Source organism: Symphalangus syndactylus, chromosome 20 (assembly GCF_028878055.3).
Source record: "Symphalangus syndactylus isolate Jambi chromosome 20, NHGRI_mSymSyn1-v2.1_pri, whole genome shotgun sequence".
NCBI classification, from domain to species: Eukaryota; Metazoa; Chordata; class Mammalia; order Primates; family Hylobatidae; genus Symphalangus; species Symphalangus syndactylus.
The window spans coordinates 53,348,906-53,420,994 of record NC_072442.2 but is presented as its reverse complement, the minus strand read 5'-3'; the positions used below and the strand labels follow the sequence as shown (position 1 = coordinate 53,420,994).

The window sequence follows — 72,089 nt, the reverse complement described above, 5'->3', positions numbered from 1 at the left end:
GGTAATTATAAAGAACCGAATTTTATTTCTCAGTTCTGAAGGCTGGGCAGTCCAAGATCAAGGCACCAGTAGGTTCAGGGTCTGGTGAGAGCTTCTCTCTGCATCCAAGATAGCATCTTGTTGCTGCATCCCCCAGAAGGGAGAAATGCAATGTCCTCACATAGCAGAAGGCGAAGGGCAAGCTGGCCCAAGGCTGCTTGAAGCCTCTTTTACCAGGGCTCTAATCCTAGTCAGGGAAGAAGCTCTCCGACCTAATCACCTCCTTTTTTGGGGGGGGCAGGGCTTGGGGGGAATGGAGTCTCACTCTGTCACCAGTGGGGAGTGCAGTGGCGCAATCTCGGCTCACTGCAACCTCCACCTCCCAGGATCAAGCGATTCTCCTGCCTCAGCCTCCTTCGTAGCTGGGACTACAGGGGCACACCACCACACCCAGGTAATTTTTGTATTTTTAGTAGAGGCAGGATTTCACCATGTTGGCCAGGATGGTCTCGATCTCTTGACCTCGTTATCTGCCTGCCTCGGCCTCCCAAAGTGCTGGGACTACAGGCATAAGCCCGGCCTACTTCTTAAAGGATCCACCTCTTAATATCTTTGTATTGGATATTAACTTTCAACATATGAATTTTAGGGGCAGCACATTCAGACCATAGCAGGTAAGATATAAATCAAACTATTAACAACAGTTAACTTTGAGGAGTGGAACTGAGAGTGACGTGAGAAGAGAAGAAATTTGACTTTTCATACAATTTTTGTACCATTGTCACAATTTATTCATTCAGATGCTGTTTACTGAGCCCTTGCTGTGAGCAGGTGTGAACATCCACAAGAAAGACAAAGGCCTCTGCTCTCAGTGACCTAACTTCTAGTGGGAAATAAAAGGAGTAGACACATAAACAAATAAGCACAGTTGATAAAATACACATTGGAAATAGCATCATGAGAAAAATAAATGTTCCACAGGGACCTGCTTTGGAAAGAACTGATCAAAAACATCTCTGCTATCTCACAGGAGATGACATTTAAGCTCATTTTGTTCAATGAGGAGACATCATCATTCCAGGGAGAGGAAAAATCAACAGAGAAGGAAGAGCAGAGGCAGTGCCTAGAAGTGAAAATTGGTGGAGTGTGTGAGGAGCTGCAGGAGGCCAGTGTCGCAGAGATTAGAAGGAAAGGGGAGAGAGATTGACACAAGGTGGGGAGGTGGGCCGGTGGGTTGGGAGCAGTTCTAACACAACCTTCTGGGACATATGAACAGTTTGAATTTTATTCAGATAACACATATATCCTTTAAAAGATGCCTTTGTAGAAAAAGAGAAAGACACCCAGCCCCAGGTATGACCTTGGACCTGAAGCATTTGTATTGGCACCCCCATTCCTTGGGAGGGGTCTCAGGGTGGGGGTGGTACAGACCACAAAGCTAGAGACAGCAGGGCCTCCATTCATATTCTGGAACCCAAGGAGAGGCCTTCAGTGGGTGATGCAGATGTAGACTCCTCCAGGGCAGGGGATTGGTTTGGCCATCTGGGCGTGCCCTGTAACCACTGCTGTTCTTGATCACACTACATGCTCCATAAATGTTGCCCAAACTAAATGAGAATGACCATGGTATTTTCTAACCGTTTAGTGACATGAAGAGGCCCACGATGATGCAGGCCTCAGTTGGAAGGTGAGTTCTTTCACCTACTTTTATGAAGACTTCCTGAACATCAGGGGTTCAAACTGATGATAACCCTCCTGCATAAATGTTCTTGGAGCCATTAAGTGTCAGGATCATTTTCCTATTCATCCATTCACTGACAGACTACAGAGCTTAGCAGGGAAGCCAAATGCCAGTTCCATTTGAAGAGATTGGAGGAGTGTAGGGACTGGCCACAGGGGAAAGGCTCTGGCTTGACTTGACCCTGTTACCCACTGTACCCAAAGGCTGGAGCAAGCATAAAATTGAAAGTTTCTGCCTCATGGTGCCTCTCCCAAGTGGGAGCAGAAGTGAATTCAGACCCTACAGCAGCTCCACAAATGAACCCTGAATGGTGCAAGACAAGCAGGATGGGAAGGTTTTCCTCTTACATGAGGGAAACCTCTAACCCATTTGAGGGCAGTGGAACCAGCTAGAAGCTTCGACAATCCATGTCGATAAGTGCAACTTGAAGATAAAGCAAATGTCCCATTCTCTCACTGAAGTTGACTGTAAAATGCAAAAGGCAAAGTCAGCTCTTCTAAATAAGCCAGAAAGAGTCATAGACTTTGCTCCATCATGCTACAGGCTTGCAGGCTTGATAAGGCTGTCTGTCACTAACACCCTGTGTGAATGTATGCAGATCACTAAAATACTTGGAGTGTTGAATTCATTGGCTATAAGACAAAAGAAAAATCATCCATTGCTCCCTATCTCCTAGGATGAGTCCCAATCTTCAGGTGATAAAACGTCAGGCAGGCTCCTGGGACCCACAGACGGTGGTGGCTCAACCTAGGAGCATCTCTCAGGTGAGAATCTCCCATACTCTAGGTAACACAGAGCAGCATGGCATCCCTTGTTCCTTAGGAAATGGAGTCAGGGAAGAGGCAGCTGTAGCTAGTGCCCTCTTTTGAACACAAGGGGACAACTGCATGAGCATTCACAAATATTTGTTATGTGTGCTTGGATCCATAAGGGCTATGCTATGTTCTCAAGGCAAAGAGATAAGTCCTCTACCTTCTCAAAGGCCACCTGTGTAATGGGGACACAGGAAATGAACACAAAAGGATGAATAACATAAGGTGGCCAAGAGTCGCAGGATCAGACAAGGAACAGCCATCAGTGTTGGTTTCATGGAGGAGGGGAGCGTGTACAGGGGCCTGGAGACAGGCTGGGATGGAGACAAGAGGAAGGCTGGTTATGAAGCTGAGGCTCAGCGGGACCGGGGAGATACATCTTAGGGACGAGTGGTGTAGTAGAAATCAAAGCATCAGAGTGAAAAGGTTTGAGAGCTGGGATTGGAGATGTAGTGAAGGCCAGGCTGTAGAGGGCACTGAATGCCAGAGTGACATGCTTCCATTTTATTCTGTGCACAAACGGAAACCACCTGAAGCCTTTTTGATGGGAGAGGTTGATGTGCGTCAAGTCGAGTTTTCTGTTTGAGAGGGACAAGTCTGAAGTCACAGAGTTCTGGCACAAGACAATTTAGTCTGGAAGCGGACAAGGGTATTAATTAGAGAGGGGTGGGCTGGATTGGGAAGGGAAACATCCAAAACATATGACTGGAGGAGTGATCTTATTTGCTAGTAGTTTAAGATGTATTAAGATTCCTACATGAAAATACAGGAAAGAAGCCAGGGATCAAAGAGAACATTGAAATATCAAACCTGGATGACTAAAGTGGTGACCCCTAGGCAGGAAGTGGGGAAATGCAGAGTGGGAGAGAGACTGCTGAGGAGCATCTAAAATAAGGGACACACCAGTTACAAGACCAAAGACAGGTACAGAGGGGAACAAAGATACCCTGCAGGGTGAAGAAGACATGCTGTGAGGTCAGAGACCATCAGGGCTGAGTATTTACTGCATTTTTTTGTTTGTTTGTTTTTTGAGACGGAGTCTTGCTGTGTCTCCCAGGCTGGAGTGCAGTGGCGAGATCTCAGCTCACTGCAACCTCCGCCTCCCAGATTCAAGCAATTCTGCTGCCTCAGCCTCCCGAGTAGCTGGGATTACAGGTGCATGCCAGCACGCCGGGCTAATTTTCGTATTTTTAGTAGAGACGGGACTTTGCCATGTTGGCCAGGCTGGTTTCAAACTCCTGACCTCAGGTGATCCACCCGCCTCGGTCTCTCAAAGTGCTGGGATTACAGATGTGAGCCACTGTGCCCAGCCTTTACTATGTGTTAAATGACAGACACCACACACATGCAGACAGTCTTGACCATCACAGAGGACCCTGTCTAGTAAACAAAAACACAGACCAGGAAAGGTGAGGAATCACAGAGCATCATGAAAGCAAATGCCCCCATGGTCATGTTCTCCACTAGAAGGTAAGCTCCATGAGGGCAGGGACCTGAGTCTATCAGTATGCATCACCAACATGGAGAACGGTGTCCAGCACGACAGTGCCCCATAAACCTAAATTGGACACATGCATTCCAAGGGTAATTGAGCAAAGGGGGTGAAGAGAGAGATGGCTTTCTGAAAGGAAGGAATTGAGAGTCGACTCCTGAAGGGGACTCTGTACTTGGAAAAGATGGGGTACAGAAAATGCTACCTTAAAATATACCTTGGCATACTGAATATTTTAAGCTGAAAGAAATTGCAGAAACAGAAAGATCTCTTACCTTCTCCCACCTCCTCTTTTCTGAAACAGGCCATATAAACTGGCATTTCCCATGACCCTTCTTCCCTGAAGCAGGCCAAAAACCTAGGAAGGTCTCTCTCTCTGACCTTCTCCCTCTCTCCTTCCCTGAAGACCCTGATGTGGCAGGTATCCTGCTCCATATCCAGAAGGAGGGAAGGTCACACAGAGAGGGCAAGAAGAATCTGAATGAACAGACCTTGCCAAGTTGCCTCAGTTTATTACCTTTCGATCATACCTTTTGTCCCCAGTTACACTTCTGCAGGGCTGCCCATAAACATACATGATTTTCCCTGGATCTCTGGGTCTTCATTTCTTTTTTTTTTTTTTTTTTTTTCATTTTTCAACTTTCATGTGAACCTCTTGGGGTATCTGTGTAGTTTTGTTACATAACTATATTGCATGATGCTGGGGTTTGAAGTACAATTGAACCTGTCCCCCAGGTCATGAGCATAGTACCAAATAGGCACTTTTTCAACCCTTGTCTCCCTCTCTCCCCTGTCTTGTGTTCCCCCATGTCTGTTGTTCCCATCTTTCTGTCCACGTGTTGGGTTTTCATTTCTGAAGATTCCCGTGTCATGTACAACTTACGTTAAATAAATGTGTTATGCCTTTCTCTTATTAATCTATATTTTGTGACGGGGTCTCAGCCGTGAGACTCCTGGTGATGGGTAAGAAGGAGATATTACTTTGTATCCCCTACAGATAGGTAGCATGAAAGGAAGAATGCATGCCATGTAAGGGTAATGACTTCGGAGATGACACAAACATAGACTACAGTAAGCATCAAGAGAAGGAAGGGAAGAGGGGAGGAAGATGACCTGCCCAGAAAAAGGGACTTATAAGCCCCCCAAAGTCAAGGTTTCCTTCACAGAGTGACTCAGAGAACTTAGTGTCATTTTGAGGAGGTGCATATTTCAGTTTAAAGTCTCCCTAAACACAAAGATTCCAGTACAAAGAGGAAAACTGGGCTGGCTGAGTGTGAAACTGTTCACTATCTCATCAATTGCACAGTGATCGTCCTATGAGTGTACAGCCTGATTTCTCAACTTAAAAAACCTTGGCCAAGAGAAAAGACTTCTGGAATTCTGAGGTATGAGACCTGAGGAAAGCTTCTTGATCTCCATTTTCCTGGGAAGACCCGCATACAAAGAGAACACCAGAACAGATGGCCACCAAGCCTCCCCACAGCTCTGTCCTGTCCTAGAATCTCCTTTGTCCAATCCTGGCTGAGCTTCTTGAGCTCAAGGCAGAGAATGAAACCCAGCATCTGGGAGGTCCCGGAGAGGAAGGGCTTTCTAACTGCCGTTCCTCTTACAGTGTTATGTTTGGAAAAGAGACTCTGAAAATGATACCATTGATTTCACCTATTTATTTTTTCTGAAAGGCTTTCATATCAAATTTGCTCCCTCTTCAGATCAAACATGTCTGTGGGAAGCAAGGCTTAGAAAAAGAAGTTACAGAAGTCTGCCTCTCTAAAGAGTGGTTCTCTGATACAAAGAGAGGCCCACGGAAAGGAGGGAGAATGGTCACTTTGCCGGTGGGCTGGGCTGCCCTTAGAACACGAAGAGAGCCAAGACGCCACCCCAGCCCAAGTGAAGCTCTTCTGCAGCCTCATCTTCAGAGAATCTCAGGGAAGCATAAAATGGCTTTTGATGGCAACTGATCTACTTTATTCATTTGGTAAAGTGTCTGACCCCCTCACGATTCAGAAGGTCAGCCTTCCCATAACCACACTAATGGGTTGATAGGTGACTATATCTCTCCCCAGCATTGCAGATTGCCCATTTCTCATAATATCCTGAGGTTCAGAAGGAAGAAATATGTTAATGTTCACACCATCCAAAACGTAGTAGCAAATGAAGCATTGCTCTTTCCAAAATCTGTCCTATTAATGGTGACGCCTAAGTCACCATTCTATTTATTCTATGAAAAGTTGCTTAGTTAAGATTTGTTTTGTATTATCAAAATAAAAACTAGAGGCAATGAAATACCTTACACAGTATTTCTTCTGGCCCACCTCTGGCCAACCTCATCCACCTCTACCATGATAGCCCCCTCGTCGCATCTTGCAAAGAATGACTGAAGGGCTTTGGAGCTCCCAAGCTTGCAGGATTCAAGTCCCTATATTCAGCTCATCTTCTGTTCCACTCAAGTACTTCTGAGCTGCAGAGGTCATTGATCCACCAATTTTCGCTGACCTGTATTTTGCAAAAGTAGTTGGACCACTTTACGGATTAAAGGATTAGAAAGGCTAGGCTCAGTGACTCACACCTATAAGCCCAGCATTTTGGGAGGCCAGGGCAGGAGGATCGCTTTAGCCCAGGAGTTCGAGACCAACCTGAGCAACATAGTGAGATCCTGTTTCTACCAAAAAAAAAAAAAATTAATTAGCTAGGTGTGGTGGTGCGTACCTATAATTCCAGCTACCAGAGAGGTTGAGGTGGGAGGATGGCATGAGACCAGGAGGTCCAGGCTGCAGTGAGCCATGATCCTGCCTCTGCACCCCAACCAGAGTGAAAGAGCAAAACCCTATTTCAAAAATAATAACAAAAATAATAAAGAAGGCTGGGTGCAGTGGTTCACGCCTATAATCCCAGCATTTTGGGAGGCCAAGGCAGGCAGATCACCTGAGTTCAGGAGTTCAAGACCAGCCTAGCCAACATGGTGAAATCCCGTGTCTACTAAAAAAAAATACAAAAATTAGCCAGGCATGATGGTGGGGGCCTGTAATCCCAGTTACCTGGGAGACTGAGACAGGAGAATCACTTGAACCTGGGAGGTGGAGGTTGCAGTGAGCTGCGACAGAGCCATTGCACTCCAGCCTGGGCAACAAGAGTGAAACTCCATCTCAAAATAATAATAATAACAATAAAGAATTAGAGTATGAGACTTGGCCAAACAGCCAAGCCAGAAGTGCTTACAAAATGTGTCTCCTGCAATGGCCAGGATACAGTACCCATCTGGTTATTTATTGAAGAGGACATAGTGGAGAGGTTTGACTGGAGGCTTTTTGAGGAAAGCAGGACGCTGGGGAACTAGAACCAGAGGCGCAACACTGTTAACTCTACAGCTGTCTGACTGTTGGCTGAGAAACAGGCAAGGAACCCACCTTTACAGAAGCAGAGTCCTTTCTCATTCTTTGTATAGGTCTGTAGGTGTCGTAGGTGTGGACCAGACCTGTACCGTGGGAAGACTGAGAGGCAGAAGCACCCGACAACCGTCCCCATAAATTTCAGCATTTAAACACCCGCATACACGTGCTGTTAGAGGAATAAATCTGACAAGCATCATGTAGAAACACTGGAATGTGACCTTAATGAATCCGCTAACTTGTTTCAAATTTGAGAGATAAGTTATAGTTTCTGATTTTGCAGGACTGTTTCCAAATTAGGACCAACGATGTCCTGAGAATGGTTAATAAGGACACATTCTGGACAATGTTTAAGGCAGTTCTGTCCAACAGAAGCAAAATGTGAGCCACCAATGTATGCTACTGATGTCATTTTTTAATTTCCTAGTAGCTACATTAAAAATAGTAAAGAGAAACAGGTGAAATTGATTTTAAAAGTATATTTTATTTAACACAATATATCCAAGATATTGTCATTTCAGCATGTCAATAATATAAAAATAATTATTATGGGCCGGGCACAGTGGCTCACACTTGTAATCCCAGCACTCTGGGAGGCCAAGGTGGGCAGATCACCTAAGGTCAGGAGTTCAAGACCAGCCTGGCCAACATGGTGAAACCCTATCTCTACTAAAAATGCAAAAAAAAATCAGCCAGGCATGGTGGCAGGTGTAATCCCAGCTACTTGGGAGGCCGAGGCAGAAGAATCTCTTGAACCTGGGAGGTGGAGGTTGCAGTGAGCCAAAACCACACCACTGGACTCCAGCCTGGGCAACAGAGTGAGACTTCATCTCAAAAAAATAATTATTATATTATTATGAAATTTAGCTTTCCTTCTACTAAGTTCAAATCCAGTGTGTATTTTACATTCCCAGCATATCACAGTTCAGACCAGCCACATCTCCAGGGCTCAGTAGCGAGAGGTGGCCAAGGGCTATCACATTGCAGATTGTATTTCTAATCTGTTATCAGTATCATTGGACTTAATAGCTGAAACAAACACACACAAATAGCTGTCAATATAATAAAACGTAACACTGGTACAGAATAATTGTTTGAAGATCAGATTCTCCAGAAGGTCCAATTCATGTTCTGAGGTTTACAGACTTCATTAACAGAGCTGATGAAAAACTAAAAGGACTTTTTCTCACCCAAAAAAAAAAGCCACTTTTTGTTTTCAGTGTACAGAACAAAAGAAATCAGCTACCATTTGTTAGGATAACTCAATGCAGGTTATCCATGGACCTCTCAACTTGAAAAATCAGATGTAATTGCAGGTCTGTTATGTGTAAGAACTGTCAGTGACAAGCACTCATATCAGAAGTATGGGCCTATTTTATCGAAGCACTTAATGAATGTGTACAGCATGTCTAGAACGAGTTTCTTAGCCATTACCAGTAAAGGTCACTATTTCCTAATTCAGAACCAGAAGATGACTCCCCAAGTACCCCTTTGGGAAGAGAAGGAAGACAAAAACAATGAAGATCCTTGGAGCCCAGTAATCACAGCCAGAGTCAGGAAGGACGGAAACACATTGTTTTGTTCTCATCTTACCCATTGTGGATGTGCAGACAGGGACAGCCCAGTATTCCAATGGGAGGGACACAGATGCACCAGAGGAGATCGTACGAGGCTGTGTAAATCCAGTACCAAGTGTGACTAGACAATGCCAACACAAGGGTCAAAACACTGGTAATCCAACACTCAGGACTATCGTAACAACCCATTTGTGCCAATGTAATCAATGAATGGCTAATCTGGTGCCAAAAGAAATATCATTTAATTGCATGGAAAAACATAATTCAATTTAAAAAGTGATGGATTGAGGAGCCAAAGAAATACAGTTTAGCCGTGTATTCAATAGTTTCAGGTAAATGAAATTGAGCAATTGGCAACTGAATTTACCAGGGCACTGTCATTCCTAGACCCCTGCAGTGAATGGCTTTGTACTTTTGGTCTTACTTGCCAATGCTCCCTGGTCGCATGGAAAACTTTCCTTTCTAGTTGACCCTCACATGATTTTCCTTAATCCTAATACAGATCCCTAGCAAGTCCCGTAGTACCTTTACAGCTGCAGAGGATAAAAAATGTTATTATTATTCTTTTGTCTTTTTATCAGTGGCTCCTGATAAGTATACTGAATTTTAAAAGACAAAAAATGCAATTCAAAAGAGACAAGGAAGTAGAAAAACTTGAAGTATCATGGGAATCTCAATCAGTTTAAATTGGATATGGTTTTGAGCAAAAACATGAAGTTGATCAGGAGGTAAAGAGGTTGAAATATGCTTCATATGACACTACTATGAGGAATTTAAAGGGAGAAATTTAGAAAAAGTGGTGCTGAGAAGGTATATGAGAGAAGTTTGGGGATTAACTTCTCTTAACTGGCTGTGATGTAAATAGGGATATTCTGGAAGAGGCAGTATAGAGGGGAATATGATTGACTTATAATCATATACAATGTAAGTGGCATTTAAGGTAGAAGAAGCTGTACTGTAATAAGATCCATTTACACCTGAATAAAGTTTAAACAGATAAACCAAGACTATGAAAACTGGGTCTCAAATAAGATCAACATTGAAAGCAGATATGAACCAGGCATGGTGCTGTGCACTTATAGTCCTACTTAGGTACTTAGGAGACTTAGGCTGGAGAACCCTTTAAACCCAGGAGTTCAAGTCCAACCCGGGCAACATATGGAGATACTGTCCCAAATTAAAAAAAAAAAAAAAAAGCAGATGTGCTTTATAGCCATATGTTAAAAATGCTGAAAAGCTAATGTTTTAGTTGCTGTTTGTCTAAGTAGTGGCAGTCCGTAAATGCACTGGTAGAAGCAGATGGTATCCCTGGATGCAAAGCTCACATGGAAAACACTCCTGTCTACAGTCACCCCTCTGTTCCCGGAGAGTGGGATTTGCAGAGCAGATTACTCACTGTAGTCACTGGCTTCCTGGATCCCACACCTGTCCTTGGAAGCCCTTAGAAGAGAGGTCTTGAAATTTGCGGGTGTTCCAGCTCCTCTGACTACAATTGGCACAGAAGCTTTCTTCTTCCTGTGAACTTAACACTTGTGTTATTTATATTTCTATGCATTCCTTAAATAACTATTTATCAACTCTCTGTCCTGGGTACTCTACAAGGCACCAGGGGCTAAAACAAAGAACTCTTCCTTTCCTCCAGATCTCCTTGATAGAGAAGGAAGACATTAATTAATTAAAATATAAAATGTAACTGTGACAAAAGTTTGCAAGTAAAGAGTTGGTGCTATAAGAGAGCCTAAAAGAAGGGCCTGCCTTGGTCAGGGGTATGAGGAAAGACTTCTCCAAGTTGCAATGCAGTGGAGTGGTCTGGAAGGTGAACAAGGTTAACTAGGTGAAGAGCAGAGAAATGAAGATTTCAGGTAGAGGAAACAGGATGTGCAAGGACTCAGATAGGAAGATGCATGCTAAAAGGCAAGAACTAAAAGAATGAAGTGTGACTAGGAGGGAAGGCAGGAATTCTGGAAATCTGGGCAAAACAATAGTGACCTAGACCAATATAGTAGCAGATTTGGAGGAAACACGAGAGGGATTGGAGAAAGAATGGAGGGGATCTGATGATAGATTAGCAGGAACATATATTAGTGAGGGTTCTCCAGAGAAACTATACCAATAGGATATAGACAGAGATAAATAAGACAAAATTTATTACAGGAATTGGCATATCAGATTATAGAGAGCAAGAAGTCCAATGCTATGCCATCTGTAAAGCTATAATTCAGTCCAAGTCCAAAGGCCTGACAACCAGGAGCTCCAATGTCCAAGGACGGGAAAAGATGGATGGCCCAGCTCAAGAATGGATAGCAAAGTTGTCTTTCCTCCACCTCTCTGTTCTATTCAGGCCCTCAACAGATTGGATGATGCCACCACATTGGTGAGGGTGGATAGTTGCCCCATCTACTGATGCAAATGCTGACCTCTTCTGGAAACTGTCTCATAGACACATCCAAAATTAATGTTTTACTGGCTATCTGGGCATCCCTAATCCAAGTCAAGTTGAGATATTACATCAACCATCTCAGTACCTCAGGTGAGAGGGAAAGGAAAAATCAATAATCACTCCTATGCCATATTTTCAAGTTGAATAATTGAGAGGTAACATATCCTGATTCAGGAAGCCTTGTGGCTGTGTGTTGGGAGGTTTTGTGTTGTGTTGAGAATGGGAGGGTTTTAGAGGAGAGATAAAATCAATAATTTCACTTTTATCATGTTGCCTTCCAGTTTTTTCTGGGATGTTCTAATGGATAGGTCAAGAAGGATAAGTGTATTTAGACTCAGAGGGAAGGTCTTGGTCTTTAGGTAGGCATTTGGGAACTAACAATATCGAGATGGTATTTAAATCAGGAGAAACTGAAAAGCTCATCCAGGAGAGATTTCAGAGAGAAAAAAAGTTCATTCTAAGCCCCAGGGAACCCCAACATTTAGAAATTTGGTGAAGAGAGAAAAACAAGCATAAGGGACCAAGAAACAGGACCCAGCTCATAAAAGAGAAAAATCAATGATCTCTGAATCACAGCAGCCAAGAAGCAAAATATTTCAAGAGCTACGTGGCCGTCAATGCCAAATGCCTGTAATAGTAATACATGTTTGATAAAGACAAAGAGGCACCCACTGGATCAGGAAACATGGAAGTCCCTGGGGCCCTTGACAAGGCCGTTTCAATCACACGTGAGAGGCAGAGCTGTGATGTAAAGGGTAGAAGAACAAATATGGGGCATGCGGGCACGTGCCTGTAGTCCCAGCTACTCGGGAGGCTGCGGCAGAAGAATTGCTTGAACCTGGGAGGCGGGGGTTGCAGTAAGCTGAAATCGTGCCACTGCACTCCAGCCTGGGTGACAGAGCAAGATTCCGTCTCAAAAATAAATAAATAAATAAATAAATAAATAAATAAATAAAATTTTAAAAAAAGAACAAATATGGCAGGGAGTGACTGAGCAGAGACAGCATGTATGAAACAACCTTTTGGGTGACATTTGGCTACTAAAGGTAAAAAGGAGGAGTTAGGCTCAAGGAAAGTCTCTCTCTCTTTTTTAATGAGATATACTTACTCTTTGTCTTTCAGTGGTGTGTTGGTAAATGCTTAACAACGGGATCTCAGAGGGAAAGCTCTGTTGTGTAGCATTAGCCAGTCTCTGCAGTGTAAATACTCTCACAGGGGTTAATTTCAAGCTATACACGTGAAATCACTGGATGTGGACTTGGGAAGAGATGCTCAGAATCAGCTCCTGCAAGCCAGTACCGCCCAGCTCCAGCACAGCTCTGCTGTTGATGTTTGCATTTGGGGGGCATCATCTCGTGGAGAGCAAGGGATTTGGAATGCAGGGCATAGAGACCTTGCAAAGGATAGAGTGGAAGGGATTCGGAGGACAAGAGAGAGTAGGAACATTATAATAGGAGATAAAAGGAAACAGGTGCAAATGTAAATGTTGACAGAATTCCCATCTGTCCTTTTTCTTCATAAAGAAAGAGTCAAGATCATCAGCTAAGAGAGGCAGGGGCTCAGAAATTTAAGCTTAATAGAAAACATTTGCAATCTTTATTACAAATGGTGGGACACTGAATTGGATTTTTATTTTACAAGTATGGTACAATTTTCATAATGAAACTCTAAGCTACTTGAGGGCAGAGACTGTCTGATATTCTCATTTGTATTCTTTCCATCACCTCACACTGTATTATACACATGATTAGGATCAAGAAATTCTTATTCATTGACTGACCTTGAAATTTGCGATTAAGATCTTTTTCTGGGATGAAACTGACATATTTTATAAACTCACCACTCCCTAAGCACCCATTATTAGACTTCAATAATATAATCTCCATGGTGAAAATAAACATAAAAATCAAACTTAACAGCCGGGCACGGTGGCTCACACCTGTAATCCTAGCACTTTGAGAGGCCGAGGCGAACGGATCACGAGGTCAGGAGATCGAGACCATCCTGGCTAACACGGTGAAACCCCGTCTCTACTAAAAATACAAAAAATTAGCCAGGCGTGGTGGCAATCACCTGTAGTCCCAGCTACTCAGGAGGCTGAGGCAGGAGAATGGCATGAACCTGGGAGGCGGAGCCTGCAGTGAGCCGAGATCGTGCCACTGCACTCCAGCCTGGATGACAGAACAAGACTCCATCTCAAAAAAGAAAAAAAAATCGAACTTAACTACCAATTTGGGATTTCTTAAAAGAGCTTCCTCAGCATTCCAAATTCACTCTTGGGTGGTAACCTGTACCCTACTACTTTGCATTCTAGCTTAGTGGTAGAGAAACCTCTTAAACAATTTTTTTTTCCCTACTCCATGGCTGAATTCTTATGCCACAGCTTCCCTCATTTTGCAGAGGAAGAAGGATCTCACTGACCTAAGCCCCAACTTCACCTTTGCTACTTCTGCTTGTCATCACACAGATACCGTAGCCGCCTCGTAACACACAGAAGCGTTTCCACTTTGCTGTCTGTCCTCACTCTGCCCACTTCTTTAATATGCATAAAGGGCAGGACTTTATGTGCTGGGTAAGTCTGATGGGCTCTGCCCTAGGATTCCAGAGAACACCCATCACCCCACTGCCACCACCCTGAGAATATACCATTGCTCCCTCCATTATAGTTGCTGTCTTTTTGTATTTTATATCCAATAGACTATATTCTTTTCATATTTCTGTAGACTTTTCATCATCCTCAATCATTCATCCAATAAATACTGTCTTTTTGTGCTAGGCTTTGTGGGGAATACAAAAATAAGAGTGACTTACCTTTTCTTGTCTCCCACACAAAGACCACAGTTCAAACTCTTCATTCCTCTTTGAGGTACATGTAGCAGATGTCTGTGAAGCACCTACTGTGTGTGCCAAGGCCTGTAATCCTCATTTTATGTGTATTATCTGATTGTTCCCTAAAAGCTGGTCCATGAGCCAGTAAATTTTATGATATGGTCTTTTTTTCTGGTCTGCAACATATTAGAAATAAATGTTGCAAAAAGCCAAATATACCCATTTTTAAAAACTGTTTCATGTTCCAAAATTATGTCATTTCTACTTTTATTAATAACATAATGCCTCTTTATTATATAAGAGTGGCAGATTTGATCTGGGATGTTTGATTTTCTTTTTTATATTCTTAGCTGGTAAAATTAAGGCAATCTTATGTGGGTTTCCAATGGTAGTGAGAACCCTTTGATTGCAAGTAATACGGAACCCAACAACCTCGCACACAGAACTGAATTCAGGTAGAGGACCTTCAAGCAGAATTAAATCTTGAAATTCATGATGCTCCTGGAGCTCTGGCTCCTTTTTGAGGATATTTTCTCCACTTATTTGCCCATCTCTTTTGTGACAACTTTATCCCCAGGCTGGGTTCTCACTGTAGTATAAAAGCTGCAGCCAATCCAAGCCTCAAATAAGTCTGCTACACTGCTCAGAGAAGGTGAAGGGGCTTTTGTTGCTGTGTACCAAGCAAAAATCCCGAGGTTTACTTTGATGACACCAGCTGGGTCGCCTGTCCACACACAAACAAATCACTGTGGCCATGGGAGCTCTGCAGGATGGAATATTCTCCCATGGGAAGAACATGGGAGAGAGGCCAACATTCTTTCCAGTTGAAGCAGGAAGTTAAATGACAACACCAACAATAGCTAACAGAAAGTTGGAGGTGCCAGGAGCCTTCGAGTGCTTTACACAGATGATCTAATTTAATCCCCATAGACACTAGAAGAGGGAGATTTTATTAGGAACCCGTTTCCCAGAGGAGGACACTGAGGCTTGCGGATGAAAGGTAACTTGTGTAAAATCATAGGATTAGGAAGACTAGAATTGTCAGGGCTCAGAAACCAATACTTTAAATTATGGTGCTTTGACATGCTGAGCTGTGGAAGGTCTCTCTGACCTCCCCCATTCCTGTCTCTCAATCCTCTGTCTCTCCCAAAGCACTGAATGAAGTTTTCTGAAGTTCCCCTATCTGCCTAAAGCCCAGACCTGGCAAAGAATAAAACAATTACCTCTGGTCCCTTCCCTGAGTTTTCATTAACTGACCTCATATGCAGGAAGAAAGACTGAAGTCTGTCAACACACCTGGACGGACTTTTGTTACAAACCATTGTCTGGGCTGGAGGCCCAAAGACTCTGTTCCAGGCCACTGTATGTTCTTCAAGTTCCTTTAATTCCCCTAAAAATCACTTACTACCCCCTTAAAATCATCCGTATTTCCCCGTTACTCTTTTCCTAGGAAGTAATGTATATAATGTGAACCCAAAATACCTGAGACAGGTCCCAGTCAATTTAGAAAGTTTGTTTTGCCAAGGTTAAGGACACGCCCGTAACACAGACTCAGGAGGTCCTGATGACACATGCCTAAGGTGGCTGGGGTACAGCTTGCTTTTATACATTTTAGGGAGACATGAGACATCAATCAATATGTGTAAAATGTACATTGTTCTGCTCCGGTAAAGCAGGACAACTCAAAGTGGGGACTTCCAGGTTAGAAGTAGATAAAAGACAAAAGGTTGCATACTTTGTCTGTTTGTTTGTTTTGTTTTGTTTTGTTTTGTTTTGTTTTGAGACGGAGTCTCACTCTGTCACCAGGCTACAGTGCAGTGGCGCGATCTCAGCTCACTTCAATCTCCGTCTCCCAGGTTCAAGCGATTCCCCTGCCTCAGCCTCCCAAGTAGCTGGAAATACAGGCGCCCACCACCACACCCAGCTAATTTTTTTTTTTTTATTTTTTTTTATTTTAGTAGAGACGGGGTTTCACCATGTTGGCCAGGCTGGTCTCAATCTCCTGACCTCATGATCTGCCTGCCTCAGCCTCCCAAAGTGCTGGGATTACAGGAGTGAGCCACAGCGCCCCGCCAAAAGGTTGCATTCTTTTGAGTTCTTGAGCAGCCTTCCACTGAATACACAATTTAGCCTGGCTTGGATGAATCTGCCTTTTTACATAAACAATATAGCAGAGGAAGCAATCAGATATGCATTTGTCTCAGGCGAGACTCAGAGGGATGATTTTGAGTTCTGTCTGTCCGTTGTCCACAAGGAATTTCCCTTTAGGCAAATTGTGAGGGATGTCTGTAGCTTCTTATCTTTGTAGCTGTCTGATTTAGGAATAAAATAGGAGACAGATTTGCCTGGCATAGTTTCCAGCTTGATTTTTCCCTTGCATTAATGATTTTGGTCCCGAGATTTATTTTTCTTTCACAATAAGCATCTATGCCACTTTGGAATATGGGGTAATCACTCTATGATTTCCTTCTTATGCAAGTTAATGTGCATATGCCTTTGCTCCTATTAACCTGCCCCTTGTAGGCTGATTTTCTGTGATCTTTCAGAAGGCAAAGGAGAGTTTTCCATTGGCCCATATAGAATCCAATTGCACCTACCCCAGAGCTCTTGCTCCTACCTACCATCCTGCTTTCTATACTGCTTCTAGGCTGGTGCATCTGCAGCTGTTTTGTCACTAGGAGAAGAGAGCTTGCCCAAGAACAAAATCAATGAAGCCAAAGCCAAAAAGCAAGAGAGGAGAGAAATCAAGTCCTGACCATTTCATTTGAACTCATAGATCAAACCAGGCATAAAGCTAAAACCACCTCTGCATGAAGCTAAAACCATTCATGAAACTCAACTGTGCACACATGAAATTATGTATAAGGCTTATTATGCATGAAGCTAAAACCATCTCTGGACTAAAACATCTAAGCCAATAAATTTTTTGCTTCTGCAAGTTTAGGCTTTCTATTATTTGCAAGAGAAAAAACATACAGTTAAGAATACAAATATTTCAGAATAGCACTTCAGAAATTCTACGCCAAATATATTGCAGGAACCAATATTACACGGATCTGGATGGCTAACCTATGTAAAGTGATATTGATGGCTTTTTTTAACATTATCTAACATATGCTGCAATTAAAATATCTTTTAAAAGAACAAAAATAATATAAACAGCATAATCAACCAGCATGTACAAGTTATCATTGAAGCTTCATTCCCCGTATTCTAGGGATGCTTTTATATTTTGGTAAAGGATGCTCAGCAACCAGATATGTAAGGCAATGTGATTCCTTCATGCTAGTAAATCAGAGGAAAGATCAGCATTCCTTGTTAGAATGTGATGTTTCTAAAGAGAGATCATCTCCTTGAAAGAATCGTGCAATGCTAATGTTCATACAGAAATGCAAGAGCCTGGACATGGTTGGTATAACAAAAGGACTCTCACTTCAAGATGATGTGGGATCTCTCAGTGGGGCACCAGGGGTGTGTACACAGGAGAAAATGAAAACAAAATGATCCGTAATAAAACCAGTCAATGGGATGCAGATCTATTCATTTTAAGCTAGTGTTCAGAATTTTTCACAGTCCTGTTCTTGCTCTGAATTGTGGACTAACTATGATGTCACAGTCTCTCCCCTAAACTCCTCTTCCTTCCTAACCTGCCATCTATACCCCCAGGGTTTCCCCTTACTGCAGCTCCCCTAAGGTTGATATGGACACTACAGGAGAGACCAAGATAGGCCACTGGTAAAGAAACCTCAGTCCTGGTCACATTTGGTCCTGAGCTTATTGTCCTGTGGAGCCGGGATGCTGAATTGATATTCTGATGTATGAGGGCAGGGAAATTATGCATGCGGGAACTATAGTAATTATGTTAATTGAGGAGACCTCTTTGTTGTGGGATTTCCAGAGCAAGAAGCAGCTTGTGTCAGAGATTTACAGTAGAAGTCCTAAAAACAAGACCCCCAGGTGTGCCCCAGGGGGTGAAGGCAGACGTAGCTGAGAGGTTAATCTGGGAACAAAGAAAATGTACTGGAACCAAGCATTAACAAGCTACAGCATAAGGTCCAAGACTGTGAACCTCATGAATAAGGAGGAGGGGGTTGAGGGAGGGGAGGCAAGAAGGCAAAAACCTCTGCAAAAAAGCATCATCTCTGGAAATTCACGCGTGAACAAAAACGGTCCGGCCAGAAACCGATTTTAAACGGCTAAGAAAATAAAGGCTGAGCAGTTGCTGATCAGAAAGCAAGTCAACACAAGTCAAGGCGGGCGGCACTGGGTGGGTGTTGGTGAGGCCTGTGTGCTGTGTGTACAGGCAGGGGATAGACCGCAGATGCTGTGCCCAGAAGAAGCTGGGGCCCCTGGAGAATGAAGAGCGCGCTCTCTCCCTCTCTCAGTGGCGCACCTCGAATGGCCCACACTAGGAAGGCTCTGTTAAACCTAGGAACACAGCCAGCTGAAGCATTTCTCCAGACTCCTTCAGGCCAAGGGATGAAACTGTTCTATTTTTTCTCTGTCGTGTGTTCTTTTGCTACATAAAATGGAGGCAAAATAGGGAGGAAATGGGATGACTGGTTTACCCGAATTAACCTGTAGCTGAAAAGACATCTTCTCCTGACCCAGAAATGAGGAATCACTTTTTTTTTAATTTCCAAAATCAATCCTTCTTTCTGTATAGGAACTTCTCCTTGTGTTTCACAACCGTTAAGGTATAATCTGTTTCTGAAGGTAAAATAAACAAATGAACGAAAACACTCTGTATGAATGGAATTGCCACCTCCAACTTCATTCATCTCTGGTTTTCTGCCTCCTTTTATGGCCATATGTCTGCAGTGAGCAGGTCATACCCACTCCCACCTTTTTCTCACCATCTCTTTCTCCTTTATCCTAAGGATCATGACTCCCACCCTCACCTCTTTATTGAAACTGCTTCAAGATGCCTCTGATCCCCTTATTAAATGCAGTCAGTGTCTTTCCCTGGGTCCATATTCTTCTTCACTATCCTGTAGCAATCAAAAGTGTTATCTGTGATCCCCAGTCCTCAGAACCAAGTTTCTTTGGCGTCAGCGATCCATTGGGGTTGTAGTTCTCTAACTACTTAGCAACTCTCTAAGTCATTGCTAATGGCTCTTACCTGGCATCTACATCAGAATACCCTGGGGGCTTGTTATAAGGCAGATTGCTAGGCCCCAACCCTACGGTTTTGAGTCAATAGATCTGGGTGGATCAGCTCAGAAATTGCAAATCAAACAAATTTTCAAGTGATGCTGTTGTATCTGGTCCAGGGACCACTCTTCAAGCACCACTGCTCAAATAGTTGTCAGCATAGGGAGTGCATTAAAGTTATCTGGGGCTGAGCCATATTTTAAAATATGCCTGGCCCCAGTACAGACCAATTAAGTGAGAATCTCTGGGATGGGGCCTGGGCTGTCCCTGTGGTTCTGACATGAAGTCAGTGTTGACAGTCTGCATTTGGCTCCTTCCTTAGTTCCACTTGGTCATGCAAACTTCTATAGTGGCCAGCGTCAGACTCAGTCCCTCTCATCTTTGCCCTTCAAGCTTGGTATTCTCTCCCTCCCGGTAGGATATTATAAGGCCTGACCTAACACAGTGGCTATGGAAAAAGAGACAAGGTCAGCTTTAAAAGATATTTGGAAACCGGAAGTAACTCTACTTAGTGGCCAATCAAATAAGAGCACTGAAAGAGAAAAATAATTCACTTATTTAGTAGTAGCTACAGAAATGATATTTGCACTTTTCTCAAATACTGGAAAGACCGCAATCAACATCCACCCAATAATCTTCACAAATATCATGCCAACACCTGTGTCCACCAGCTAGAAAATAGTTTATTCATCTACTCAGGGATCAGAAGGCATAACCTCCCGGTTACCTTGTCAAAAAAAAAAAAAAAGCCTATTTGGAAACAATATTTTTTTTTTTTCTTTTGAGACAGAGTGTCTGTCGCCCAGGCTGGAGTGCAGTGGCACAATCTCAAAGATCACTGCAACCTCCACTTCCCAGGTTCCAGTGATTCTCCTGCCTCACTCTCTCTAGTAGCTGAGATTACAGGCATGTGCCACCACGCCCTACTAATTTTTGTATTTTTAGTAGGGACGGGGTTTCACCATGTTGGCCAGACTGGTCTCGAACTCCTGACCTCAGGTGATTCACCAGCCTCAACCTCCCAAAGTGCTAGGATCATAGGCGTGAGCCACCATGTCTGGCCTGGAAACAAGATTTTGTTTAGTTTTGTTTGTTTCACATTTTTGGAGGTTTCCTATCTTCTTTCTCCTGATAAGCCAAACTTCAGTAAGAATCCCACATTTGCTGTTTGCAATGTGGTATCAATTTGTTCTCTCTCCATGTATATTCATGCACAAACTGCTTTTTCTTTTCCTTTTAGTTCTTTTACTATTTTTTCCCTCTTTGCATCCAAAGTAGTCATTTGTTCCAGGCATGTTAGATGGATCAATATTAAAACATTTATCCATTAAGTTGATTATGACAACAAATTAAATAAACAGGCAGTGAAAAGGCATTTGATAGATTTCAGCAAACATAACTATTGCTGAAATAAACAGAAATGCATAGAATGCCCTAAGTATGATGAAGACTATTATCAAAGCCCCAAATTCAAACATCCTATTAAAATGTGAAATAGTAATCAATTTCATTAAAACCAGAAAGAAAGAAAACAGAGATACCTTCGAGCATCATTTATATTCAACATGGTTTTAGAGAGTCTAGCTAATGTAATAGTAAAAGGAAATGAAATGAGTGGAATTAATTTGGGAATGAAGACAGCAAATTACCTTTATTTATAGATTGTATAATAACCATATACCTAGAACAGCCAAGAGAATATAGTAATAATTTTTTAAAACTATTGGAATTAAAGAGTAAATTTGGTTTGAAAAATTTATTAATAAATGCACAAAAGTCATCTTCGTATTACCTGAAGTCATTTAGAACAAAGAGGCAATTTTAAAAATTCCATTAATGATCAATCACATTAGATATTAAATTGCCGAGGAATCAACAAAAATGTTATATGTGAAAAATACAATGAAAAATATAAAATAAAATCTAAATAAATGGATGAGGAAACAATATAGTTCTTCTCAATATAAATTAACTTTTAATAAAAATCATGAAAGGTTCTTTAATGAAAACGGTCAGTATGATTTTAAATGTTGTATTGAAAGATCAGTGTGTGAGGATCACTAAGACAATGAAGAAAAAGAGTTAAGGGAGAGATTATACATGAAATGGTGCAATCAAAATAGTATGACATTGGCATAAGAATGGTCAAATAAATCAGTGGACAAGCGTCCAGAAGTAGATCCAAGTATACGTAGAAACTTAATATATGATAAAGGTGGTATTTAAATTCAGTCATGAGAGAATGGTTTATTTTATAAGTGAGACTGGAATAATTGGTCATTCATCTGGAATAAAGCAATGTTAGTCTCTTACTTCAGTCCACATACAAAAATAAACTTCAGATGAATTAAAGATCTAATGTAAAAAATAAAGCATTCGAGATTTGGGGGAGAAAACTATAGGAGAATATTTATATAGCCATTGGGTAGAGAAGTCCTTATTAAGCAAGAAGAGATCCCCAAAGCCATAAGAAGACAAGCAACTAAATGCTATTTCAAAAATTAGAAATGTATAAATGGATAAAGGCACTATAAATAATATTCAGGGGACTGTGATAGATTGGTAAGAATATTTGCCAATATAATATTTGCCAATATTAGCAATAAGAATATTTGCCAATAAGCTCAAAGAGTTAATATCCCTGTTGTACAATTAATTGTCTCAACATCAAATAAAAATAGACAAATGGGTATGGCATAATCAACAGGAAATTTGTTCAAGGAAAAACGGAAAGGGCTAACAAACATACGAAGAGATGCTCAGTCTTGCTAGTGGACAGGCAAATGCAAATGAAAACAAATAATATGCTCTCCTCCACCCTTGGATTAGACAAAACGTCAGGTCTAGTGTGGACAATGGTGATGATGATGACGATGATGATGATGATGACAGAGATGACACCTACACTGTGCTTAAAGGTACCAGTCATAAAATTGGCATAAAATTCTAAGAATTGTATGTGTAATTGTTCATTTAGTCCTATCAATAGCCCATGAAGTAGGCACTATTATTACTCTCATTTCATAGGTGAGGAAATTTATATACACATATGAAATAAAATTTTCAGAAAACAATACTTATGCTTACCACATGCAAAGTTCTCTGATATTTACTATTCTTTTCTATGCTGCTTCATTTAAAAATTACTGGTTGGGTAAATTGATTTTATCATACACAAAGGGGTAAACCCACAAGTTGAAAACGCCTGACCTACAGAGATGTTCACAGATTACTAAAACAATGAGTTTCTGAGTAAAGTGCATACTTTGATCTCATTTATAGAAGAAGAAAAGAAAGGAGGAAGAAATTAAGAGAGATGCATCATATATGTATGTCCTTTCTAAAGACGTGTATGTGTGCTTACAAGTGCAGAAAAAGATGGAGAAAGAGCCACATCTATTGATATTGATTATCTGGAGAGATTGGGGGTAATGAGACAACTTTTGCTTGTATATCTCTGTTTTGTTTGTCATGCTGCAGAAAGAATGCTCTGCTTTTAGAGTTTTTAAGAACAATTCAACAAACTAGAACAAAAGAATTTTGTGATCTGTAAACTTCTGTGCTCTGGGATTAAAACCTAAGCTTTCCTAACTTTGTTGCATCTCATGCTTAAATGGCCCTCATTCAACATTTGGATCCCATTTACTAAAAAAATAAATCTTTCAATTCTATCTACAAAACCTACTGGGAGAGGGATAAACCTTATTACGGGGTCTTCTTATCGAAGGAGAAGGGTAAATGATTGTTCTCACCTACAGTAATAATGCAATTGAATGAAGGGACAGGAACTCCGTGGAAAATGTCTAAAAACAATCACAAAAAATGTTTACAGCAGAGAGGTATAATTCCATTGAAGGAAGTTTCTTTCATTCATTCATTCAACATGAATGAATGAATTCATTTTGATTTATTTTACCTGTTTGACAAAACTGCTCTTTACATTTTCCAAGTAATTGATAGAGGTTTCCCCTACCTACAAACCAAAGGTTTTAGTGTCCCCTTTAGGCCTTCCTCCTAAGTTGTTCAAGATTCCTGGGGGCTTATTCAGTTCAAACATCAAATAAGGCTGAATTCTTCTTACAAAGGCTAAGAGGAAAAACATAAGTTGAATTTTCAGTCAACCTCTGTGGTTGTTAGTGCTGTTTGCCAGCTCCATCTTCTGGGCACAGGCTAGGATTGCACAACCCTGCCCACAAAGGGGTTAGATGCAGGTACAGGACTCACTTTGTCCAATGAAATGAGAGCAGAATTGAGGTGTCATTTAAAATCCATTGCATAAATGTGTTACATCATTTTCTGCCTCGGCAATGGTAGAAGCAGGTGTCAAGAATATATATCAGCCTGGACCTTCCATATCTATGATGGCATTCAGAATAATCTCGGAATAACCTCATGTTGTATTAAGCCACTAAAACCTGTGTATTGCTTGTTACTACAGCATAGGCTAAACCTATCCTGACTGATAACACTCCGTGAGCACTTAGGGCTTAGTTAGAAACTGCTGGTTTACATAACTGTTCAGACTGGACCTTACAATTGAAAGAATATTTATACACTGTTGCATTGAGGTCTTTGCTGTCTGGCAACCTGACAGAATTCAAGTGGTGCACTTAATGGGATTCAGTACTATATATTTTTAGCTACACTCAAATTCTTAATCATTGTCCTCTGAAGCACATTATCTTTGCCTGGCTGGCTGAGTACAGAGTAACTTCTAGGCTCAGTCATGGGCTACACTAGAAATTCTCAGTGACCTTAATACCAGTGTTGTACCCAGGTCACCAGACCAACTATGCATCTCATGGTGAGTTTCTCTTTGGGATCCCTGGGTCCTTATCTGACCGAGAGTCTTGCTCAGGGCCACCTTGGGCCACTTCATTACGTTTAACTAATTTCAAATATTTGGACAAGGATTTCAGATGTTGATCTCTTGTCCCCAGAAAACCTCAAGTTCCACATGCAATTGGTGACTCTCTTCCGAGGGTTCCTACTAAAGAATGTCAGGGAGGAGCAGCCTTCATCAATCCACAAAAGGCTTGGTTACATCATATGTTGGGCTAGAGCCAGCTCATGGAGCATACAGGCTCCTGAGAACCGACTGTGACTGGTCGTGTGCAGCTCTTCCCAACTCTGCCTTTGGTGGCTCAGATTACATTCTTTTGTTTTGTTTTTGAGACAGCGTCTCACTCTAGCACCCAGGAGTGCAATAGTACAATCACAGCTCACTGCAGCCTTGAACATCTTGGCTCAAACAATTCTCTTACCTCAGCCTCTCGAGTAGTTGGGACTACAGGTGCACACCACCACGCCTAGCTAATTTTTTTTATTTTTTGTAAAAAATAAAAACTATGTTGCCCATGCTGGTCTCAATTCCTGGGCTCAACAAATCCTCTCTTCTCAGCCTCCCAAAGTGATTGCAGGCGTGAGCCACCTCATCCAACCTAGGCTGGTTTTGACCACAGTGGGACTATTTGCACAACAGGAATAGGCAATTGCTACAAATCAGAGTTGTTTTTTGTCCTTGGAGAATCCCTTGTTGAACATTTACCAGCACACCACTGAGTACATCCAGCCTCCTCATCTATAGGTGCCTGCTGCCTTACAACTTCTTAATTGAGAGGGCTCACTAACATGATTCTTCCTGCAATAAGGAAAATTATTCCATCTTTTCTTGCTATTGGCCTCTATAACTTAGTAGTCACTGGCTTATTGTTTTCAATTTCACCTCACTTGATACCCTATTTTAAAGAAACTGTTTAAGCACCATTATGTTCCAGGTACTAAGAAGACAATGATGAGCAAAACAGAGATTCTCCCTACCCCATTGGAGATTCATTTTAGAAGTCTGGAAGAGCAATGGCACCTACTACTAATGTAAGATACTTTTAATATCATGTCCCTTATTTGTCATTTTTGTTTAATTTCCTCAGAGTTAATAAATAAATTTGTGTGATTATTTCAAAGATAGCAGTTATAGTGGCCCTCTGTTACGTTTCTGTGGTCCATAACACTTTCTTTTAGGAACCACCAGCCCCACACCATGTAATTCTAGTAGAACTATCAGTTGGGGCCAGTTTCCACTGTCCCAGTGGTGGGCATAAAGCTGAGGATAACAGCAAATCCCACTCCCCAGGATACAGAGACTGCTCCAAGATGGGCACGTGGCCCAACCATGGCCAAGCAGAATCCTTTCGCAGAGACTTATATGGATTCTGGAAGTCTGAAAGGTTTCCAATCTGACAGCATAAAATCTACGAACCTTATAAGCCTGGAGGAGCCCTATCACATGGAGATCATTTGGAAGAGAATGAAGCCAACGCAGATGAAAGCAGAGCCAAGAAATGGGGAGGGAGGCAGAGAGGGAACATGATGATATGGTTTATTTAAGTCCCAAATCTATCCATGACTGAAACCAAACTAACTCACACAGTTTTCAATTATGTGAGCCAATCAATTCCTTTTGGCTTAGAGCAGGGGTGTCCAATCTTTTGGCTTCCCTGGGCCACATTGGAAGAAGGATGGTCTTGGGCCACACATAAAATACACTAACACTAATGATGGCTGATGAGCAAACAAACAAAAAAAAATTGCAAAAAATCTCATAAAGTTTTAAGACAGTTCACAAACTTGTGTTGGGCCGCATTCAAAGCTGTCCTGGGCTACATGTGGCCTGCAGGCTGTGGATTGGACAAGCTTGGTTTAGACTAATTTGCATTTCTGTCAGGTACAATGTTAGAGTCCTCATTAATACAGCAATGTAAAGGAGAACTTAGGAAACAGCATTCTATCCATGATGAGATTTAAAGAGAGGTAGCCAGGTAGAAGACCTGAGGGTGGGTGTGAACAAAATCTAGGAGACCCAATCACAGGGGCCTGTAAGAGCAAAGAAGACTCTAGAGGATCAATGTAGGAGCTCTTGTTCTTGTGCAATCCCTTTCTTTGCCATGTAATATCAGTGCAGAGGTATCCAAAATCTGTTTGAGAGAGAGAGAGAGAAAGAGAGAGAATATAGATATAGAGAAAACACTCATTCCAGGATGAAGAAAAACAGGAGAGAGGTGAGATTATGCTCCAAAGGCAAGGCTACTGCTAAAATCTTCACAAGTCTTTTATTGTCTTTCTACTTGCTTCTTGGTGATCCTCGGTGGAGGCAGGGAGGGCAACCCAACTTCTGCAAGTCAGCCAAACCTTTCCCTGCCACATGGCCTCTGCTTCCCTCTCTTTTCCCTCTTCTCAGCCATGACCTTGGATATCTTCTCAAGTTTGGAAGACTTACAAGTATGTACCTGAGTTGCTTGCCAATGGTTTTTTCGCTTAAGAATTGTTTATTTTCTTCATTAATTTCTAGCATTTCAGTGGGCAACTCTTACTTATTTATTCAACCTGGGGAAGAACATAGGTATTAGTAAATGGATTTGGTGAACGAACATTGATGGAGTTAAGCAATGGTGGGGATGGACTGTAACTGCAGGTTTGAGGAGTGACAAGGGGTTGAGAATAATGGGGATATCTGTGATGTTTGGGTAGAAAGGGGAGACAAGAAATCAATAGAAGGGGGACAAATACTTTAAAATTACATTCTATTCATTTGGATAAAGGCCCAGCTTCCTCTAATTTGAACAATAAGGAGGGCTGAGGGCTGAGAGACCAAATCCCTGGACTCTATGACATCACTATCCTCTATTCTGGAGTAGCCAGTCTGAGATGATATGCTCAGTAGGTCCAAAGGCATCCAAAAATCCATGAGGCAGGTGGTAGGGTTGATTAGCTGTAGAGAATGTGTATTACCCCATGATATATCTGCTGAAATATGGACAAAATTTGGATGTTATCCTTCTAATTTAGGGTGGCAAAAAAAAATAAAACCACAAATTACATCCTATGAAAAATACACGATGGAGATATCCCAGATCCTTTGAGATTCATGAAAACAATCTCACTTCCAAGAGAAATTTACCATCTGTACTAGAAGTGGATGTATTTCCATGATGTCTGTAAGAAGGGATGTGGGGCAGGGTGCAGTGATAGAAATTGTCCTTTGGAAGGAAGGGCTCTGGAATAGGTCCAACTATCTGGATCATGTGTGCACAGAAATATCAAAGTATCAAAGCCTGTATGCCATTCTAGGAAATTATATAAGGAAAAGTCAATATAAATCAGATAGATAATTTGCTTATCCACTCATTCAAGTACTCAATAGATTCTTCAGGGACAGTGCAGAGCACTGGAGATATACATATTCAAATACATACATACATATATATATGCACACATATGTATGTGTGCATATATATACATATGTATATATGTATAGTGTGTGTGTGTGTGTATGTATATATATATTGAGAGAGAGAGAGAGATTTCTGCCTTTCAGGCTCTAATGAGAGAGATAATATCATAATAGCATAGAGTAAATATGTCTTATTAACAAAGTTACACCCAAATGCTAAGGAAGTGTGGTGAGGGAAGGAAAAGTTGAACATCTGGATTCACAGATCTGGTGAGAAACAGGGGTAAATGCCAGTTACCTGAATTTAGTGTGATGGAACAAGGACTGATCTTGGACCCAGGAGAACTTACAGTGTTATAGTCCCATCTGTTACTGACTAATTGCATGATGTTGCAGAAACTGGCCTCAGTTTCCTCACTGGAAAATTGAGGTATGTCTTGTAGATTTCTATGGCTTTCGTATTTGTGTGTGTGTGTGAATTTTAACTAGCAATGCGTCTGCTAAGCAGAAAATCTTTGCACCCAGAATAGCACTGAAAGACTGCTGAGAGAAGGAAACATATCCAGGCTCTCTTTATCTTATTGTCCATGTTTCCAAATACATCGCAATTTCCCTGTCTTGTCTTATTAAGCTGATTTTAAACAGATTGTGATTTAGAAAAAGAAAAGAAAGCCAAGTATTTCTAGCAGTGTCAAACCATTTATTTTGATTAAAAGGCAGTCTTTATATCCAAACAAGCCTGTCTTATTTGAACCTGAATGAAGAAAAAGATCTTCATCCTAAGTAATGGGTGGTCAGTATTTTTAATAATCCTTTATAAAATCTGAGTGGAAAGGATGTCTTAGAAACACACAAACAGACTTAGAAATGGGCCTATTTTCTGTGTTAGAACAAAACCAAAACTAACCACGTAGGAAACAACACTCACGACCCTACACGCCTTCTGGCTATTATCTTCTTTCTTTCCCTGGAGACTCAAGCACTGTGATGTCTCCATTTTTCTCACCTCCTTATTGTAGTTCAGCCCACCTGCAGCCAGACTGCACCTCAACCACTCATCCAAACCCGTGTCTTCCCAGGTCAACAGTCACCTTGTGGCCAAAACCAGTAGAGGCTCCTTGTCCTCATTCTATAGAAGTTCCCTGCCTTGACACTGTTCTCTCTCCCTTGGGCTTCCAGGACATTAATCCCTCCAGGTCTTACTCCTTTAAAAACATGACATAACTGTTTATCGCGTCAAGAACTCCACTAAGAATTTTACATATGTCCTTATTTCAACATAACAATATCTGTACAAAGGGTATGCTATGTGCACTTTTACAGAAGACAAAACAGGCTTGGAGAACCTTGTCCAAGGTCACAAGGCAGGAATGTGGCTGTGCTGGTTCCCAAGGAGACCCTCTCAGCACTATAATCATGACGATAAAAAGAATCAGCCCCGACTTACCTTATTGGCTGATTATTTTCTCTATTCTGAATCTTTCCATTTTACATGAAACATTTTCATTTAAGCAGGGCATAGAAATCCTGCAAACGCTTCCCTCATGTCAGGTACCATACCAGCTTTTCATAGACTTTTCCTCAGCAAAACAAGCCTCTGAGACAGTTGCTATTACCCCTATTTTACATTTAAGGAAACAGTGGTTGAAAGAGGTTGTCCCAAATCACAGAGCTCGCTCCTTGTCTGCCTTCATAGCCCCCTCCATCCCATCAGCCCCCCTTCCCTCTCCTTCCTGCACTCTAGCTAGGAAGACCTCAACCATACACATGGTTTTAACCCTACACTGTCGACCTCAACCCTGCATTTCAGCCTCTTCTAGGTGCAAAACAAGTTATCCATCATATTCCAAGGTCATCTCAACCAAAAGAAAAACACATAAAAAGGGCCAGGCACGGTGGCTCACACCTGTAATTGCAGCACTTTGGGAGGCCGAGGCGGGCAGGTCACAAGGTCAGGAGTTCGAGACCAGCCTGGCCAATATGGCAAAACCTCGTCTCTACTAAAAATACAAAAATTAGCCAGGCGTGGTGGTACGCACCTGTAGTCCCAGCTACTCGGGAGGCTGAGGCAGGAAAAATCTCTTGAACCTGGAAGGCAGAGGCTGCAGGGAGTCGAGATTGTGCCACTGCACTCCAGCCTGGGTGACAGAGTGAGACTCCGTCTCAAAAAAAAAAAAAAAATTAAAAAAATAAAATACATAAAAAGAAAAGATCACAGACATAGTCATCTTTCCTCCAAAATTTAAAAGTCTTCTCCCTCCACTTCTCCTAATGAACCCCACCACAACTTTCACCAGGACATCAGAAATGGGCAAGGCATTCTTATCCCATCCCACCTCCCTCATTCTCCACATCAAGGTAGTCCCCAATGTTTATTGGCTCCATCACACCATGAAGTGAGTCCTCCTGACTCACATTGCCCCCCCACTTTCATGCACACTCATCTTTTCTTGCGAGGATCCCTTAAATTAACCCCTGACTGGCCTCTCTGTCTCCAATATCGCACACCTTCAACAGTTAAATCCACAATGCGCAAAGCAATCCTTCTAAATCTGAAGTGCCACCCTGCTGCTTAAACTCTGAAGTGACATGCCTCGTTGCTTTCCCAATCTCCATCTCATCCATTCCCCTCTGGAGCAGCTATGGGTTTATGCGGGGTTGACCCCTCCTCTTGATCATGATGGACAAAGATTCCAGACCTGAGCCTATCAACATATGGAATTCCCTATCCATGATTTAGAGTTAGCATGGAACCCAGTTGGTCTAATCAGGATGGCAGGGTGATGTCAGGATGTTTGTTGGATCATTAAGAGAAAAACTTAAACCTTCTCTTATCTCTGGACATAAATGAAAAGTAAGTGTTGGTGCCATCTTGTAACAATCAGGCCAGTCAATCTTTTAAACCTGACATTTCAGAAGATTCTAAAGTTCTGAGCTATTAAAATGAAAGTCGTTCAGGAAAACTGGTGTATACGTCAGGCCTTTTGAGATGTGTCTTTCCATCTTGAGTACTTCCTCTGTGTATACAAATACCATTGTTGAAGACTCTGTGAAGATAATAATTGCATTTTTCTCATATTACATTAGATTGTTTCATATGAAACTGAAGTTTTTGTGGATCAAAATGGTGGAATCTTGGCATTTCATATGGTTCAACCTGATAAATGTCCATCTCTCCAGTTATCTTCTAAGTTCCTTAAAATCAAGAAACACCTTGGTGGTACTGGAGCCTAGCAGTGCGTTTTTCTATTAGTAGTTTGATAAATGTTTGTCTAATTGAACTGAACAGAGACATTCAATATAATACTCTGCTTCTAAGATAAGGCTCTACACTCTCCACCTAAATTTTGAGGCTTCCTGCTCTGCCTCCTTCCTTGGCTATTCCTTGTCCACAACCTGTAAGTATAAGAATTATCAGGGTTCTTTTATCTTTTCATTTAAGGCACTTTTCTGATGGTCTCATGGATTCCCATGGATTTGTTCATCCCCCTACCCCCAACAAACAAACACACACACACATTCGCCACACATATGTCTTCAGTTCCAACTCCTCTCCCAAACTCAAAGCTAAATTTTCCAGTTACTTATAGGACATCCATATGTAGATGTGTAGATATTGTCTCTCTGCACACATCACAAAATAAAACTCATGATGTACCTATTTCCTATACACAGATGTTTCCTACCTATCTGATCTCCTTTCACACCCCATCTTAGTTAACAGCACTCCATCTTCCCAGTGGCAAAAGCTCAAAATCTTGTCATTATCCCACGCCTAATCACTGTTCACTGTCAAATTCTGCCTCCACATCCCTTGTGTTTCTAAATCCCTCTTCCGTCTCCCCTTCGTTACACACATTGCCAATGTCCCAGTTCACTGACAACACTCACATCCCCCATCAGCATATCCTCTATCCCATAGCAAGAAGAAACCTTCTAATATATCTATATTTTACCATACACCGTCTCTTCTCAAATATACTTAATGTTTTCTCATTGATACCATGCAAACATGCAATGTAAACATTGAGGGAAGACTGCTCAACATAGAAGAGAGATCAAAATGAGAAGTTACTCAGGGTAGATTGCCTGCAAGAGGTGAGCTTTGAGCCAGATTTCATAGGAGAAAAGAAATGAGAACGATCTTAACTAAACCAAGGGAAAGCAGAGATGCTGAGAATAGAATCCATGGGGATTCATTTCAATGCTTCAGAAATTACTTCATTTAAATCAGAAAGTGGCATTTGTCAGACTTTCCATGTAAGATGACTGGCATTATAGCAATTATTTTTCAGAGTCTAAATATCTCCACTGAAAGTTAGAGAAACAAAGCAGAAAAAAATACTGTAAGAGTTTTGTTGCTGGCATTTTTTTATTCTGGGGCAATACTCTTGCATTGGTGATTCAAAGGAAAATGGAAGTGTGGACTGTTTTGCTACTAAAGAAACAGGCCCAATATTTAGGGCTTCAATCGAAAAGTTATTTTTGAGTCTTGCAAACTTAGAACATATTTGAGTATTTGTTCCAGGAACACATTTTGATATTCTGCCAAGCAGAATCAGAACTCCCCAGGATCAAGGCACCTAAGAGCTACTTCAAATGTTTCATAAGTAGTTGAGGCACACATCAATCAATTGACAAAAATCCTTAGACTTATTTATTTTGTTTCAATTCCTATATCTTCATGAGGCAGAAGAGGACAATCTGGTCTTGAAAATATTCATACCAAAACAATGTAATACCCACATCAGGCCAATCTTACATCAACTTCCAAAGTCATTAGTACATAGAATATCAACTAGGATATTCTTTTTACTAGCACTCTTGGAAATATCAAAATAGAACACGTTTCACTCTGAGAACTAGCAAGTATGTGTATACAAATACCATTGTTAAAAACTCTGTGAAAATAATAATTGCATTTTTCTCATATTACATTAGGTTGTTTCATATGAAACTGCAGTTTTTGTGGATCAAAATGGTGGAATCTTGGCATTTCATATGGTTCAACCTGATAAATATCCTATCTCTCCATTTATCTTCTAAGTTCCTTAAAATCAAGAAACACCTTGGTGGTACTGGAGCCTAGCAGTGCGTTTTTCTATTAGTAGTTTGATAAATGTTTGTCTAATTGAACTGAACAGAGACATTCAATATAATACTCTGCTTCTAAGATAAGGCTCTACACTCTCCACCTAAATTTTGAGGCTTCCTGCTTTGCCTCCTTCCTTGGCTATTCCTTGTCCGCAATCTGTAAGTGTAAGAATTCTCAGGGTCCTTTTCTCTTTAGCAAGTATGTCTCCATGAGTGCCTCGGATTCTGACCGATCAAATCACTCCCTTTCCTGGGATGGGATGGGGCAGCCAGGGCGCAGCTGAGGGCAGTGTGATAGGAGCGAATGTGCCCATGGCAGCCCTTTGCCCACCATTCTGTGGGATCAGTCACTATAAGTATCCAACCACCTAGGGGCGCTTGCCTGTTGGCATTTACCCTGTGTCCCTTACTCATCTGACCCTGAGGCTGCCTTCCTGTAGCAATGCTCTATTTCTCATTAGGTGGAGAGAGCTGGTTTCTGCGTACTTCCATCTCCATCTTCTGCTGCAGCAGAACTCAGCTCAGTATCTTCAAGGCACAGAGAAGGCCACCTCCTCTAGCCCCTGGCTACCACTCAAAGCGGCACAGCCCACCTTGGGAAGCCTTTGCTGGGGATGCCTCTTTTTATGACGCCTCTCGTAAGAGGGGAGGGGCTTCCTATGGCACCTCTGGAAGAGGAGAAAGGCTGTGGATGTGGGATTTTTAAAAATTTTTAATTGTAGAAGTTCAGCTTCTTGAAAGTAGAATCAAACAAGAGGGAAATGTGTAAAATAAAATGTGAAAATCTCCTTACCCAGCCATCTCCTCTTCACACAAAAACATGTTAAATGTCTGGTGTGCTCGAGGTCAGGAGATCGAGACCATCCTGGCTAACACAGTGAAACCCCATCTCTACTAAAAATACAAAAAATTAGCCGGACGTGTTGGCAGGCGCCTGTAGTCCCAGCTACTCGGGAGGCTGAGGCAGGAGAATGGCATGAACCTGGGAGGCGGAGCTTGCAGTGAGCCGAGATCGCGCCATTGCACTCCCGCCTGGGAGACAGAGCAAGACTCCGTCTCAAAAAAAAAAAAAAAAAAAAAATGTCTGGTGTGCTTTCTTCCAGACCTTTCTCTAAACAGAGGGAGGGTTATGAGGGCACCAGGGGAGGAAGGATTGTTGCTCTTGTTCACAAACCTACTATTCTCTAACTATTGTTTACAGATATATCTCCATGTCAATGCATAGAGATTTTTCTTAATGAAATTATACATATATGCATATTTGAATTATAATATACTTGAATTATATATATTTGGATTATATTTATATATGTGTGTGAGCATAAATATCTGTATCTAGATTGATAGATAGATAGATAGATAGATACATAGATACATAGATAGATACATAGATACATAGATAGATACATAGATGATAGATTTTAAATCATTATAGCCCTAAAGCCCTAAAAAACTTTCTTGTATATCAATATCATAATAGCAGACATTTTGAAAAATTCTTTGCAGGCATAAACAATGGAAAGGTATAAAAATTAATGGAGAAGTCCAAACAGCCCGGTTTTTTCAATGCAACATATATAACCATAAAAATGATCTGTCCGGGTGCATTGGCTCATGCCTGCAATCCCAGCACTTTGGGAGGCTGAAGTGGCTCGATCCCCTGAGGTCAAGAGTTCAAGACCAGCCTGGTCAACACAGCAAAACCCCACCTCTACTAAAAATACAAAAATTAGCTGGGTGTCATGACGGGCACCTGTAATCCCAGCTACTCAGGAGGCTGAGGCAGGAGAATCACTTGAACCCGGGAGGCAGAGGTTGCAGTGAGCCGAGATCGCACCACTGCACTCTAGCCTGGGAAACAGAGCGAGACTCTGTCTCAATTAAAAAAAAAAAAAAAATCTCCAGGCAGTGTGAAATATTTCACTTACAAAATACATTTTTTAAATCTGTGGCTGTCAGGACGCTTCTCTTCCCCTTCTTCTCTCACCATAAATAAGGAGTCCAGCATTAGCAGTCAGACTTTTGCCACCAAGACAAATGCAGAGAAGGGGTCCCCAGAAGGGAGGTTTGCTAAGGTTGAGGGAAGGCTCACCCAGTCAGATGCTCACAGTAGCCTGAGGTCCTTTGAGACCTCCACAGCAGACATGGAGATGTTTAGGGAGATGTTTAGGGTTGAAGGCGGAAGATAAGACAACGCTGCCCAGGAACGAATTAAAGACTCCTACCTCCAGAAAGGAGGTATCCTCATTATGACAATTATCTGTCAATACTTTGCCCCCCACCCACACCCCTCAAGGGAATCCTGCCTTTTAGCAAGACTGACCCAAGTACAGAGCTGGCCATCAAGTAGCCTATTATCAAGTAGCCTTCCATCCAAGTAGCCTGTTATTAGCAACGAAACACGGCCAAATGGAATTTTTTTTTTTTTTTTTAAGACAGAGTCTTTCTCTGTCACCCAGGCTGGAGTGCAGTGGCACAATCTCGACTCACCGCTACCTCCACCTCCCAAGCTTAAGCAATTCTCATGCCCCAGCCTCCAAGTAGCTAGGATTACAGATATGCACCACCATGCCCGGCTACTTTTTTGTATTTTTAGTAGAGACAGGGTTTCACCATGTTAGCCAGGCTGGTCTCAAACTCATGGCCTCAAGTTGATCCACCTGCCTCAGCCTCCCAAAGTGCTGGGATCACACGTGAGAGCCACTGCGCCTGGCCCCAAGTGGAAATTAAAACAGCACTTTATTAGCAGTGAAGCCAGGCTCAATAATCCTCCATGCAGACCTGCCTGGTGGAAGTGGGGCTGGAGCACCTTGGATGCAGCAAATGCTCTTGCTGTCCCACCCATCGCCCCTCTGCAGGCACTCACCTTTCCAAGTCACTTTGATGGCTTCTTTCTGCAAGTTTCTACAACCTTCAGATACAGCTTTCTCCAGCCACAAGAGTGTCCTCAACCTGTACACAGGGCAGGCTAGAAGGACCAGGGGGTGACCCCTTACAGAAGCAGCCTGCAACCAATCGTGAATGAGCATTAGCTCCAGATGCTTCAGTTTTGCATCCATCAAGCATGAGGTGCATCTACATGCCCTGGCAGAAGTCCCGATGGGAGGGAGCACCAGTGCTCCCTGACATAGCCTGCTCTGGGCACACCTGAATTGGCTTTCTTCCCTTTCCTGCCCATTCTCACTTCCTCGACCCCTCCTGGTGCTTCCCAGATCCCCCTCCAAAATGAACCCCTTGCACTTGAATCCTTATCTCCTCGTGGGAGGAACAAACCTAAGACACCAGGCCTTGAAGTCTTTCCTCCTATTTGCTTTTCATCCTTTTGCAAATTTATACAGGTCAGAGAAGCAAGTATTGATCCAGGGAAGCCTATCGTTTTCAGAAGTGTTTAGAAATGATAAAAAAAGAATCAAAATAATAGAAGTAAATTTTATTTTCTAAAAAAGCATCTAACGATAAATATGATCCATTTAATCTTAGGAGACAAATTAATAACAAAACTTTTCTTTATAATTAAGTGATGAGGCCCTCAATGGACACATTATCAAGAAGCTCAGGATGTCCTTTTTGAGGTCTCCTCCTGCTCTCCAAACTCCTCATGATTGTGCAAAAACACCGAGCAGAGAGAGAAATGGAAATTGTGACCAGTCTCCTAAGACTTCCCAGGCTGGGTTTGCTATTGGTCTCATTAGTGCCACTGAAACTAGGTTTTTAAATCTTGTCTGCCTTGATGGAAGCATTCATGCCCTTGGTGACTCAGTTCCCAGCACTGAAACTGGTGACTTCAGGCTCATGTACCCAACCACGAGGAGCCACTTAGGTGTTGGGGGAACAGTCACAAGCACCATCCAAGGAGACTGTCTGCAGTTGCCCAGGCCAAGGTGAAACTGGAAGCATCTTTTGATAAATATACAATGTACCATCTCACTCAGTCCCTGCTAGATAGGCCAATGAATGCTTTGAAAAACTCCTGGAAGGATAAACATCAAAATGTTTATGTTGCTGTCTCTGCATTGTGAAATTGGCATTAATTTTTATTTTTCCTTTCTGTTTCTATATTTTGTGAATATCTTCTGTGAAAATGTATTACTTTTGCCACCATATTTTTTCAATGCTATCAATGTTTTAAAAAGAAATTGCCACTGGTGTTCACTTAGTCATTTAACAAATATCTATTGAGAGTTTTTTTTATGTTCCAGGCACATCCTAGGCACTAAGAATGCATAAATGAACAGATAAAACACCTCCTTTCATGAGTGTTACACACTAGTGAGGGAAACAGGTGCTATATAAGTCAGCAAATATGTACAGAATATAAAGTCAGGTCTCGGTGAATGTTGGAGGAACAGCAAAGCAGGATGAGCCATAGATGATCCAGGTAGATCATGTGCAAATGGAACCTATCTCAGTTCAAGCTGCTATTACAAAGTACAACAGATGGGTGGATTATAAACAGTAGAAACTTATATCTCACAATTCTGGGGGCTGGAAGTCTAGGGTCAGTCTAAGGTACAGGCATGGTCAGGTTCTATGAGGGTTCTTTCCCTGGTTTCCAGATGGCTGACTTCTTATATCCTCACTCGGTGGAAAGAGGGCAAGAGAGGGATCTCTCCAGGATCTCTTTTATGAGGGCACTAATCCCATTTATGAGGGTCCACTCTCATGACCTAATCACCTCCCAAAGGCTCCACATCACAATACCATTATGTTGAGGGTTAGGATTTCAGCATATGAGTTTGCATGGGAGCAGGAGAAAGAGTATATATTCAGTCCATAAATGAGAAACCACCCAGAAATTATCCATTACAAAGGAGTTACTGTATCCTTCATTTTTTGCACGAAAATTGCACAAACTGTTGGAAAACAATTCATCTTTATCTTGCATTTCAGATTAAAATTGTACTATTTACCTTCTATATAAAATGATCTAAAACAAGATCAATTTATCTGTTAGAAGTAACTTAAAAAGTTTTTTTAAACTAAATTCAGGTTTTATATGTGTCATCTTTCCCAGTTCTGTTGATTTTGCCCTCTTTCCTCACTCTCTGGACTTCTACTTTTCAAAACCACCTACAAATGCCCCTCCACTGTATAGCAACAGGTTCCACAACCAATGCAAAATGCCATGATCACAGTGACTTCCCCAGCCACCCACCTTCATTCTTCACAGCCTAAGTGTCAAGGAAGTGATGAGTCACGCTTCATCATGAACGCCTCGGCTAGGTAGGCCCACACAGGCTTCAGAGGTTAGGACCCAGAGTAATCCCTTTACAGCATGTTGAGGAAGAGTTGCGGAAGTTCAGCTGCCTTTTGCAGCCTGCACACCACTGTCGAATGTTATTTCATGTAAGAAGAATACCCAAAACTCACCAAGGAACAAGAATTCACAACCACATTTACCCCCATCCTTTGGAAATGGTGGGATCAATTTTCTTCTTTCTAAGTCCTCTTGGCCATTTCTAAATGAGTGCAGGATGTCCCAGGGGTCCCCTTGTGGGCCCATTCAGTGTGGCCAAGAGCACCACAGTCCGCATGTACACAACAGTTCTCAGTGATGCTGCAGAGCAAGACAAAGAAGGAAGAGCTAGGTAAGCAGCCAAGGAGAAAAGGCTGCCAACTGCAGAGGCTCTTAAAGAGACACCATAGGAGATTTTAAAAATTACTGTATATAAAAGAGCTCAGGTGGTGGAACTAGAATGGTTGCTGTAAAACAGTTGTTCTAAAACTCTCAAAGAAAACACTGCTAGAATTTAACAGAAAGTTCCTGTGTTCTGCAGTTGGAAACTCTAACTGTGGCACGGGTGAAATCGCTCTCATTTGGCCTCAAGAGGTGGGTGTGGAACAGGGCATCCCAAGGCAATCAAAGAGACAGACTTGTGCTTCCTCTGCTGAGCCAAAGAGAAGCTGAGCACTAAGGATGGCCAGGCTTCAGACAGCCAAAGCCCAGAGCCAGGAGGATAAAAGACCTTTGAGCAAAGACATATCACCAAGTCCATGCACTAAATCTGGACCCATTTATTCTTAAGAGTGCCCTATTTACACTTTTTTAATTCTTTTTGTTTTATTATACTTTAGGTTTTAGGGTACATGTGCACAATGTGCAGGTTTGTTACATATGTATCCATGTGCCGTGTTGGTTTGCTGCACCCATTAACTCGTCATTTAGCATTAGGTGTATCTCTAATGCTGTCCCTCTCCCCTCCCCCCAACCCACAACAGTCCCCAGAGTGTGATGTTCCCCTTCCTGTGTCCATGAGTTCTCATTGTTCAATTCCCACCTATGAGTGAGAACATGCGGTGTTTGGTGTTTTGTCCTTGCGATAGTTTACTGAGAATGATGTTTTCCAGTTTCATCCATGTCCCTACAAAGGACATGAACTCATCATTTTTTATGGCTGCATAGTATTCCATGGTGTATATGTGCCACATTTTCTTAATCCAGTCTATCGTTGTTGGACATTTGGGTTGGTTCCAACTCTTTGCTATTGTGAATAGTGCCGCAATAAACATATGTGTGCATGTGTCTTTATAGCAGCATGATTTATAGTCCTTTGGGTATATACTCAGTAATGGGATGGCTGGGTCAAATGGTATTTCTAGTTCTAGATCCCTGAGGAATCGCCACACTGACTTCCACAATGGTTGAACTAGTTTACAGTCCCACCAACAATGTAAAAGTGTTGCTATTTCTCCACATCCTCTCCAGCACCTGTTGTTTCCTGACTTTTTAATGAGCGCCATTCTAACTGGTGTGAGGTGGTATCTCATTGTGGTTTTGATTTGCATTTCTCTGATAGCCAGTGATGATGAGCATTTTTTCATGTGTTTTTGGGCTGCATAAATGTCTTCTTTTGGGAAGTGTCTGTTCATGTCCTTCGCCCACTTTTTGATGGGGTTATTTGTTTTTTTCTTGTAAATTTGTTTGAGTTCATTGTAGATTCTGGATATTAGCCCTTTGTCAGATGAGTAGGTTGCAAAAATTTTCTCCCATTCTGTAGGTTGCCTGTTCACTTTGATGGTAGTTTCTTTTGCTGTGCAGAAGCTCTTTAGTTTAATTAGATCCCATTTGTCAATTTTGGCTTTTGTTGCCATTGCTTTTGGTGTTTTAGACATGAAGTCCTTGCCCACGCCTATGTCCTGAATGGTATTGCCTAGGCTTTCTTCTAGGGTTTTTATGGTTTCAGGTCTAACATGTAAGTCTTTAATCCATCTTGAATTAATTTTTGTATAAGGTGTAAGGAAGGGATCCAGTTTCAGCTTTCTACATATGGCTAGCCAGTTTTCCCAGCACCATTTATTAAATAGGGAATCCTTTCCCCATTGCTTATTTTGTCGGGTTTGTCAAAGATCAGATAGTTGTAGATATGCGGCATTACTTCTGAGGGCTCTGTTCTGTTCCATTGATCTATGTCTCTGTTGTGGTACCAGTACCATGCTGTTTTGGTTACTGTAGCCTTGTAGTATAGTTTGAAGTCAGGTAGCATGATGCCTCCAGCTTTGTTCTTTTGGCTTAGGATTGACTTGGCGATGTGGGCTCTTTTTTGGTTCCATATGAACTTTAAAGTAGTTTTTTCCAATTCTGTGAAGAAAGTCATTGGTAGCTTGATGGGGATGGCATTGAATCTATAAATTACCTTGGGCAGTATGGCCATTTTCAAGATATTGATTCTTCCAACCCATGAGCATGGAATGTTCTTCCATTTGTTTGTATCCTCTTTTATTTCACTGAGCAGTGGTTTGTAGTTCTCCTTGAAGAGGTCCTCCACATCCCTTGTAAGTTGGATTCCTAGGTATTTTATTCTCTTCGAAGCAATTGTGAATGGGAGTTCACTCATGATTTGGCTCTCTGTTTGTCTGTTATTGGTGTACAAGAATGCTTGTGATTTTTGTACATTGATTTTGTATCCTGAGACTTTGCTGAAGTTGCTAATCAGCTTAAGGAGATTTTGGGCTGAGACAATGGGGTTTTCTAGATATACAATCATGTCATCTGCAAACAGGAACAATTTGACTTTCTCTTTTCCTAATTGAATACCCTTTATTTCCTTCTCCTGCCTGATTGCCCTGGCCAGAACTTCCAGCACTATGTTGAATAGGAGTGGTGAGAGAGGGCATCCCTGTCTTGTGCCAGTTTTCAAAGGGAATGCTTCCAGTTTTTGCCCATTCAGTATGATATTGGCTGTGGGTCTGTCATAGATAGCTCTTATTATTTCAAGATATGTCCCAGCAGACTTAAATGTCCCTGTCTGACAGCTTTGAAGAGAGTAGTGGTTCTCCCAGCATGCAGCTGGAGATCTGAGAACAGACAGACTGCCTGCTAAAGTGGGTCCCTGACCCCCGAGCAGCCTAACTGGGAGGCACCCCCCAGTAGGGACAGACTGACACCTCACTCGGCCAGGTACTCCTCTGAGACAAAACTTCCAGAGGAACTATCAGACAGCTGAATTTGTGATCTCACGAAAATCCACTGTTCTGCAGCCACCGCTGCTGACACTCAGCCAAACAGGGTCTGGAGTGGACCTCTAGTAAACTCCAACAGACCTGCAGCTGAGGGACCTGTCTGGTAGAAGGAAAACTAACAAACAGAAAGGACATCCACACCAAAAACCCATCTGTACATCACCATCATCAAAGACCAAAAGTAGATAAAACCACACAGATGGGGAAAAAACAGAGCAGAAAAACTGGAAACTCTAAAAAGCAGAGCACCTCTCCTCCTCCAAAGGAACGCAGTTCCTCACCAGCAACGGAACAAAGCTGGATGGAGGATGACTTTGACGAGTTGAGAGAAGAAGGCTTCAGACGATCAAACTACTCCGAGCTACGGGAGGAAATTCAAAACAATAGCAAAGAAGTTAAAAACTTTGAAAAAAAATTAGACGAATGGATAACTAGAATAACCAATGGAGAGAAGGGCTTAAAGGAGCTGATGGAGCTGAAAGCCAAGTTTCGAGAACTACGCGAAGATTGCAGAAGCCTCGGGAGCCGATGTGATCAACTGGAAGAAAGGATATCAGTGATGGAAGATGAAATGAATGAAATGAATGACATGAAGCGAGAAGGGAAGTTTAGAGAAAAAAGAATAAAAAGAAACGAACGAAGCCTCCAAGAAATTTGGAACTATGTGAAAAGACCAAACCTACGTCTGATTGGTGTACCTGAAAATGACGGGGAGAATGGAACCAAGTTGGAAAACACTCTGCAAGATATTATCCAGGAGAACTTCCCCAATCTAGCAAGGCAGGCCAACATTCAGATTCAGGAAATACAGAGAATGCCACAAAGATACTCCTCGAGAAGAGCAACTCCAAGACACATAATTGTCAGATTCACCAAAGTTGAAATGAAGGAAAAAATGTTAAGGGCGGCCAGAGAGAAAGGTCGGGTTACCCACAAAGGGAAGCCCATCAGACTAACAGCTGATCTCTTGGCATTTTTTTAATTTCTTAATAAGATTGATTATCTGGTGTTTTGACCCATAGCAGATTAGAAGAGGCAAATAAGAAAATGGGTCAGGCAGCTGGACGCGGTGGCTCACGCCTGTAATCCCAGCACTTTGGGAGGCTGAGGTGGGTGGATCATGAGGTCAGGAGTTCGAGACCAGACTGACCAATGTGGTGAAATCCCATCTCTACTAAAAATACAAAAAATTAGCCAGGCATGGTGATGCATGCCTGTAATCCCAGCTACTCGGGAGGCTGAGGCAAGAGAATTGCTTGAACCTGGGAGGCGGAGGTTGCAGTGAGCCGAGATTGCACCATTGCACTCCAGCCTCGGCAACAAGAGTGAAACTCCATCTCAAAAAAAAAAAAAAAGGAAAGAAAGAAAATGGGTCAGGGATGCTGTTGGGTCAGAAGCAGGAACACTGATTTTTAAAAAGACTACACGTACAATAAAAGTGACAGGTATGTGTCAGACAAAAGATTAACAATTTTACAACAGCCAACAAGAACCTCCCAAGCAAAACCGTGCAGGTTTATTAGAGGCAAAATAGTCTAATTCCCTCACCCACTTCTAAAGATACCACAGAAACCGATATTCATAATGAAGGCTTCAGAGAGTCAGTAGTAAAAGCACTTGCATTGGGTATTCTCATGGAATGAAGGGGTGTGGTTTAGATAAATTCTCATCAAAAATGGTCAAGTGGAGAGAGTTAACTCCAAAGGGGCACAAAGGAATTTTGGGGTTGATGGAGATGATTTATATAATGATTGGGAAGTGGTTGCACAGATGTATATATTTGTCAATTCACCAAACTCTATACTAATGGAGGTGTGTCTTATTGCATGCCAATTACCTCAATGAAATTGATTTAAAAGTAAAAATAAGGTTCAAGTTAAAATTTGGCACTTACAAGGCAGGGGTCAGCTAGCTGAGACTCCACTAATACACGCAATGGCCTAGTTCCTTGCTGATAAGGCCGTTAGATTAATTCAGGAGCACACATTATGCCTGCACTGTGCTGAGTCCTGAGAATACAAACATCTCGGAAATAGAGTCTCTCCCTTGGAAAGACCCATAGTTTGATGAATTTAGTGGCTAAAAGATGCACTAATTTTCTTAAAACCTCAACACACATTAGAATGGGGTGTTGAAAAAGTTAGGGTCCAGAGAGCCCCTCTGACATGGGTACATTGTTCCTTGCCTCTTCTCTCAGGTTTTGCTGACCTACACAATTTTCTGCATTTGGAATAAAGCCCACTTTTTCCAGCATCATTTTAAAGAGGAATCATTACCACCCCCAACTGAGAACAATCCCAAGGGAGTTGGCAGAGTGGATTTTCCTCTTGATTTCCCAATGGCAGAAGGCAATTGGAAACCAGTCTACAAGACAGCCTCACTGCTATAACCCTTAGGGGTTGGTCTCCTGGAGCAAAGAGGCCAGCAGAGAAGGCAGAAAATGGATATGGAGGTTGAGGCAAACAGACTAACCAGCATAGAAATGTTCTATATTCCTTCTAGAAGCATACGGAAATTATTTTTATTTGTGCTTAATACCACCAATAAAGCTGAATTCATAGAAAGCAAATATTTGGGGTGTCTCCAATTGCACAGTAATAGAGCTTGAATTTTGTATGGATATATTTACTCATACACAGGAAGACACCGCTTTCTAAACATGTACATGTTCGGTTCACAGGAAGCTGGGGAAAGTGTTTTAACAGGCAGAGATGACACTGCAAAGTGCCTCCTGGACAGGTAAAAACGTCTTATTTTGCACCTGGGAACTATCTCAAGACAGAAACAAGTAATTCCATTGGTCATATTTTTGCTGGCAGTTTAAAAGCAAACACTGAGCCAGGTTTAACTTGTTATTGGAGTTGAAAGAATTAAGCATCTTTGGAACCTCCTGGTTTTGGACCGAGCGTGGTGGCTCACGCCTGTAATCCCAGCACTTCGGGAGGCCAAGGCAGGCGAATCACAAGGTCAGGAGTTTGAGACCATCCTGGCTAACACAGTGAAACCCCTTTTCTACTAAAAATAACAAAAAATTAGCCGGGCATGGTGGCGGGCGCCTGTAGTCCCAGCTACGTGGGAGGCTGAGGCAGGAGAATGGTGTGAACCCGGGAGGCGGAGCTTGCAATGAGCCAAGATCACACCACTGCACTCCAGCCTGGGCGACAGAGCGAGACTCCGTTTCCAAAAAAAAAAAAAGTATAATTAAATTTCTTTATCACTTCTAACTTCTTTGCCCCCTCCAAAATCAAGTTAAACATCAAAGACAGTGCCAACGAGGGGGAGGGGATAACAAGGAAGTCCTATACAGACCCTTTAGCTCAAGGAAAGAGGTGGGGCGGGACGTTGGGAAGCATCCAGAAAGTTCTGAGAAGGACCAGGCTCCTAGTTCTGCCTGGTTCTGCCTCCAAATTGCCCCCAGCTCCTTGTGCAAGTCACTTAACCTCTTCAGGCCTGTTTTTCTTTGTTTTTGTTTGTTTGTTTTTATCTCTGTACTAAGGGGATTAGTTTTGAGCCACGTAGGCTTTTTCCTGATCTAAGAGTCTCTGGGTCCCGTATGTGCTTTGGAAACTCAATTCTTAATAATCCCATGGGACAAGAGTAAATAGAAATCTTATCGGACTATACTAACAAAGGTGTCTTCACTACCCAGGATTAACCTAGAGACTGGCCAAGCCCACTGGAGCTTAGCTTCCATTCAGCTGATTTTACCGTCCAGCTTCAAGAGTAACCATCACTGTAGCAGGAGGGGAGTGGGAAGGAAATCCTTCCGGAATGCTTAGGACAGGATAAAGAGGGAAGTTTTCTCACTCCTCACATAAAGTCAAAAGGGGATTTAGTTTACCAAAGGCACAACAGCCTCAGTGCCCACAGGATCCAGCCAATGGTTAAAGAAAGACAGAGGAGGCCAAGCTTGGTGGCTCACGCCTGTAATCCCAGCACTTTGGGAGGCTGAGGTGGGTGGATCACAAGGTCAGGAGTTCGAGACCAGCCTGGCCAATATGGTGAAACCCCGTCTTTACTAAAAATACAAAAATTAGCCAGGAGTGGTGGCGGGTGCCTGTAATCCCAGCTACTTGGGAGGCTGAGGCAGGAGAATTGCCTGAACCCGGGAGGCGGAGGTTGCAGTGAGCCAAGATCACACCACTGGACTCCAGCCTGGGCGACGGAGCAAGACTCTGTCTCAAAAAGAAAAAAAAACACAGAGAATGAAATGGGGAAAGAAAATCTACAATACACGGGCAGTCCTTATGAAAGCCTGTATTCTTAATTTTAACTTGTTTATTAACGTATCTTTTCACCTCCTGACTGCACCCATTAGCTTTTAGTCCTTCATGTTCCATGATCGCAAGTTCAAAGCAAGACATCCATGATCATCTGCCCAAGACTTTATCTATACCCCCTCCAGGAGCCACAGAAAAAAAGTTAGATCCCCTTAGAAGTTTGAGGGAGCACCCTTCTACTTCACACAGCTAAAAGGAGCAAAAAGAAAACGCATGCCTCTCTCAGTTGTCCTGCATCTGAGCTGCATCATTTCAATCGAGATAGAAATCTGATGCTTGTTTTTCCACCCTGGCTGAAGAGGTCTAAGCACCGAGGCTGTTCATCTGGGTCTCAAATTGCATAGCCTAGGAAGATCCTGGGAAGACACTCAGGAGCTTACCCAGATCATGGGGTGCAGAGAAAGCAGCCTCATGCTAAGTCCTCCTTAGGAAAGAGGGAACAACAATGGATTCTTATGCATGAACCAGCGTTCCGATGATCTCGCAGGAAGACCACAATCAAAGAGAAAATTCTAAATTATAATGTGCCGTGCATGTCTCAGTGCGACAGTAATGTTCTCCCAGCCTTTGAAGTTTGCAAGGAATATGAGAATCCAACTGGAGGTTCCACGGGGCCACGGCGAGGGCCTCAGGGGACTGCACAAACGGGGGCCCTGCAGGCATGTGTCCTTGGTTCCCATCTATAAAATCGCCAGATTTAAACAGACAGCTGCTGTTCAAGCTCTTAAAATGCTGTGTGGAGGGAAACGCGGGGCTGCCTCGAGCCTGCTCGCCCAGCAGTCAGTCTGATGAGAAATACAGTTGAAAGAACAAGCTGGAAAGCCAAATACCTGTCAGGCTCTTTCACACTGCAACGTTGCCAGAAGGTCTATAAAAATGTCATTGTCTCTCAGCTGCCGGTGATTATATTACCCTTTACATTGGCTGTTGGTAATAAAAAAAAAAAAAGGCAAATATCATTTTTGCACTGCTCTGGCCTTCCTCTGGCCTTTTTCAAACAAAAATAGACTAAATATAAAGAGACAGAAGTCATTACTGGACTCTTTAACTAGTGCCAAGGAAAATGAATAATTAAGGAAACATTACTTGAAAGAAATTTACACGGTTGCTTTTAAGTTAGAACTAAATAAGAGCTCTTTAAAAATACATCATTTCCCCTTTATCTTAACACAGCATATGTACTCTGGCCTAATATATTATGGTGGCTACTGTTTAGCTCTTACCAGGAAAAAAAAAAAAAATGCTTTTAGATTCCATTATCCTATTATAAGTCTCAAATCAAACAGAGACACAGGGGAGAGATGAGGAGGCTGGGGAGGTAGAGGCTGGTCTGTTTGCACAGCTTCCTTCACATCTGGCCTACCAGCCAATATTTAATTTTGTTCGCCTAGGACAGCAATTCTCAGACAGTTCTCTGACCCCCTCTTGAACATCCATCTCAATTGCAGGAAGCCTCGCAATTTTTCAATAATGTGCTCAATTTTGTTCTCTGAAGTTGTCAAGAAGAGGTATGCACAGAAAACCCCTATCTATGCCTCAGCATCTGACTTGGTGTGCGCAAGGCTGGTCTTGTTGAGCAATAGCTCCTTCCCTAGCCCTCCTCACTTTCTGGCTCTCCCTCCCTTTCCCCATCTTGCTTCTTTCCTCTCATTTGAGACTTTAGCCTCCCTTACACAAGGAGAATTCAACAGAGCTGGCACCAGACACAACAGGACACGCTGTGCACCGGGTGACAAACTTGACCAGTTGGAGCGAGCAAAGGAAGATTGTTTAGCAGGAAGTCCAGGCCTTGGAGCCACTTATCTCAGCCTGGTACCATGACAGCAGGTTGTTCTAGGGCCTCAGGCATGGCCAGTCCACCTCTGCAGTGCCAGATCCAGGGACAACCTGAAGTCTGACAGAGTCCAGGTGTGTGGCTGCTCGGTAATGTGAGGCTGCAATCGGAGAGGCAACCTGGGTTCCTGATGTTGTCTTAGTGCATATTATGTTTGAGGCCTGAAGCATTAGGCCTTGGGAATTATCTGATCACTTGTTCAGAGGGATGTTCTGTGTCCTCTCTTCTCAAATGCCCTGACCCTCCATACCTAGATGCTTCACGTGCCACAGCCCCGCTCCTTTCCTCTCTGTTATGGGCTGACTTGCATCCCCCCAGAATTTATATAATGAAATCCCAACCCACTTCCTCAGAGTGTAGTTATATTTGGAGAGAAGGTCTTAAAAGAGGTGATTAAGTGAGGCTGTTGTAGTGAGGCCCTGATCCAATATGACTGGTGTCCTTAGGGGAACAGACACTAGGGCTCAACTGTGTGAGGAGAGAGGAAGAGGGAGGCCATCCCCAAGCCAAGGAGAGAGGCTTATAGTCTCAGGAGAAACCAAATATGTCCACATCTTGATCTTGCACTTTGCCAGAACTATGAGAAAATAAATTTCTGTCGTTTCAGCCACTGAGTCTATGGTATTTTGTTATGGCCTAACAAAACGAATCCACTCTACAAAGGTCAGTATTTTGCCCCTTCCTGAAAAATGTATTGTATTATTAGGGATGTTATAAGCTACAACCTGGGCAACTTAGAACAACAGAAATGTAATGCCTCACAGTTCTGGAGGCTGAAAGTCCAAGATCAAGGTGTCAGCATGGTTGGTTCCTTCTGAGGCCATGAGGGGGAAACTGCCCCATGCCTCTCTCCCAGCTCCCAGTGGTTCACTAGTGATTTGGGTGCCCCTTAGATTGTATGCACATCCCCCCAGCCTCCACCTCTCTGTTCACATGGTGTTCTTCTTGTGTACTTGTCTGTCTCCGGGTCCAAATTTCACCTTACATCAGAACACCTGTCATATTGAATTAGATCCCACCCTAATGACCTCATCTTTCCTTTTATTGAGGTATAATTGACAAACAAAAAATGTATATTTACAGTGTACAACACAATTTTTTTCTTTTTTTTTTTTTTTTTTGTTTGTTTTGAGACAGAGTTTCGCTCTTATTGCCCAGGCTGGAGTGCAATGGCACGATCTCGGCTCACCGCAACCTCCCTTGATTCTCCTGCCTCAGCCTCCCAAGTAGCTGGGATTACAGCCATGTGCCACCACGCCCAGCTAACTTTGCATTTTTAGTAGAGATGGGGTTTCTCTATGTTGGTCAGGCTGATCTTGAACTCCAGACCTCAGGTGATCTGCCCACCTTGGCCTCCCAAAGTGCTGGGATTACAGGCATGAGCCACCACACCTAACCCATAACACAATGTTTTATATATACATTGTGATGGTTAAATTCTAATGATCTCATCTTAATTTGATCATCTGCAAAGACCCTATTTCCAAAAATGGTCACATCCACAGATACTTGAGTTAACACTTTGATAGCGGTGCAAAGCAGACAAATGGCTAGGCAGATAGGGGAGTGTCCCTGGTGAAACCCCACTTCCAAGCCAAAGACAGTTTAAAGCCTAAAAGCAAAGCTGCAAGTCAAATCCATGGACTGGATCGAGAACCTGTTTTCCCATTTGGTGCACTTTCCTCTGATCCCCCTTCACCTATTTTATATATACCTACTCTTTCCTAATCGGTTTTTCTACACTGCTGTGCTCACCTTTGAGTGGTGTTTTTGCTTTAGCCTTTTTTGCATACTCACAAACCAATCAGCATGCACTCCCCTATTCTGAACCCATAAAAGCCCTGGACTCAGCCACACTGAGAGACAACTCAACCTTCCCACTGCCTCTCTGCTGAGAGCTGTTTCCTCACTCGATAAAATTATCTGCTCTCATAACCCTTCAATTTTCGGTGTGACCTCATTCTTCTTGGATATGGGACAAGACCCACCAAACGCAGGGGCTCAGCACACAGTTGTGGTGGCCACGGGACCCGCAGTCCAGAGCACAAGCCAGACGCATCCCAGCAGGCCAAACAGGTGGGGTGGCCCTTGCTGCAGGCCCAGCAAAGGGGCCGAGAAAAATCCAACATCTTCCTGGAGGACACAGTTCAATCCATAGCCACTAATTGTAGAAATATACTTATGTCTAGAATGTCAATGCCAGGCAGTTATTTATGAGTAAACAAAGTGAAGCCACCATCATTCCTTCCTCTAATACTTCCCAATCTACTCATTAATGTTTTTAGTTCCTTTATTAGAGAATAAAACTTTTCTTGGCTCAGTAAGAAAGAGGATTTCACTTGCAGGTTCACCCTGAGAATCTCCACCGCAATGCACATATGCAAGAGTGGCTGTTTCCTGGCAGAAGGTGTCGTGGCCAGGTAGGTGCACGACAACTAAAGGGTTGTGGCATGAAAGGCTGGGTGACGAGGAAAAGCTGGAAAAAGCAGAAGGAAATTGAAAGAGGTTGGGAGTTGCAGAGATTTTTGTGTGTGCTGATTCAGATCATTGAATTTTTTTCATCCATGTGTTTTCTGTCCTGTGGACTTGGCCTTGGCACTCAGGGGAGAGAACACTGTTTTGAAGGAGCCTCTCATGAGTGTACATGGTCCCATTAGACCTGGAACAGAGAAAATCAGAGGCGAGCAGCTGATTCTTCTGACAAGAACAAGACAGGAAAAGAAGAAGAAAGACTGGTGGATTCTTTAAAAGCCACCTTGACTTGTTTGCCTTGCCCAGAGGTAATTAATTATACATCATCACAGGAAAAGGCGCATGTTTCGGAAATGCTCTTCAGTGAACTACATCCATTTGTGTTTTCACGGAGTCAATCCAGGTGATTAAGGCAGAGGGAGGACTTGTATAAAGAGAAAAATCTACAAAGCAGTTTCATTCCACACATATTTGCTCTTTCAAAGCAAATTCAGCAGGAAATCCAAATCACTGATGCAAACCTTTGCAGTTTAATTTGTTCCCAGGGGCATATTGGGGGCCATTATCCCAGAAGCATATACATGAAAATCCCATTATTTAAAGTATATTCGTTGTATTTCTGTTTAACCCTAGGCTGTTCATTGAGAAGTTAACAGTAAATAGGAAGAAAGTTGAGGGTGATAGGACGTAACGTTGGGGATATTTAATGCCAACAGGAAGGACACCAGCTTGGCAGCACTTGGAGGTTATTATAAGAGTTTGTTTAAAAATCATCCACAGCAACGAGTCATGGGCTGAGGTAGGTGTGTGTGTGTGTGTGTGTGTGTACAATCTAGGTGATTTTTTTTGAGTTGGCGCTTTGGGCAGTGCCAGCCCATAAAGTCATTGCCACTGGCCACTTCAAAATTCTGAAGTTTCCTATTTTGAGAAAATCTATTGTTTGGGACACCATTGAACTTTTGAAATCTGCACAGTAAGGCACATCACTGCACATTAATACTTTGCTGGAAGAAGACATAAACTATCAACACAGCAAACTATTTAAAAGACACCTTGGCATAATTTCCTTCTAGTCCAGCCCTCCTTAACACCTTAGCACACAAAGTGACATGTGTTAAATTTTTGCTGATATTGGTCCCCACCAGGCACAGTCAGCCTCTGTCATACCTCAGGGATGATAGAGCAGCCATGTCTGCACTCTATTGTTGACTGTTCACCCATCGAGCCCCTCCCTAATTCCTCTGCCTTCTCTTCCCTGGTTCATTAGAGAGGTAGTGTGAGTGCCTCTCTAACCCACACATGGCGTGTACTGTTTTACAGAAAAGGTTTCATCTTGTTCCAGTCATCTTTTGGATGAGCTTGGCAGCTGCCACACAATAGCAAAGACACAGCAGTGAGGACCAGGCTGTGCACCCTGCAGTGGCGGGACCTCCCAGGCCACTCATACCCACTGGTAGCCCTTGCTCTGGCGGAACCAGAATTCCAGGGCTATGTTGCCTCTTCTCTTTTGAATTTGTGAACTCTTCACCCCTGTTCTCATGCATTATGCTCATGCCTGGTTGTGCCAGAAGGAACCGACCACCTTCTACTCTTCTAAGATGTAACCCAAGGAGATATTCTGTAACTCTGCATGTGAGACCACAGGAGGACCCAACAAACTGCAGTCACTCACCTTGCTTCTCGCTTCCTCTCCAGGTGGAGATGTGTCCTTTTTATCCACTCTTCCTAAAGCCAAAGACATAGAGGAGGAGATATTGCTCAAGGAACCATCATCATCATCATCATCATCACCATCAAGGTCATCATCATTTAACCAGTCTAGTCCTCCAAAGGCCACTCGATGGGTTAACTCACTGTTAACTAGTTACTGTTATTAACCAGGTTCATGCTTTGTTTTAGTAGAACACAGAGATGGACCAAAACTTTATGGAGAGCAGCCAGCCAACATGAGGCAGTACCATGAACAGAACTACCTCTGTCGGGAGGACAAAAGAAGCCCAAGATAGAATTCATAACAGCTTAAATGCTATTCAATAGAAAAAGTATTTTTTAAAATAAATAACTGAGGTACCCATACAATGGAATTTATGTAGTGGTTTAAAGAAAGAATCCATCTCTTACATCCATTACATGGATGTATCTTTATGATATCTTGCAAAGTAGAGACGCAAATTAAAGAACAATATATATACCATGATCCCACATATGTTAAAATAAACGTCCAAAACTATTGGCAGGGGAATTGAAAGAAAGTTTCCACGGTTTTATTTGTGCAATTTAAAGATAAGAAACAAAGATAAGCTCTCTCCCTTGAAAAACTTCCAGTCAATGAAGGAAGGAAAGGTGAACAAATCAGACATATTTTGAAATTGTTCTCCTGCGTATTGCTAGCCATTTGACTGGAGATCACTGCAGGTAGAGCCAGGACTTGTCCCGGAGACCTTCCTGCAAAGATCAAGACTGGATGGGGGCTTTGAGGAATGGGTAAGGTTTGGAAAGATGGAGGAAAAGAAGGAAGACTACAAGACAATGTCTTATGTTACTGTCACTATTGGAGGAATGGAGCAAGAACACACTCTACCCAGGCCGGGCGCGGTGGCTCACGCTTGTAATCCCAGCACTTTGGGAGGCCGAGGCGGGCGGATCACGAGGTCGGGAGATCGAGACCACGGTGAAACCCCGTCTCTACTAAAAATACAAAAAATTAGCCGGGCGTGGTGGCGGGCGCCTGTAGTCCCAGCTACTCGGAGAGGCTGAGGCAGGAGAATGGCGTGAACCCGGGAGGCGGAGCTTGCAGTGAGCCAAGATAGCGCCACTGCACTCCAGCCTGGGCGACAGAGCGAGACTCCATCTCAAAAAAAAAAAAAAAAAAAAAAGAACACACTCTACCCTCTTCTTAATCACAGCCACAAGGGGCTCCTATGCATTTTCTCACAATGGTAAAGTCATTACAGAAGTTTGCACTCCAGCAGTTAATAAAAACTCTGGGCTGGGCATGGTGGCACGCACCTGTAATCCCAGCTACTCAGGAGGCTGAGGCAGGAGGATCACTCGAGGCCAGGAGTTTGACACCAGCCCAGGCAACCTAGTGAGACCCTGTCCCTAAAAATAAATAATAATAAAATAAAAACTCTTGGAAACACAGATTTATGGAAGGAATAGAAATATGCATTATGCTTTCAGAACAAAGTAAAACATCCCATTTCCTTTAACATAAATATCAATATAAAGCAAAGAAAAAAAAGCAGCAGCCCAGGTTTGAGTGTATTTTAATACCCTTAATTGACTTCTGATTGTTTTCTGATAATCCATTCCCTCATTCCACTGATTACAACTATTTTAAGCAAAAGCCCATTAATTCTGTATTAATATTGCCTTTCTAATGAAAAATAGATTAAGAATAGCCTTTCTAATTGCCCTAGACTGATTCCTCATTTTAGTTATAATATGCTGCCTAAAGCCTCCTACTTAGGGGCTCTTCCTGGTTCTAAGAACTTTTAAGTGCCTCTAGCAGCTTCCTTGCTGTAATAAAGGCGTGTGAAGCCGGCAGTACCTCAGCTGCACATAATTAATCCCCTACCAGGATGCTGCTGGATGAATGATTCAGCAACCTTTCAAAGGGCCTGGCTAAACTTTATGCACAGCCAACATATGTTACAACAAAGTTAATCCAACATGCAACATCAAGAAATTTAACAGATTTATTCATGGGGGAAGAAAGCGCATAAGCAAATAGATGAAGGCAGGAAGGACCAAGGCAGGGTCTGTGACGAGTAGGAACTCTGCCTGGACCCGGATAAAATGTTCTCCTTAAGCAAAGCCAGGCAAGTTCACAATTTCCACAGTCCACTGAAATCTGTTGCTTTGGAAGATAATATTATTTTCAGAAAAAAAAGTTGTGTAGTCAAATAAGTTTGAGAAACAATGGCCTAATCAAAGTTAAACAGGTTTTGTTCTCACTGCAAGACTACCCAAAACCTTTATTACTGCCAACATGCATAGTGGGTCTCCAGAAGCACTGATAGAATTCAGCATTTCTCAAGCCTTTCTCAACCAAAGGTCCTCTGTGGTTATCATTACACATATATTGTTTAGAAAACAATGACTTAGATCATTGAGTATATTTCCTGGGGACATATACGTCCTAAGGCCACGTATAATGCCCTAACACTGAGCTTCCAGACATTGAGAACAATTGCAGTTAGCTACTTAGAGTTATAGTAACTAGTGGGCAAGTTAAGCCAGTATACTTTGTTATGTCTAAAGTTTGGCCCTTCTTTTCCATTATAAGGCTTTTGATTATTACTCAGGTCCGCTACAGCCTTACTCCTCAAAGTGTGATCCCTGAACCAGAAGGATGGGGATCACTGGGAACTTGACAGAAGTGCAGCCTCTCACCACCCCACCCAGACCTCCTGAATCAGAATCTGCATTTGGTTGAGATTACAGGTAATGTCCACGGTGCTACAGTTCGGGAGATCTGCTCTGCACTGCAGTGCTGGTTCTCTACGTCAGCATGCAACTGGATCATCTGGAGAGAAGGGATGACAAGGGCCATGGTTGATATTTTGATGCAGCCTCTTGACCACAGCTGTTTTGAAGCCTGAGTTTGATCAATCCAGAAAACAAACCATCAAAACACATCCTCAAATCACCGCTGGTCTCACCTTTCCTAGTAGCCTCAGCCTGTCCTTGAAGTTCAAAACACCCCTCAGCTGTCATCCCTAAAGTGGTGGAATGGGTATTATTGTACAGTATGATTAGGTAAGACTTTTCAAACCATCCAGTTTTTACATTTTAATGTGACTGTTCTTGTGCGGTGTCTGTTACCCTCAGTTTCCCAAATCAACTGAATCAGAAATTTCTGCCACACTGAACTTCATGCACATAACTAGCAAAAATTGTTCTTTGAGTTTTGCAAGTAGAAGACATAGATTAAGAGGAAATCATGCATTTTTTCTGCCGTAGTGAAATTGAAGCATATGTGCATTGCACAATTAAGGGTGCAGGGCTGAGTTTGTTTTCTGGGATTAGGTCACAAAGCTCTTGACCAGGATTAAGAGCTCAGGCAGTGGTCACGAAACAGTTTTCATCCACGTGAGCTAACTGGGGAGTGAGCCAGCAACCTTGATCCCATTAACATTGGGCTGTAAGGAGCCTGTCTAAGGAGCTAGAGGGAAACAGATGACTATGGAGGGCAGAGAGTACATATATGGCTAAATAATTAGAACTTTTCCCCCTTTAAAAAAAAAAGGAATGCACTACTTGACTGACAGAAATCAAAGTCCACGTTTTGTCTTGGCCGTTCGAACTGGATGATTAGAATATGGTGAAAGGGGAGAGGAGAGAAAACATGTAAAACATTACTGTTTGAAGCATGACCTGTAGGTTTTCAAAGCCAGTTTCTCCAGAAGCCTAACTGATTGGCACAGTCTCAAACCTCTGCAGGTAATTTAAAGTCCTGGTCTACATCTGTCACTTTGCCAAGGAGCTCTACATGCAAATCTTATCATTATTAATAATAGACTTGAAACTTTTCCTGCCTAAAACCCCAGTGACGTGCTTAGAGAAACAACCATGCAATGAGTAGGACTCCTCATTTCTCTGGAGGAAGGAGAGCACCGAAGGTAGGGCACATCAGACAGTCATCCCTTCCTTCCTGCTTGAAAGCCCCAGTTTCTCACATCACTATGGTGCTACAGTTCGGGAGATCTGCTCTGCACTGCAGTGCTGGTTCTCTACGTCAGCATGCAACTGGATCATCTGGAGAGAAGGGATGACAAGAGCCATGGTTGATATTTTGATGCAGCCTCTTGACCACAGCTGTTTTGAAGCCTGAGTTTGATCAATCCGGAAAACAAACCATCAAAACAAAACAGATCCTCAGCTCACCGCTGGTCTCACCTTTCCTATTAGCCTCAGCCCATCCTTGAAATTCATAACACCCCTCTGCTGTCATCCCTAAAGTGATGGAATGAGTGTTATTGTGAGGAGTAAGGCTGTAGAGGACCTACTGGTAACCATCACCATGGCTGTTCTAGAAAGAAGAATTTTGCAGTAACATCTCTGTTCCGCAGTGTAGCCACCCTCTAGGAATCCCAGAGACCAAGCCAACTCAGACGTCAGACGTCTGAGACAAAAGCAGCACTTTTTTCTTGATAAACCGAGCGACAAGTACTTTCAGAGAAGACCTTGCTGGAGAGGCTGCCTGGGTTCTGTTTTGTTTTGTTTCCTATCTAATCCCTATTCACATCCACGGAAGTAAAGAAGACGATCCTTAAGCCTTGTCCTTAATTTCATTGTAGCGTCCCTTCTTTGTAGTGGCTCACTTGAATCATTGCAAACTCAGACATTGCATACTCAGCCAGCAACTCAGGCGGCAATGATTTATTTTACTATTGTTTGAGACATCCCAGGCTACAAACCCTGTGCATAGTTAGATTGCATGTATAAGGCATGATAATAGACTCTGCAAGACCAAGAAGTTCTCAGACTATAAAACAGTGGGATTGGTGCCAAGATCCAGGTTGACGTAGGATGCTGAGAAAGCACAGCGTGCCCCTCATCTGGGCTAACTGGTGACATCTGTTTTAGGTTTAGAGTTAAAAATAATGAGTCACCTAGGAAATCAAGGAGGGAAGGACATTCTAGACCAAGAACAGGACCTATGAAAGGACGAAGAGGAAAAAGCTTAGCACATCTGCAGATGATCAGCTCAGTGGGTCTGGAGAAAAGGGTGTATGAGAAAGATGAGAGAGAAAGAGAGGAAAGTAGGCATAAGGGCTGAGTCTAATGCCAAAAGGCCTTGTAAGTCAAGCTAAGGAGTGTGGATCTCATCATAGGATCTCTAAAGAACTTAAAGCATTTGACAAGGCCAGACTTGCGCTTTGGGTCCATTACCCATCAGCAGTTTGGAGAATGTGTTGGGATGATGTGACACTGGAGATGAAGGGACCAGTAAGAGAACAAATGCATTGGTCCAGAAGGCAGGGCAATGAGAATGGAAAGAGGGGAAGACGAGATAAGGAGTGTAAATCCCAAGAAAGTTTTGCACTTAGTTTAAGGGTGGGACAAGCCTCTTCCTGGCCAGCTCACGCACACTGGGATGCAGGCTTTGCAGAGTTGGGAGCCAGCATGCTGGCCTCTGGGATGGCAGCTCCAACACAGATTGATCTCATCCCCTAGGAATCCGTGCCTATAGGATGCCATATCCCTGTCTCGCCTTGAGGCATCTGGCCACGGTGTTGGCTGTGGTGTCAAGTTCCCTGCAATCCAGAAACACATCAGTCACTCAGTTCCTTCTGGCTACACTGACCCCACAGTTCCTGCCTGTATGGGTGGAAGAGCCTCAAAGAGGAATGTCTGTCCTGAAAACCTCCTGGGTGTTAAGGATTTCCCCTCAAAGGGCTTCAAATGTAATCGCCTGCTCCTGTGCCCACAGAGCCCTTGAGGACTGGTCTTTTGAGCCAGCAATCCTAATCATTCCAAGCAAGCAGCTTTGAGGCAACTGTAGAGCACAGCTGGTCAGAGTCAAGTCCTGCAAGCTGGTAGGAACATGTGCTGCCTTGTCAATGTCATGTGTTTCCTAGAGAGCCGTATTCAACCCTGTTTCCCCACTGTCCACCACCACCAGCACTACCCAGGTGCAGACTAGTGTTCCGGGATCAGTAAGAGATTGTAAAAGAAATTAAAGACACAGTCCCTGTCCCAGAAAACTTATCACCTAGTTTGGTGAAGCAGAACATTCACAGTTGTACAAAATGACTTAAAAAGACATTGACAGAAACATAATCAAAAACACACGTGGAAGAAACCACTTCCTGAATGGAAACACACCATCCCAGCATGTACGCTGAGTCCACAGGACAAAGAAAACCTCCCTTTCAAACTTGATGGTTTATTTTTTTTAGAGTGTACTTTGTTCTAGAAAAGGTCTGAGGAAATTTACAAGAATACATTTATGGAAATAAAATCTAGAAATAAAAGTAGAGAACTAGAACCAAGGTAAATAAGTACACAAAAATGCCAAGCATAAGTCAATCCATGTGTTATAGTGATGGCTTCAAATCTAGGTCTTCTTTTTCCTGGGGGAAGTAAAGATACAATTTGTTTTTTAGTTCCTGTGATCAGATATATCAGACAGAGGAGTACTGAACTCTAAAACTTGGTTGCTCAAAATGTGGTTCTTGGACTATCAGCCTTAGCATCCAGGGAAAGCTAGTTAGATATGAAAAATCTGAAGCCAACTCCAGACCTGCTGAATATGAATCTGCATTTTAAGAATATGATTCATGGCAGGGCGCAGTGGCTCACGCCTGTAATCCCAGCACTTTGGGAGGCCGAGGTGGGCAGATCACGAGGTCAGGAGATCGAGACCATCCTGGCTAACGCAGTGAAACCCCGTCTCTACTAAAAACACAAAAAATTAGCCGGGCATGGTGGTGGGCACCTGTAGTCCCAGATACTCAGGAGGCTGAGGCAGGAGAATGGTGTGAACCCGGGAGGCAGAGCTTGCAGTGAGCCGAAATTGTGCCTCTGCACTCCAGCCTGGGCGACAGAGCGTGACTCCGTCAAAAAAACAAAAACAAAAACAAAAACAAAAAAACCGTGATATTGTATGATATAGCTTCAATATATGTTCCTACCAAATCTCACGTGGAAATGTAATCCCCAGTGTTGGAGGTAGGGCCTGGTGGGAGGCTTTGGGTCATGGGGACATATCTCTCATAGCTTGGTGCTGAGTGAATTCTCAGGAGATCTTGCTGTTTAAGTGTGTGGCACCTCCCAACCCCACTCTCTCTCTTGCTCCTGCTCTGGCAACATGATGCACCTTCTCCCCTTTACCTTCCATCACGAGTCAAAGCTCCCTGAGGACTCTCCCGAAGCCAAGCAAATGCCAGCCCCATGCTTGTTGCACAGCCTGCAGAACTATGAGCCAAGTAAACCTCTTTTCTCTATAAATTACTCAGTCTCAGGTATTTCTTTATAGGAACACAAGAATGGCCTAACACACTATACCAGCACACATCTATTAGAATAGCTAAAGCAAAAAAAAAAAAAAAAAAAAAAAAAACAGTGATTACACCCAATGCTGGTGAGCACAGGGGAAAACTATCCCTCACACACTGATGGTGAGAATGCAAAAATGGTACAGCCATTACGGAAAATAGTTTGACAGTTTCTTATCAAAGTAAATATGCACTGAACATATGACCCAGCACTCACACTTCTGGGCATTTATCTCATAGATATGGAAAGTTATGTTCACACAAGAATTTGTGCACAAATATTCACCACAGCTTTATTCATAGTAGACAAAAACTAGAAACAACCCAAATGTCCCTCACTAAGTGAATGACAAAATCAACTCCAGTATATTTGTATAAGAGAATACTGCGCAGCCAAGAAAGGAACTAGTTATATACACAACTGGGTTGGATCTCAAGGGCATCATGCTTAGGGGAAAATGTATCCAAAATTATATTCTATATGATTCCATTTATATAGCATTATCAAAAGGGCAAAACTGTAGACAACAGATGTGTGTGTTCCTTTACCAAGGGACAGAGGTAGAGGGATGGGTGTGACTATAAACAGACAGCATAAGGCAATCCCTTTGTGGTGATGAAACAGTTCTACACACACACATGAGCCCTGGCAAAAACTAGTGAAAACTGGAAAAGGCTTTTAATCTAATTGACAATACTGTACTAATGTTAATTTCCTGGTTTTGATACTGTATTAACAGCCATAAGAGATGTTACCATTGAGGAAACCCGGGTGAAGGGATCATAGGACTCTAATATTTTTGTGACTTCCTGTGGATTCATAATTATTTCAAAATAAAAAGCTACCCCAAAAAGCGAAATCTAAAAGCAATTAAGCCAAAAACCAAAATAACATGATTTAATGCTACTAATGTGTTGGTAATACTGCTCTCCAGAAACAAATAAACACACACCCTGAGTCTTAGCCTTTACCAATTTCCATGGTGTAAATGCTTCCTCTAACATGGGGGTAGCTAATTTAAAGCTACCCACAGGATAACCACTGGCTCACAAAATTCCTGCATGTATAAGAATTGACTCTCAGGAGCCAGTATGAACAAGTTCCAGCACACCGCTGCCTTCTGATAGTTGGATTTGATCCTTGGACCACCTGTATCAGACTCACCTGAAGGAACTTAAAAATTCATATTCCTGGCCAGGCGCAGTGGCTCACGTCTGTAATCCCAGCACTTCGGGAGGCCAAGGTGGGCAGATCACGAGCCTGGTCAACATGGTGAAACCCCGTCTCTACTAAAAATACTAAAATTAGCCAGGCGTGGTGGCTCGTGCCTGTAATCCCAGCTACTCAGGAGGCTGAGGCAGGAGAATTGCCTGGACCAGGGAGGCGGAGTTGCAGTGAGCCAAGATCACGCCACTGCACTCCAGCCTGGGTGACAGAGCAAGACTCTATCTCAAAAAAAAAAAAAAAAAAAATCATATTCTGGATCTGCAAGCCAGAACTACGGAGTCAGAATCCTGAAGGTTCAACAGGAAACGTGCATTTATAACAGTTTCTTCAGATTATGTTTAGGTTCATTAAAAGTTGAACATCACTAATAAGGGGAATAAATGGTGCACATAGCTCTCCAATGACCTAGCTATGAGAAGCATGAAGTAGTGGGCAGACTAGCAAGCCAGCTTCCCCTGTGTTCAAACCTATGTTCAAAGGAGTAGAAGATGACTTAGAATTTGGCATGAGATTTTGTCACCAACTAGTAAAAGGAGGGAATCAAAGGCTGATGACTTTGTGGGTTGTTGAAGCTAAGCTCCTCTGAACTCCCAAGTATGAGCACTGCTATTTTCCATAAATGGCTTCTGCCTGCAACAAGAGTTTCAATATGTTTCGTACTTAGTATTGCTAAGAAAAACCAGGGTTTGATTAAACCATTATGGGTAAGAATTTTTTTTTAAGTATCTAACATTTTTTAACATTTGGTATTATTCAGTGGTTCCCAACTTTGAGGGCACATTGGAATCACGTGAGGGACTGTAAAAAACATCGATGCCTGGTCCTTGCTCTGAAGATTTTGATTTCATTAGTGTGGGATGTAGTGAAGGCATCAGGCATAAGGATTTAAACCTCCACAGGTGATTCTAATGTACAGCCAGGGCTGAGAACCACTCCCTACTTCTCACTGAATTTGATTCACTGCTACATTTAGGTTATTTAAAATGAAAATTTTATTCTTTTTGAATAGGTAATACTATTAAAAAATCTCATAAGTCAAAATGATTTTTAAAATATATAACAAAAAGCCTTGCTTCCTCCCTGATCATCTACCCCATTTCTGCTCCCACACACATCTACACACTTAAACAGGTATTCTCTTTCTGAAATTCTTTGTGCAAATTCAAAATGTAAATATGTGTGTAGTATATTCCTGTTTTCATAAATTCCAATAAGATAATATCACGCTATTAATACATATATATTTTAAATCTAGAAATATAGTTCTAGATAATATACATATGTATATAATATATTCACATTTGCATAAATCAATTCCAAGGAGATAATACAAATCTGCAGATATACATAGAGATATATAATATTTTGAACATATAATTCTGTGTATTTCTAGCCTAATATTGTCTCTTACAATTTTTACAATGAACTGGACAATGAGTTATAGTTGTTTATATGCGTACCTGAATTTGGTTCACCCAAGCGTAGTCATTTAATATGCACCGATGTTGACTCAGTTGTAGTTATACAAATTGCAATCACAGTGCAGGGAAAAGGATCCTAGAACTACAGCAGCAAATATCATATTGGTGTGTGTGTGGAAAGAGTGTGTGTATGTGTGTGAGTGGAGTTTGGTTACACTAGCTCTTGAGTAAATTGGTAATAATTGAGTTTCTAAACCTGGGAATTAGAGAATCAAATTTTGCACTCACTCATTCATCTGAACTGGCTTTTAGAAAATACGTATCCTACATAAGACAGCTAAGACAGCCCGTGATCCCCCTCTTTACAACCTCTCTCAGTAAGCAGTCAGAAAAGAATGTCCTCCTGAGTCAACATCTACTCTTCCGGGACCCTAAGCAAGAGATGTTGGAGATCACAAGTTGGACCAGTTATTGTCCCCAAACAAGTTTCATAAAGCCCACGTGGTGTTCTTTTTTCTCAGATTGAAGCCAGCCAGCTTTTCCAAAATTGAGAATTTTCATACAGAAATAATGGGTTTCAAGATCCCACTTGCACCATCGAGCTCACACTCCATGGTGACAGCCTGCTGGGTGTGAGTATGGCTGTGCCCCTTAGGCTACAAGATAGTCAGAGCTCCACAATCCACCAGACTCCCTGGCACTCAGAGGCACACCTGCTCTAATACACCTATTCCTGTCACCTGCCCGGCCTGCCACACCTCTGAGCTTCCTCCATTCTTCATGGGAATTTTCACTGCAGAATCCATCATCACAACGTATTGAGTTGACAGTCAATAGTGAGTATCCCATAGACAGCAAGTACCAGGCATGAGACAACGTTCCCAGCTCTGCCCCTTTTCCAGTCCTGGCTCGCAACAACATTGACCTCTCCAGCCTGTTCCGGGTTCCCTCATGTTTACAACACCCAAAGCATCAAATCCCATTGCAGTGACAAACTTCAACTGCTAGAGCAGTTTTTAAAATTTACTTTGAAGATGCTTACACGTGCCACTCCTGGGCTGATTTAACACCAGGCTTTGGCATCTAATGGCCCTTAGTGATTAATACCACTCATTTGTTCAAAGTTAACAGCCCCGGAGTGACAGCCATAGATAAATTAACAACATTAGAAAAACACTAAAGCCAGCATTTATAGAGTGGGTCATTGAAGAATATGATAGCTGTACAGATTGGCTCTGCCTATAATACACTATTAATGAATTTTATATGTTGAAGTCATTTTTACCCAGTACCTTTCTAATTGTTCTGAAGTTGTCCATATTTATCTTGATTAAAAAACAAGCCAACTCCTAGAGACATTAATGGATTTTATGTGCTTAGAAGTGAATTTTATAAGCAGATGGAGGAAGTGAGTGGGGGTAGAGGGAAAGAGGGCAGGGCATTGTATTTCCATCCCAGCACTTGGTTACAATGAATCCAAGGTGTTGAGTAGTGGGCTGCTATAAATTAGAAGACTGTTTGCCTCATAATGTCTGCCAAAGAAATGTAGCCAAATTTGGGCTTTGCCTTTTCTCTACTCAGACCTGCACCTTGTTAAAACAACTGGCTGTGGAGAAGTAAACATGGCTCCACATTCTTGCCTTAAATTCTGCTCCCAGTGTTGCAGGGCCATTTATAAGAAGCTAGCATTTAGCTCCTCTTTGGACTTTGTTCTTAACATGAACATTTAAACTTCTCCTGTAAGGAACCACAGAGCAGAGGTCTCGTGTCTTAAGAGCAAATGTTGATTTATTCCATTTATTTGGCACAGTGCAATACCACCACTTAGAAAGTTGTAGCAGCGGGAGGAGCCTGACCCACACATTTTAAGGATTAGGAAATTGTGACCGGAGGGGTTAAATATAGGGAGCCAGAAAGGCAGGGTGTAAAGGCCAGATTGAAAGGTCGCACCCCCAGCAGCTCACAGGGTTCTCCTCCCTCAATATTCCAACACTGCCCCACCACATAGGAAGGAGGAAGAGGCAGCGTTCATTTCATAGCATGCATTTGGGGGTTACCTGGCATAGAAAGATGAGACAATTAAGCATGCGTTTCATGACAAATCTTCGTGCTCAGCACGTTTTTTCCTGCAGTACATCTTCCTAAAGACAGCAACTGGGTAATGAAGGTGAGTGTCAGCAGTGTACTGAACAAGGCTTTCTGAATGAGTTGTTTTGAGAATTGCCCACGTCCAGGTAACCCCCTGTTCGCTCCCATTTCCAGTGACCATCAGTGGTCTAAGAATAAAACCAGTGGCGGAATTAGTAAAAAAAAAAAAAAAAAAAAAAAGAGAGAGAGAGAGAGCAAGCTCCTATGTCTTGTTTCTTGGGTTTAAAACAGTGCCTAGCACATCTGTTACTGACTTGCCCTGCGAGTGTGAGTTGCATATTCTTGGAGTCTGTTTCTCTATCTACAGACATAGAATGATGGATTTGGCTTAGAAGATCATTATGGTGACTGAGGCCTCACAGTCGGTGGACCGCCTATGAACCGTGATGGCAGCTGTAATGGGAAGGGGGCCATGAAACCAGGGTCACTCAGCTGCAGAAGAGGAGTCTTTTAACAAAGGACTTAACCAAGGCCACACGATGCATCAGCAGCAGGCAGGTGAGAGGTGACAGCGTGCTGGCAGTCCTCACAGCCCTCGCTTGCTCTCGGTGCCTCCTCTGCCTGGGCTCCCACTTTGGCAGCACTTGAGGAGCCCTTCAGCCCACCGCTGCACTGTGGGAGCCCCTTTCTGGGCTGGCCAAGGCGGGAGCCGGCTCCCTCAGCTTGCGGGGAGGTGTGGAGGGAGAGGCGCGAGTGGGAACCGGGGCTGCATGCGGCGCTTGCGGGCCAGCTGGAGTTCCGGGTCGGCGTGGGCTTGGCGGGCCCCTCACTCAGAGCAGCCAGCAGGCCCTGCCGGCCCCCGGCAATGAGGGGCTTAGCACCCGGGCCAGCGGCTGCGGAGGGTGTACTGGGTCCCCCAGCAGTGCCAGCCCACCGGCGCTGCGCTCGATTTCTCACCGGGCCTTAGCTGCCTTCCCATGGGGCAGGGCTCGGGACCTGCATCCCGCCATGCCTGAGCCTCCCACTCCCTCCATGGGCTCCTGTGCAGCCCGAGCCTCCCCGACGAGCACCACCCACTGCTCCATGGCGCCCAGTACCGTCGACCACCCAGGGGCTGAGGAGTGCGAGCCCATGGCACGGGACTGGCAGGCAGCTCCACCTGCAGCCCCGGTGCAGGATCCACTGGGTGAGGCCAGCTGGGCTCCTGAGTCTGGTGGTGATGTGGAGAACCTTTATGTCTATCTAGCTCAGGGATTGTAAATACACCAGTCAGCACCCTGTGTCTAGCTCAGGGTCTGTGAATGCACCAATCTACACTCTGTATCTAGCTGCTCTGGTGGGGCCTTGGAGAACCTTTATGTCCAGCTCAAGGATTGTAAATACACCAATCGGCACTCTGTATCTAACTCAAGTTTTGCAAACACACCAATCAGCACCCTGTGTCTAACTCACGGTTTGTGAGTGCACCAATCCACACTCTGTATCTAGCTGCTCTGGTGGGGCCTTGGAGAACCTTTGTGTGGATACTCTGTATCTAACTGATCTGATGGGGACGTGGTGAACCTTTATGTCTAGCTCAGGGATTGTAAACGCACCAATCAGCACCCTGTCAAAACAGACCACTGGGCTCTACCAATCAGCAGGACATGGGTGGGGCCAGATAAGAGAATAAAAGCAGGCTGCCCGAGCCAGCAGCGGCAACCCGCTCGGGTCCCCTTCCACACTGTGGAAACTTTGTTCTTTCACTCTTTGCAATAAATCTTGCTACTGCTCGCTCTTTGGGTCCACACTGCTTTTATGAGCTGTAACACTCACCGCGAAGGTCTGCAGCTTCACTCCTGAAGCCAGCGAGACCAGTGAACCCACCAGAAGGAAGAAACTCCGAACACATCCGAACATCAGAAGGAACAAATTCCAGACGCACCACCTTAAGAGCTGTAACACTCACCGCAAGGGTCCGCGGCTTCATTCCTGAAGTCAGTGAGACCAAGAACCCACCAATTCCGGACACACAGGGACAACCACCAGGCCTCCGGTGCACTGAACACAGGGCTCAACAGAGGTTCCTATGATGCTGGTGGGCTTGGTGGGTCTCCGAACGCTGGTGAGACTTCACCCCAGCTTCTTGCCCAGGTTCTTGGCACCGTCACAGGAAGAAATTCAAGGATGAATCAAAGCAAAAATAAAGAGGCTTTTATTGCAAAGCGAAAGTACACACTCAACGGTGGGAGTGTAACATACTCCAAATAGCGAGTCACACTCAACAGAGTTTGTGGTCTTTGGCTTTATTGGTTTTGAGGTCCAGCAGGACTTGTTTACTGGTCACAACCTTACTGACCAAAACGGCCTGTTCTGGACAGGATAAAGTGAGTTTGACCTCAGGCAGCATCTATACCCATGTTCCTACTTAACAAACTGCAACCTAACTTAGTACTTAAACAAACTGAAAGCGTAACTAGGAGTATTTTTTTTTGTAACAACCAGCTGAGTCTCAGCCAATCACAACAGCTGAGCTTCACCAATCACAGGCTGCACTGATCACACGCCACCCAAATAAGGCAAACCCAGCTGTAACCCATCCAGCTGTATAAGCACCTCACTTCCTTTTCTTTCCGTAAATGCTGCCTGCTGGAAGGAGCTCTCTGAACCTCTTCCGATTCTGAGAGCTGCTTAGTTCACAAATTGTGCTTTGCTCAGTTACACTCTGTTAAGTTTAATTTGTCTAAAGTTTTCTTTTGAACATTATCTGCCCTGCCTTTTCAAACACCAGGAGGTGTAATAATATGTCCACACAAAACACTTCCATGGCCCGCAATGGATCACCAGTACGTTCTGTCTCTCATAAGGCACTGTGGTTGTTACAGGAGAAAAGGAAGTTGGTTGGTGAGTCTTTGGACAGAATGGGGGATGTGGTGTCCCTCTGCCCTCAGACATTTTTCTCACTGCAAGCATCCCAGAGAACTTCTAGGAAGGAAAGGGAAGAGAGCAGACATGAGACTATAGCAGGTAGCAAGCCTGAAGACCCCTGGGGGGCGCCCACTTTTGAGAAAATTGGACCAACCCGACTAGACAGACTTCAGTGGAGAGACAGATGCTTCAGCACTGATAAAAAATAACAAAAAGGAGCGAAGCTGGGCACTTCTTATCACCTAGATGTCAGAACTGAGGCTCAACCCTGAATTTTCAAAGACTTAAGTGCAAAACTGACACCCAGAAAGTATAAATAGAGCAGGGCTGGGGTGGGGGAGTTAAAGCAAAAGGAAAAAGTGGGGGGGGGTTTAAAAAAAATAAATAATATGTAAATAAATAAATGGCTTTTCAGAAAATGATCAGAATGAAGAAACACACAAGTGCAATGCTAAAGGAACCACAGATGGGGAACTCCCCAAGCCCCTGGGTGCTAGAGGCTCTATATTTAGACCAAATTAAATGCTCTGAGGCCCCACCCTTGTACCATCAGGAATTTCCCTCTCCAAACAGTATAAATGTCCCCTAGGGGTGATGGCATTAAAAATCCCTCTCTCACCCTGCAATTAGGTATTTTGTACATGTTTCCTTGTCTGTTGTCCAAGTTCTCCCATTAGACTGTAAGTTCTATGAAAGAATGGATCTCTTATGCTTGTCCACAGCTCCTGAGCCTATGAAGACAGCACTAGTCCTCAATAAGTATTTGTGAAATGAGTAGTTGAATGAATGAATGAATGAATGAATGAATAAGTAAAAGAATGAATGAATGAAAGATCACTTACAAGCTGCTGCCAGAGGCTTCTACCCTTGTAGCCCCTACATACACCTCAAGCACTGTTGCTGGTTTTGCATCAAATATTCCTGTAGTGTAGCCAGAAGTGAATCCAGGATTCTGGCATTTTCACTAACTGGCTGAGAACTACATGGTCCCCACGTTGGGGACAAGCCCTGCCCCCAGAAACATGGTCTGTGTTGCTAAGCCTGACTTCCTGTCCTGTCTCTATAAATTGTTCACTAGGACTGTTGTTCCTGCACGCAGTCTGGCCTGGTACAGTACTACCCTAGATCCATCTGGTATATTTTTATAACCTAAGTATGGTGGGGATCATAATCCTGGTTTTAGCTCCATTTATGGGAAGACGTCCTGCTGCCTGCCTACACTTAAACTGATGGAGCCAAATAATGAATGGGCAGGGGGGGCTTCCCCAGGTCTCACTGCCATCTAAGGGCTAAAGAAAAATGAAGAAGATGAGGAAGTGGTGAGGGCTATCTCCACCCACCAACAGTACCTGAGTCCCAGTCCCGGGCTCAACCAAAACGAATGTTTTGTTATAGTGAGGCCAGGATTTCTGGACAGAAGAAACCACAGCAACAGAACAGTCATTTGAGAGAAACAGTGGCCACACTGCCACTCCTTCTATGATGGAACGACAGAAAGTACATAGACAGCACTGATGGCCTTTAGACACCAGCTGCCCTGGCTGAGGGAAGACAGGAGGCATAGTTTCCATTGCTCTGTATTACATCACTTTTTTCCACATTCTTTTTTTGTTTTTTTTTTTTTTTGAGACGGAGTCTCGCTCTGTCACCCAGGCTGGAGTGCAGTGGCGCAATCTCGGCTCACTGCTAGCTCCGCCTCCCAGGTTAACGCCATTCTCCTGCCTCAGCCTCTCCGAGTAGCTGGGACTACAGGCACCCGCCACCACGCCCAGCTAATTTTTTTTTGTATTTTTAGTAGAGGCGGGGTTTCACCGAGGTCTCGATCTCCTGAACTCGTGATCCGCCCGCCTCGGCCTCCCAAAGTGCTGGGATTACAAGCGTGAGCCACCACGCCCAGCCTTTTCCACATTCTTTAATGACCTAATGTTTCTTTAATGAACTTTAATGACCCCTTTGCAGTAAAATGTCCCAATGAGAATACATACTTCCATTAGTTAAATTCAACGTGCAATCAAAATGGTGTCACTAAAACAGTGGGCTGTCCTAGTCTTGGTGTCCTCAAAATATGGGTCCACTTTTCCCAGCTTAGTACTAAACAAGTTGAGTAGAACGAAGAGTAAACACAAGTACCAAAAATATCACAGTTATTATTGATAAATGCCACATTGGAGCACATTTTTTGGCTGGAGAGCTCAGTGGGCCTGCTAACTAAATCCCAGAATTAAGCAGTCTTACCCACCTAGCAGTGGACCATGCAGACTTCCTTTCACTCTCCTACTTTGCAAGATGGTAAGACCCATGCTGTATGCCTAAGAGAAGTCTTAGGCATAAAGAACTCTAGCTCTCTGCAGGCAGAATGACCTAGTACCGTTTTCAGGCTTGCAAATTATTTAAAGTCACTTCTTGTCTTCAAAGGCAAAGGAACAAAAAGGTCAACAAAATCCACTTGCCCTGTGAAAAATTCCATTCCCTGCAAGGAAAAGAGGAAGCAACATTTTCCACCAGACTTGCTCTGTCTGATAAGTCTTGGTAAGCCACCTTATTGTCTTCAACTCAGAAGACAATCAATTTTGAGAAAACTGGACCAACGCTATTAGACAGACTTCAGTGGGGAGGCAGATGCGTCAACACTGGTAAAAATAACAAAAAGGAGCGAAGCTGGGCACTTCTTGTCTGGAATCCCTCCTCTTTTCTTGTCCGTGGATTTGGGCGCTCACGTAACCTCTCTGGGCACTGGTTTCATCACCTGCAACCACACAATGATGGATTTGGACTAGATGGCCACCAAGCATTTTTCAGCTCTAACAGTCTGCAAATGACATGAGATTTTCTCACCTTTGAGCCATATAGGAATTCACTTAGCAGAGAAAGAACAGCCTGTGTGGGAAACTATGAATTTTACCTTACTGCTTTCCCTAAATAATGCCAGGGGTGCTTTAGCCCACCCAGGGCTTTGCTGTAAGTAGGACAATTGCTCAACCCATTCTGCTAACCAAGTTTTCTCATTACCCTTTTCCTCTGGAAGTTTTGAGCCCATCCTGCTACATCTGCAGGATATGAGACAATGAGAGGTTATGGGATGACATGCTTGTTTCTTCTGACTTCCTGGCATTGCCTCTTCCGACAATGTGAGTCTATGGTACCCACAGTAGGTCAGGGTATTTTCAGGAGTATATTTTCAGGAGTATTCATTATATGGACTTTCCTTTTGCACTATCCACTGAGTTTCCAAACAGCAAGATTTCACTTTCCTATTCAAACTAAAACTCCTACTTGTCTAGGAGATTCAGTTTTAAGAATTAAAGTACAAGTAACTGGTCATTTAGTCTTGTCCCATCACTGGTCCTACATAAAATGCAATTAACAATGAATTATACTTAATATGGTGTTAAAATAACAATGTTCTGGTCTTAGCTTCTATCTTGAATGTGTGTATGCATGTGTGTAAATGTGTGTGTGTGTGTGTGTGTGCGTGTGCATGCACGCATGCGTGAGTGTACCCTGGAGTTGATTTACTCCTGAGGGTAGGTGTAAATTTATAATCTGAAAATGATTTATAGCCAAAAAATGCATATTGACTTTGTCTTACAAACTCAGCCAAATATTATTCTTTAGTACAACTATGAGGACTATCATCTGCCTCTAACTGATCTTAAAATGCAAGGATTTATCAGAACCTGGGGAGTGTGGTTGGAAACTATCATATACTTATCAAATTTGGACATGGATTTCAAAAGGTTAAGAAATAACTACATCATTTGAAACTGGATAACCAAACATTTTCAGGAAATTGACTTTTCTTATGACATGGACAAGGTTTCACATAATATTTCAGCTGTTTGGGGAATATTTTGCTACTTTCACCACTGTCCATTTCCACCCAAATTCAGGTGCTGTGGTTTTGCTTTGTAAACCTTCATTGTTCAGCTGGGTGCTAAGGACTTCTACTGTCTGTGGGATTTAACGAGCATCCTGGATGGTTGAAAAGGGGCAGTAAGAGGGAAATTGGGTATGTAGGGAAATTTGGATGGGCATGACTAAGCTGAGAAGCCCAGGCGGGCATCTGTGCTGAACAATGCACAGTAGATGTTCAGGCATCTGTTGAAGGAAGACCCTCACTGCGTGGCAGCAAGACTAACAGCATCTTGACACCTCAACAGGAACATCGTACTGTGCTATACTCATTGGAAGGGTGAGGAATGGTCTGTAAGAGATGGCTAACCTTCCACAGGGCTCCCAGGCACTGCCCAGAGATACTGGAGAGTATGCCCTTCCAGCCATACTAACCCCAGCTGGGCACTCTGGTCCCAGCCACTCCAATTTCCATGAAGCCCAAGTCTCATATCCCTTGTCTTACCCCCTCCCTACGTGGGATCCCTTTCTTCTAGTATGACAAGTAGCCTGGTTCCTTCCAGAGTATTTTTCTGGTCTATTGTTACAACTTAAACTTACACTTTACTTCTCTGGGCCTTTCCCTTTGATGCCCAATTTGAAAGTTAAGAATGAACATTTGGTATTTCTCTTTACATTCTCACTATAACAACTCCAATGCCATTTGAAGGTGATGTTGATATATATGATTGGTTAATGGACAAGTAATTTACAAGTAAACAAGGGAAAGAAATGTGAAGAGATTAAAATCTTAAGAGTATCTCAATATATTCAGACTCATTTGATGTTAGATGCTTCTAATACATTTTACCAATTTATCATTTAATTTGTATGTTTGCTTATGAGTTTTTGTTCTTTCTTTTTTGATAAAATGTTTCCTTCTTTGTATATTTTTTAACTTAAAGACAGCAGAGTGTGTAATATTTTTGGAGTCAGGGCTATGTTTAAGTTTCGTATTGTATGCTTAACAGGATTTTCCCTTTCCATTTAAAAAAAAAATCACTGTGGTAGGGAATTTTCTAATTATTTCTCTGTCACTCAGTCCCTATAAATTATCTCTCAATTCAGAAGGTAAAATGCTAGATTTTCACTTCCCCAGCTTCCTTTGCAGCTAAAGTGGTCATGTGACTCAGCCCTGGCCAATGAGAGAAAGCAGACTATTCTGGGGGGTTTCCGGGAAAGATTTTTCCTTGGTTATAAAAAGAGAGATCTACCAAGGAGTGGCCTCCTACTGTCCTTGTTACCTCCTTCCTTCTTGTTTGGGGGAGTAAGTCCCATTTAAACAGAATGCTTGCAGCTGTGATAGTCATATTGCTTCCATGAGAGAGTGTGCCTCAGGACAAAAAGTCAAACAGATGAGGATGGCACAATCAAAGAATATAAGAGCCTTGGTGACATTGTTAGACCTCTGAATCAACCTGCAATCCCCTTCCTCCAGAATGCTTGTGATAGGATATATGCAAAGCCTTCATGTATTAAGACACTGTGACTCAGGTATCTGATGACTTGCAGACAAAAAAAAATCTCACTGATACTCTCAATCATATTTTCTTGTAGTTTGTGTGTGTCATTTAATCCAAATTCATTTAGGATTTGTTTTGTTATCTGTTGTGAAGTTTTTTTTTGTAAATGCTTAATGAATTTTCCCTTGAACATTTATTTAAGGATTCATATTTTATTTAATGTTTCAAAATGTCACCTTTATCATATATTAAATTCTTACCTATAATAGAATATCATTAAGCCTCAAATTTCTCATTAATAAA

The 72,089-nt window shown here is 42.8% G+C and overlaps 2 long non-coding RNA genes across 2 annotated transcripts; both read right to left on the bottom strand.

The window, feature by feature from the left end:
• Positions 1 to 35,604: 35,604 nt before the first annotated feature.
• On the bottom strand, positions 35,605 to 66,228 carry LOC134735255 (uncharacterized). Its single transcript, XR_010118243.1, has 6 exons — positions 65,474 to 66,228; positions 52,790 to 52,882; positions 51,453 to 51,505; positions 46,305 to 46,398; positions 37,890 to 38,291; positions 35,605 to 35,739 (listed from the first exon to the last, which is right to left on the bottom strand). It is a non-coding gene; the product is annotated as an uncharacterized lncRNA (long non-coding RNA).
• Positions 36,151 to 37,386, bottom strand: LOC129469393 (uncharacterized). The gene is made up of 2 exons (XR_008653020.2): positions 37,209 to 37,386; positions 36,151 to 36,704 (listed from the first exon to the last, which is right to left on the bottom strand). It is a non-coding gene; the product is annotated as an uncharacterized lncRNA (long non-coding RNA).
• Positions 66,229 to 72,089: the final 5,861 nt, after the last annotated feature.